This window comes from Olea europaea, unplaced genomic scaffold (assembly GCF_002742605.1).
Source record: "Olea europaea var. sylvestris unplaced genomic scaffold, O_europaea_v1 scaffold680, whole genome shotgun sequence".
NCBI lineage: Eukaryota > Viridiplantae > Streptophyta > Magnoliopsida > Lamiales > Oleaceae > Olea > Olea europaea.
In genome coordinates, this window is record NW_019265184.1 from 248,502 (window position 1) to 308,053 (window position 59,552).

The window sequence follows — 59,552 nt, forward strand, 5'->3', positions numbered from 1 at the left end:
ATTTCATAAACTTATCAGTTATCAACCTCAACAAAAATATTTCGTTAAATTTCAGCACTTTAATTCGGTAAGTATCTTTTCCTGGTATTTAATTTTGTTTTTATTGAAGTCGTATATTTTTTTAAATGATAAAGAAAATAATATTAGAATTGAAGTGAAGGCCGGCACCGATCGCTGGAACGAACTATGATCCGTTGCGGACCAGTCATGGTCCGCTGCGGAACAGAACTGGTCCGCAACGGACCATGTTCTGGTCCGCTGATGACCATGTGGTCCGGAACAGACCATATTGTGGTCCGTTCGGGACCCGAATTTTTCTTCTTCTTTTTTTTTTTTTAATTTTCTAAATCAATTTTAATTTTTATATTAAAAAATGTAACTAAATATGAAATAAATAATATATATGTTAAGCTAATGAACCAAATTTAGAGATAGATTAAATAGAAATTTTTTTTTGACTTAATATGTTTAGTAATTAAATATACGAAATAAATAATAAATATATGTTTAGTGAATTAATTATGGAAACAATTAATATAATTAATTAAAGAAATACTTAAATGAAAATATTAATATATTTTAATTCAAATAAATAATCAAAATAGAGTAATTAAACATGATATCAATAATATACATAATTAACGAAATATTTAAAGAATAAATGAAATTGAATAATAATTTTCTTACTTAACCAATTAAGATAATTAATGAAAGAAATAGTAAAATGAAAAATTGAATAAAATATTATTATTTTTATTCAAATAAATAATCGAAATAGAATAATTAAATATGAAATGAATAATATACATAATTAACGAAATATTAAAAAAATAAATTAAATTCAATAATAATTTTTTTACTTAACCAATTAAGATAATTAATTAAAGAAATGATTAAATTACAAATCGAATTAAATATTATTATTTTTATTCAAATTAATAATCGAAATAGAATAATTAAATATGAAATGAATAATATATGTAATGGACGAAATATTTAAAGAATAAATTAAATTTCATAATTTTTTTTTAATTATCGAATTAAGATAATTAATTAAAGAAATAGTGAAATGAAAAATCGAATTAAATATTATTATTTTTATTCAAATAAATAATCGAAATAGAATAATTAAATATGAAATGAATAATATACGTAATTAATGAAATATTTAAAGAATAAATTAAATTGAATGATAATTTTCTTACTTAACGAATTAAGTTAATTAATTAAAGAAATAATGAAATGAAAAATCGAATTAAATATTAATTCAAATTATTCAAATAAATAATCGAATTAAATTTTCTTACTGATTCTTTTTTTGTTGCTAATTGTGTTGTATAGTGTAAAAAATTATGGAACACTTCCAAAACAACGAGTTTGAGTATATTTTTTATGATTACTATGATGTCACTGATAATTGTTTAATTCGTAATGCAGGTATGGTAAAAGCATGTGTCCCAATCTGTTACTTCGGCGAATTTCAAAGGAAACAAAATGGTCAATGGGAATAGAAATGGACGAGTGAAGGAGAAGGGGTTGCTGCTATTTCGATAACAAAAAATACATCGTTTACGAAAATGTACAATGAAATAGAAAACATGCTTAACGTCGATTCCTCTCAGTACGATATGGAATTGGGATTTTTATTTCAAAAGAATTCAACAATTTGGATTCCACCTTTGAAGGTTACTTCTGAAGTGCAAATAAAGCATGTAATTCAATTAAACCAAGGTCGAAAGACAACTCCTATTTGCGTAACTTTGTTGAAGAAAAATATCCCCGAAGGTGAACACAAAGTTTTCGATGGAGAGGATCGTAATGAGAATGATTTTTGGGATACTGTTGAGATTGCTCGTGATGATGATGTGGTTATTCCTAAGACAGTTGCTACTCATCATGATGTCACCGTTGCACAAAGGATTTACGAGGAAGTTCAAGATAATGAGGATGAAAGGCCATTTACAAATCAGGATTTGATTGCTTTATCTAGACAGAGACATGAGTCTGGTGGGAGTTCACATGCTGGGCCGAGTACACGGTCTTCTAATTGTTCACGTATAGTTCCTGATGATGAAGATTTACATGTTGATCAATTGTTTGACATGAAAAGAGATTTGCAAGAAGCTGTGCATCGAATTGCAATTAAACATAATTTTGAGTTTAAGGTAAAAAAATCAAACAAGTCTACATACACAATTATTTGTGTGGACAACAATTGCAGTTGGCGTTTGAGAGCGACAAAAATGGACACAAATGAGTTCTTTGTAGTTCGCAAGTATGCGCGGGAACTTACTTGTGAATTGGGTATTCGTCAAAATGATCACAGGCAAGCTCGATCATGGTTTATTGGTCGATAGATAATGCACAAGTTTCAGGACCCACGGATAATTTACAGATCTACAGATATCATTAATGACATCCGTCGGGAGTATGGGGTAGTTATGAGTTACCAGAAGGCCTGGAAGGCAAAAGAATGTGCATTGGAAGATTTAATGGGTTCGACAGAGGAGAGTTATGCCAAATTGGCCAGGTATTGCCACAACATGGTGAGAACTAATTCTGACTCGGCCTTTTTTATTGAAACCGATGGGCAGAATCGCTTCAAGTATTTTTTTATGGCTCTTGGATAATGCATTAGAGGTTTTCGAAATGCGATGCGACCTTTAATTCTAGTTGATGGTACAGCCCTAAAAGCTAGATATGAAGGGAAGTTGATTATTGCTACATGTCAAGATGTCAACATCCAAATTTACCCTCTTGTATTTGGCATTGTCGATGAAGAGACTGATCTAGCAATGCGTTGGTTCTTCATGAAGCTGAGAGAAGTAATTGGGGATATCGAGAACCTTACATTTGTGATTGACCGGGGGCAGTCAATAATAAATGGTATAGCCGAAGTTTTTCCGGAAGCACGTCATGGTTATTGCATGTACCACATTCAGGACAACTTGAAGACTAGGTACCGGGCAGTGGCATCGTTGCATTGTTTAGAAGAACTGCAGAAGCTTACAGCTTTGAAGAGTTTACGAAGTTCATGGGCGAAATAGAATATAAATCTGAAAGTGCATGGGAATATCTATCAAATATGGGGGTCGAACATTGGGCACGGTCACATTTTTCAGGACGTCGATACAACATGATGACGTCGAATAATGCGGAGTCGCTCAATGCATTATTCAAGAAGGATCGAGAGTTACCAATTCTCGCAATGATTGAACATATTCGTAGCAAGTTGCAACAGTGGTTTTATGACCAACGTAAGGAATCCCAGAATTGCACAAGTGTGCTAGCTCCGGCACGGGAAGATCGACTATTCAAAACTCTGGAAGTGGCAAAAACTCTATTTGTGGAACCACTAGATCAATTTCGCTACTCCGTGAGATGTGGGCGTAATGTTGGATACATTGTAGACTTGAATGACAATACCTGCACGTGTAGACAATTTCAGTTGGAGAGTTTTTCATGTGCGCATCTGTCGCAGTGGCTATGTATAGAGGATTTCCACCACACAGCTTATACAGTCATTATTACATGGCTGATTTTTGGAGAGCAGCGTATGCCGAAACTATATTTCCTCTACCAAATGAAGTCGAGTGGGAAGTTCCTGATTATATTGTAGCACTTAATAATTTGTTGCCACCTGAAGTTCGAACACATACTCCTGGTCGTAGACGGACGTCTAGAATACCATCTACAGGAGAGTTTCCACAACCGCGTAAGTGCGGATGGTGCGGCGCTACAGGGCATACACGTCGATTTTGTACAAGTCAGATCCCACTAAACAATGACTCGACGGATGTGTAATATCTATATAAATCATTTGTATTCTCTATTTGTAATATGCTTTTTCTATTCTCAATTTAAATCGGATGTAATTTTAATCACATTATTTAATTACTCTTTCTAACAGCATATTTGAATAAAAAAAATAGGTTAAGTATAATAAATGTATAATTGGTTAAGTTTTTTTAATTAATTATATTAATTGGTTAAGTAAAAAATTAATTATTTCATATTTAATTACTTATTTCGATTATTTATTTGAATAAAAATAATAGCACTTAGTTCGAGTTTTCATTTAAGTATTTCTTTCATTAATTATCTTCATTTGGCACGTATATTTGATTATTTATATTCCTTTTAAATTATATTTCGTTAATTATCTTAGTGTGTATATTGTTTATTTAATATTTCATTGCTATATTTCGATTACTTATGTAAATGAAAATAATAATTATTCTATTTATTTTCTTTGAATACAAATGAGGCAACGATATATATTAACTGACAATATGGAGATATTACAGACACAACAACATTGTAAAGTAAAATAATAATATTTTGTTAATCAAATATTTTAAAAAATTATTACATTACAACACGAATCATACTGAAGTAAACAACATTTACATTTCAATAAAATAATATACAATGCATTAAGGATCACAGTTATATTCATACAAGTCGCAAGCTAATTTATACCTCCACATATCAATCCAAGACTGATTTATTGTCTCAACATTGCGGCCAATGCTCAAAAACTCTATGTACTTTATTGCAAGTAAGCCACAGTCGCCCCTGCAACCGAAGAAGAATATATTAGTTCGATAACATATAACTGAAAATTAAAAGGTAAAATTAAAAAGTTTTAAATCCTTACGATCTTTCTTGTTTTGCCGTCGTCATGTTTCGCACAATGGCTAATATGTCATTTACTCGAATCATCGCCTGATTAGCCATCATGGGCACGATCACAACCATTGGCTCCAGAATGTGCTCTAGTTGACTTTGTGTCAGACAGCTGTGATCAGAGTCGTACACATACATAGTGAAATTTGCAAATACGATTTCCACTGAAAAACAGTGTGAATTCACGATCACTGAAATGTACATATGTGTACAATCCGTCCACGGCTTTCCGCACCTCGGCTGTAGCCAAATCACCCACTCTACCATGTACTCGGGCAGAACATATTCATTCCCCTTGCTTAGGAGCTCGTGATGCTCAATATCTACGATACGAACAAACTCAGAGCTCAGGATAACTCGACTAGGACTGTCATAAAGATCTCGGGTATCTCTGAGCCCGATCGCGTAACAATTCCATAGCCAAGTCGATATGCTGGAACAAAAAAAAACACCAATAAAAAAGATAGAGACGTTTAAGTAAATGAACCAAAAACTTCTATAAATATAATAAATGAAAACTCAAAAAACTTATATCATCAGTGAGCCAAACTGAGGTCGTCAGTACATCTTCGAACCACCTTTTAGCATTGGGCACGGTCATACAGCAGATGGTGTCCCCTTCGCTACCTCCTCGATCGCCCCCTCCGGCACTCCTGTCTCTCCCTCCGGCACCCCTGTCCATCCCTCCACCCCCTCTGTCATCCCGACCTCCTCCGGCACCTCCACCCCCGCCTCCTCCGCCCCAGCCATCCCGACCTCCTCCGGCACCTCCGACCCAACCTCCACCCCCTCCCTCCCGGGCTCCGGCATCGAATCAAAAAACTCATTGATTCCTGCGGCCGTTGCCCACCAATCTCGAGGAACACCAGTCTCCCCAACACTCCCTCTGACAGAACCTCGGAAGCCTGCTACATCACCCCGAAGTGCTGCAACCTCAGTATGAAGCTCTCCTAAATCTCGTCGCAGCACTCCAATCTCATCTCGCAGTACTCCTACCTCTGTCGTAATATCCCGTCGCAACACCCCTATCTCCTCTCGCAGTGCTACTACCTCTGTCGTAAATGCACTTCGCATTGTTCCCAGCTCCTCTCTAATAATATCAGTCATGCGTGCAAAGAAATCATCTGAATGACGGGTCTGACTGGGTGCAGGCGATCCACGTGGAAGGTGGGTGGGTGCGGGAGACGGAGATCTCCTCGGAGAATGTGATAATGACGGTAGAGGTGATCTCATCGGTGGAGGTAACGGAGATCTCATCGGCGGAGGTGAAGGAGATCTCCTACGTGGAAGTGCTCGTCGTTCTACTGGATGACGCTCCTATATAGAGAAGACAATTAATATTAATAATCCACACATGAATATTATAAATCAGATTAAATAATGATATTAAATAAACGTACCCTATTTCTATCCGGAACGAACTCAAACACTGGATCGTTTTCAATAGATCGAACATGCAATTCACGTACATACATTTGATCCTCCTCTTCCATCGAAACAACCAACTCAGCATGAACTTCGAGCTGATATATCATATTTCAACATGTTAACGAGCATGTATCGAGCCGAGTTAATGTACGTACAATATAAATTGTAAATATATAATACTCATCTGAGGATCGTCGAGGATAGTTATCAAATCTTTAGCCAATGGCTTCTCATGTGCTCGCCAATGAAGCATTCGTGGGTAGCTAGTCTCCCTTCTGATAGCCTATTTGCTACCCAAAGCAAGGATAACTTCATATACCCACAACTGCAAAAATAACAAATATATATATATATATATACACACACACACACACACACACACATTTAATAAAAAAGTTTAACACGCATTATGTTAAGCTGGATATTTACCTGCAAAGCCATGCAAAAGTTATATACATCATATTTGCGGTCGCCCCTCTCCGATTTTGGCATAGTATGTACCCTCCTGAATACGTGGAGAGTATCGGAGTAATATCTTCGACCCCATGGAAAGCTATTGAAAGCATCGTTATCACCAACAGCATCCAATGAAAAAAGGTCAATCGACGTCCTACGATGTCGACACCTCAATATACTCTCCAGTATATACACCAATCCTAGCTTAAGCTTGTCTAACATGTGATCGCATCTCCTAAATGCGTCCTCTAGCTGTGGTGTTGTAACCGGCATTTTACCTCCAAAATATAAATCTAATAACATTTTATTTGATATAATACAGGCTCTCGCTTCTTCTTCTCCTATATATCTCAAGCCTGTAATGAGGGCAAATTCAAGGATCGAAAATCTCGATACCTGCCCGTCCCCCATATCAAAAAAAAGCTGATTTCCATCGACTGGTTTAAGCAGTCGGAGTAATAACGAATTAATAATCTGTCCCGAGAACTGCACGTCCTTCAACGGATAGAATGATCATAAAAACGACCGATGGAGTATGCCGATGTGCTCCTCATCCAATCCCTCAATCACGGTCGCATAACTGAAAAAGTTACAATACGTCGTAACTTTTCCCAAATGAGCTCTCAGATCATTGTCAATATGATATTTCATCCTACAAAAATAATACATGTTAAAACCATATACAAGAGATTATAAATAAAATATCGTATCTTCAAAATTAACCAATCAGATTTCAATTAATAAAGCAATAAATAGATTCATCCAATCACATATTAAAACAGTTAAACAAAAAAATTCTCACATATTTGATTATTTAATATTTCATTAAAAATTATATTTCGTTAATTATCTGAATGTATATATTACTCATTTCATATTTAATTATTCTATTTTGATTATTTATTTGGATAAAAATAATAATATTTAATTCGATATTATTTTCGATTTTTCATTTCACTATTTCTTTAATTAATTATCTCAATTCGATAAGTCAGAAAATTATTATTCAATTTAATTTATTATTTAAATATTTTGTTAATTATGCATATGAATCATTTCATATTTAATGATTCTATTTCGATTATTTATTTCAATAAAAATAAAAAAATTTAATTTGATTTTTCATTTCACTATTTCTTTAATTAATTATCTTAATTCGATAAGTAAAAAAATATTATTCTATTTCATTTATTCTTTAAATATTTTGTTAATTACGTATATTACTCATTTCATATTTAATGATTCTATTTCGATTATTTATTTCAATAAAAATAATAATATTTAATTCGATTTGTCACTTAACCATTTCTTTAATTAATTATCTTAATTCGATAAGTAAGAAAATTATTATTCAATTTAATTTATTATTTAAATATGTTGTTAATTATGCATATTATTCATTTCATATTTAATGATTCTATTTCAATTATTTATTTTAATAAAAATAATAATATTTAATTCGATTTGTCATTTAACAATTTCTTTAATTAATTATTTTAATTGCTTAAGTAAGAAAATTATTTTTCAATTTAAATATTTATTTAAATATTTTGTTAATTATGCATATTATTCATTTCATATTTAATGATTCTATTTCAATTATTTATTTCAATAAAAATAATAATATTTAATTCAATTTGTCATTTAACAATTTCTTTAATTAATTATCTTAATTGGTTAAATAAGAAAATTATTATTCAATTTATTTTATTTTTTAAATATTTAGTTAATTATGTATATTATTCATTTCATATTTAATTATTCTATTTCGATTATTCATTTAAATAAAAATAATAATATTTTATTCAATTTTTCATTTTACTATTTCTTTAATTAGTTATCTTAATTGCTTAATTAAGAAAATTATTATTCAATTTCATTTATTCTTTAAATATTTCGTTAATTATGTATATTATTGATTTCATGTTTAATTATTCTATTTCGATTATTTATTTGAATTAAAATATATTAATATTTTCGTTTAAGTATTTTGTTAATTAATTATATTAATTGTTTCCATAATTAATTATTTTAATTTTCTTAAAATGTATCTTATTTCTTTCATATATTTAATTACTAAACTTATTTAATTACTAAACATATATTTATTTTTTATTTCGAATATTTAATTACTAAACATATATTTAAGTCAAAACAAAAAATTAAAATTCTATTTAATCTATTTTTAAATATTTTCGTTCTAATTCTTAACATATTATTTATTTCATATTTAATTACATTTTTTAACATAAAAATTAAAAAAAAATTAATGAAAAAAAAGTTATATATGAATGGTCGGGTCCAGACAGGCCAAAAGGTCCGGACCCGAACTGGTGGTCTGTTACGGACTGGTCCGTAATGGAGGCGGACCAAGGGCGACGCAGCTCGTCGGAAAACTCCATTTCCGGCGAGCTCCGTCTCTTTTTTTCAGTTTTTCCAACATTTCAACCTCAAATTCGACTTTTTCTTCTATTTTAACCATAAAAAATTGAATTTAACTAATTCAAATCCTAAACATTCAAATTTACACATGTTCATAAAAATTATTTATAAAGAACATCTCTAACCTTCCAGAAAATGGCGTTTCTCCGGCTGATCGTGGTGTGTTCAGAGAGGTCGAAGTCGGGATAGGTCCGGATCATCGGTAGGCGTCGAATCCGGACGACGTTTTTACTTTTTTTTTTTCCTCCTCTTTTTTCTCTCTAAATCTCTCCTCTTGGTTTGCAAATGGGAGGATATTTTCGACCTTATCAATTTTGTTTAAATTTTTTTTTTTATTACGAAAATTTTGGTCAAAAGGCCTTTGTGAAAAAATGGGTGGGTGGAGCAGCCATTAGCCACCATTTCCTCGCTTTCCTAGGAGCTGTGCCCCCATTTTCCATAAATCCCTCTCTCTCTCCCCCACGCCCTCTCTCTCCGTTTACCTTTTCTGCTTTTCAGAACTAAACCTTCATTTCCATTGCCACTTTCGTTATCTTTCGCTATGTCATCTGATGAAGATGAATCGTTTATAGATCATGAACTGAGAAAACGTCCGTTCACCGGGCCGATAGGGCTCCTTAAAATTGTGGCCGAGCATATAACAAGATTGTCCCCCCAACATCGACAATTGGTATATAATATTTTAAAGATTATTAGTTGTAATTTCGGAAATATTGGTATTTCATGGCGTTTTGAACAAACGGAATGGGTGAATCTTGTGCCACTTGGGCGACAGCTTAAGGTTTTCTTGCAAGTCCCAAACCAGCAAATCCTCTCGAGTATTACACCTACTCTCAATCCTAATGAAGCTGTTGCAGTCGTAATCAACATTTTCCTCCTGATGATAGAAGCCATCCTACGTTTTGAGGAAGGTTTAATTGATTGTGTAAAGATTTCAATCGAAATTCTCCGGACAGAGCTTGGATTTCTTATTACTTTCCTTGGTGATAAAGCAATGCATTTGCAGCGCACCAAGAATATAGTAATTGATATAGAAGCTGTGGTTAATGAAGTAGGAAATTTCTTTTATTCCTTCTTTTTCGCCATTATTGTATTCATCCAAATGCCTGAAGTGGAAAAGACCAATAATGCAACCACTGATATCGAAGCCGTGGTCAAAGAGGTAAAACGTTACTTGCATTTCCCGAGCCACTCATTGTATGATTTACTACATTCTAAGAACACACCATTGCAAACCACTGAAGATATCAAATCTCTGTTACGAAGTTTCTTAGGTTTCTTCAGTGTCATCGAGACTAAAACATTAAATCTTGCACTTTCATATTTGCTATGGAAGTTTGATCTCTTGAAAACAAAGATCAAGAATCACTGCATCACAGTAGCAAAGATGCCGTGTTATAAGGCTCCAAAGACTGCTGTTGTTTCACTCTTCATTGTTGATTCCGTTCTCGATGATCTCATGGACCTAATAAATAACAAGTCTGACAGGATTGTTGGTGTGAACGATCAGATTGTAATGCTTCATGAGGAGCTAATGTTATTGGGATCTTCTGTCAAGGACATAGCAGTGCACCAGGAAACAGAATATGAAGAACTTGTGATTCGAGCCGGAGACATCGCATATGAAGTTGAATATGTTATCAATTCATTTCCTCATGTTTGGTATCTCGCCCTCCGGCTTCCTCAACTCATTGAGAAGATTCAGCTTTTTGCGATGGCTATCAAAGAAACGAAGAATAATGTTGGTGCAGCTGGAATGCTAGAAGTTGCAAATTATCCAGATGAACAAGTAGCTTTGCAATCTAAAGAATCTCATGTTTTTGAAGACGCTATTGTGGGGTTTAAAAAAGTGGCAACTGAAATTGCAGAACAACTTGTTAGAGGAACAGACCACCTGCAAATCATTTCCATCTTTGGGATGCCTGGACTTGGTAAGACAACTTTAGCAAATAAATTGTACAATGATCCCTCTGTTGTCTATCATTTTTACAAGCGTTCCTGGTGTGTTGTGTCCCAAACATATAATAAGAAAAATGTGTTGATTGAATTTTTGAGCTCAATGGGTAACAGTAAGAAAGAGAAAATTTTGAATATGGAGGAAGAAAGTTTGGCCGAAAAACTTTACAAAAATTTAAAAGGAAGGCGATACTTTATTGTGATAGATGATATATGGGATATCAGTGTATGGAATGATTTGAAAAGGTATTTTCCGGACGACAGAATTGGAAGCAGAATCTTATTCACCACTCGGAATAAAGAAGTTGGTTTGAAAGCTTCACCTCGTAGTGTCATAAATGCACTTCCTTTTCTGACAGAAGTTGAATGTTGGGAATTACTACAATGGAAAGTCTTCCATGATAAAAATTGTCCCCAAGAATTGATACCCATTGGGAAGCAAATTGCAACAAATTGTGACGGCCTACCACTTGCAGTGGTTGTGATAGCTGGAGTTCTTGCAAACATGGAGAAGAAAGAACACTTGTGGCAAAACGTTGCAAGAAATCTTAGTTCATATATATCCCAAAACCCCGACAACTGCATCAAGATATTGGAACTTAGCTACAAGCATTTACCAATGCATCTGAAACCATGTTTTCTTTACTTTGGAGCATTCGAGGAAGACAAGGAAATCTCAGTACGAAAGTTGATATGGTTATGGGTTGCAGAAGGATATATAAGGAAGGAAGAGCAAAAGTGCTTGGAGGATGTGGCACTAAAATATCTTATGGAATTAATTGATAGGAGCTTGGTACTTGTTGTTAAACGAAGATTTGACGGAGGAGTAAAAACTTGTAAGATTCATGATATATTGTATGAAATGTGCTTGAGAATAGGTGAAGGAAAAGAACATTTGAAGATGGTCAAAATGTAAGTTCACTATTTCTCCTTTTTTCTTTCCTTTTCCTTCATTTTTGTTTTAGCTTGCTAATAATGGTGATTATATCTGATGATCGTACCAATGATGTGACTATGTTGTTAACAGTAATCATGATGATCCACGGTTCTTCAGTCAAGTATTGATGTATCAGCAACACCGTTGTCTGAGTATTGACTACAAACCATTTGCAAATCGTTCGCTACTTTTTGGCCAACTTGTGCGCCCTCCTTTAAACTCACGCAACCTCAAAGTTCTTAGGTTCTTGGAGTTCTTGGATGTTTGCATTGTTCCGAAATATCGTATCCCAATAGGGATTGAACATCTGCCGCCAATGGAAAGCTTTCGCAAACTAGAATTTCTTGTATTGGAAAATACATATCAAATTGAAATACCTGAGAACTTTCTTAATATGGTGAGTTTGAGACACATGCATTTCAAGGGCGGTGCATGCTTCAATGCATCTTGTCGTCAGCAAGCAACTGAGGATGAAAACTTCCTAACAAATAATAACCTACATAGTATTTCTGTGCTTTCAATTTCTGATGAAACAGATGAGAAAATTTTGAGATGTTTAACCAATCTTCGCAGATTGAAAGCCAGGATTAGATGTTCATTCAATCATTCTTTCAACTTCCATAATCGGCTCGAATCACTGAAGTTATTACCTTATCAGAATGACGTGCGAGATCCATGTTCCACTTTGATCAGTATGCCCTTAAATCTCAAACAATTGACTCTAGTTTATATACACGCGTCTCCAGAACAAATGGAGATAATTGGGAAAATGCAGTGCCTTGAGATTCTCAAATTAGTACATGTTTCCTTCGAGGGCAGACAATGGGACACAAGTGGAGTTGAATTCCTACGACTTAAATTCTTGAAACTATGTTGGGTACAAATTGCGGACTGGAATGCCTCAAGTGATAATTTTCCAAGACTTCAAAAACTAGTTTTGCGAAATTGCTACAATTTGAAGATGATCCCTCCTAGTTTTGGTGATATTCTAACGTTACAGAAGATTGAGGTACATTGGTGCGCGAAAGCTGTTAGAGAATCTGCCAAGCAAATTCAGGAAGAACAAGAAGAAAATGGAAATGAAGAGCTTAAAGTCATAATCACTGAGTGGTAAACAGAGCATCTACTGGTATGCTACGATTCTCTAAGAACTCTCTTTTCGCTTATTTAATTTGATTTTAAAACTTCTTCTTATTTCTTGCAGGAGACATCAGCTTTAGCAGCCTTGTGAGATATTCAGATGGTAATAAGAGAGATCTCCTCTTTTACTCTTTCCCATTCTCATATAGATCCAGGTATTGTGTGTAATACTAAAATGAAAACATAAAAGAACTTCTAATGTATTTTCGCCTTGTTTTGAAATTAAGGTTATCTCTATTTTATGAGCCTGTTGATGCTATTCTACGAATTACTATCCCATAAGGTGCTTTTTTGGGTATTGATTCTATACTATTTGAGCTCTTTAAAAGTACTTGACAATTTTGGAACGCTTATGACTAATACGATAACCTTAATAAAGACTCGAGAACTTAGCAAGTTGAGGAATGAACTTGCTTTATATGGACTTAAATTACCTTATATGTGCATGAGTTGCATGTTGATCTTAGTTCTTTCATCGATCAATCTGTAAAGTATATGAATTTTTGTACAAATATTGCTGCTTGTCAGAATTCGAATTGTGTTGAATTCTTATTTCATCTGTAAAATTAAGTTCAAAGATGATTTATAAATTCATTTTGAAAGGATTATAATATATTCTAGTAATGGTTTCTTTACTTATTTATTTGAAAGGGATGGATTATTTTTCGTCTATGAATTCACGACATCAATATCAAGGCATATTATGTAAACATCATCTACAGGATTTTTACTTCCATCATATTCAGATTTTGTAGCTAACAAATTTCAACCATGACAAGACAAAGAAGGCAATTTTTAACAGATTTATTATATTATGATTAAGGAAATCATGTTGGTAGTTACATTCTCGGGACAATTTCTTCCCAGTTGAATAGATTTACATACAAAAAAATAAGAAGTATGGTAGAAAGTTTTTGTGTTGCTAATTTTCGGGAGTACTTTTCCACAGACCCTCAGTCTATGTTAGACTCATTTTTATCTTGCAGTTATATCTTAGTAAATGCTCACCCCTAAATTCGATAGAGGAAATACCTTTAGATAGCCTAAATAAAAGAGAGTTTTGTAAGATTAGACAAAAAATTATAAACATTTGAATAATAGCCTTTGAACAATAACTTTTCCAAAAATACCCCTTATTGTGAAATTGCAACCAAAACCACTATAATATATAAACCTTCAATTAGGTCCTCAAAGAAATATAGATCAAAAATCTTTAATAAATTTAACCCCAAATATTATACAAATTTTATTTATCTAAAAAACGCAACAGAAAATGAATTAAATTATTTAGAAGAAGATCTGAAAGGATTCTTCATAGAATATTTAGATCCAAAATTAAAAAATAAAAATATTTCTATAGATTATAGTACAATCAAAATAGAAAATGATATATATAAACTAATTCTTAACATGAAAAGAAGAATTAGAGAACTAAATATAATTATTGAAGAAAAAGTTGTAATAAAAATTAGTGGATTTTATAAATTTTATTGTGATATTTTAACTACTTATGAAGATTTTAATTGGTTCAAAAATCTAAACCCCTCCACTGCACACTCCGAAGAAATGGTATCAGAGCCATATTACGAACCAAAAATTATGATAAATATAGTAGATGAAGAAAATATAATTGAAGAATTTTTGAAAAAGGTTGAAAAACATAAAAAACCTAGTTATCCCTATTTACCTAAAAACACCACAAATGAAAGTTTTGAGGATATACACAAAAGATTAGAAAATCTAGAATATAATCTACAAGTAGGAAGCGCTCTTTTAGATAAAAATTTTAAAAGAAAAGATTGGATTATAATTAATCCACCTCAAGATTTTAAGATAACACAAAAGGAAAATAATAAAGGGAAAAAACATGAAGAAAAACAATATATGATTACAGATGTAGAAGAAATAGAACAAAAATTCCTAGAATCTACAGATGAAGAGTATAAAGAATATAAAAAATAGTTAGAAGAATTAACTGAAAAATGAAAAATACAAAGATGAATATTAATCCATCTTCAAATCAGAATATAAAAATAGAATTCAGTAGTGATGAAGAACAAGATTATCCTTATGGTACCCTAATACCTGATAAGGATGGTATTTACCGATATAGAAAAATACAGAAAAGATACACTGAAAATGTAAGAAAACAGTCCATAAAAGAAATAAACCCAATGAAATCTTATAATGAACCAATCCACACAACAGGAGTATGGTTAGATCTAGACTGTGTAGATAAAAATAAAGCTATTGAAACATGGATGAAAAGCACAGATTTAGCAATATAATTTAATAAATGGGAAACATATACAACTTTTGAATTTATCGAACATACATTCAGAGGAATTGTTTCTGAATGGTGGAGAAAATTACCAGAAACTATTAAATGAAGGATAAAGTATGGAGCAGGCAGAACTGAAGTATTAGATAATAGGAATACTTTAAATGAATAAAATATACATGAGATATTAAAAAGGTTTGAAAAAAATCTTAAGAACAGAATTCTTAGGAGATAAATATACTTCTAATGATGAAGAAAGAAAACAAGATGAATATAATCAAGGAATGATAGCAATGGAAAATTTAAAGATATGTGATATGTGTGACTTAGAAAGATATACTTGTAAATTTGAAAAAAATATATAATATATTAAATCAAGGAGATTATCAAGAAAATAAACCTAAATTAAGATCTTATTTTACGAAATTACCATTCCCATGGGGAATTAAGTTATTAAAAGAATATGAAAAATTATTACCTTTAGGAGAAGAGGAATGAATAAAAATAGATAGTCTTGGAAGTATGATTGAATTTACAAAAAGAATTATAGGTATGTGATGCAGAGAAGCTTTAGAAAGTAAAAAAACATATAAAATAAGAAAAAATTCATTATGTTATTACAAAGATATTGGCCAAATTGAACAATTTGGATGTCATAAGAAGAAATATAAACGGTATAAGAAATATAAAAGAAAATTCAAAAACTATAAAAAATTCAAGAAAAGAAATTTTAAACAACACAAAAAATATTTCAAGAAAAGAAATTGGAATAAGAAATTTAAACCAAGAAATATTAAAAAATGTAGATGTTTTATTTGTAATGAAGAAGGACACATTGCCCCTCAATGTCCTAAAAAAAAGATAGACAAAATGTAAAAACTCTTAGAATTTATGAAAAATTTCAAGAAAATAGTGACATAGAACCAATTGAATATTTTGAAGATCTAAGTAGTGAATGCAGTAGCATTTATGAATTAAATACATCCTCATCAGAAAAAAATTATGAGAAGATAGTTTATATGAATCAAGAGATACAACAATCAGAAATAGAAATAGAAACAATTGAAGAAGTTGAAGACTATATAGAAGGTATAAATCAAGAAATTTATTTATTTCCATTTGATTACTGTAAATTATCTACTTATTCTTATATATTTATGCTTTAATTATTCTGATGAACAATTCACAAGCATCCACATCTATTTCTAATAATGATAATAATCTCATATTATTTTTAAATGAAAACGATGTTCCGTTTTTATTTAAATTAGCTGAAAAGTCTGAAGATATATTTCCTATTGGCAAAGAAAAAATTGAAGAAATATATAGAGATATAAATTATAATTGTAAAAATAATATAGGATTTGATTCTGTAGGAACTAGTAAAAAAATAAGAAAGATAGAGAATATTATAACTAAACATAGAGATATACAAAAAGAAATTTCAGAAGGATTAGTTCAAGGATATATAACCAAGAAAGGTCAGCTTAGAATCTTTGAAGAACTACTAAAATACAAAGAATATTTAAAGGTGTTTGAAAGATTGAAAAATATAGATATAAGTCCTGATTAATAAATCCTTAAAGATATAAGATATATCTTGCAAATAATTATAGTAAGGGTAAAATAGCATTTCCTATAAAAAAAGGCCATTGTGAAAAATTGGATCAATTATCCAGCCATTTTAAAATTTGCCCCAAATTCGATAGGTCATTCGAGTCAAGCTTCATACCTCTTTACATTGTACTGTGAACTCATAGATAAATTGTTTCGAGTACATAAGAAGCTGGAGTTTCAATATTCGTTGATGCTGTTAAATCCGGCATTTTGAGTGGGAAGTTTAAATATTCATTGTTTCTATAAGTCGATGTAAAACCTTCTTTTCATATGCCGGTGCTTGCTTCATTCTTATGTTTTGGTGTACAAATAAGTACTTTTTCTGTTTAGATTTTTTAGGACAAAAGATGGTACTTTCTTTTCTGCTGTTTATGAGATAGGCTGTAATTTATTTTGATTAGTTTGACATTTGCTTCTCACTAGATTAAGGAGCGTTAGTGTTTATGAAGTAGGTGGCTATTCAATTGATTTGTATCTCCATCCTCTTTCCACTTTTTCTGCTCTTGATTGTTAATTTGGAAGTTCTTATTGCATTTCCTTCCATTTTTGTTTTTCCTTGAACAGTATAGGCACAAAACTAATTGTAGTTTATACAAACATGTTTGTTGACTTTCCATTTGATCGTATTGGCCACGAGATAACTTCGCTTCAATCGAGTAAAGGTACTAGAGAAATAAAGTAAATATCTCGCGCTAGAAAACTTGATCCTCTGTTGAGACAACGTGCTAGGAGTCTCTATAGAAATATAGCTGCAAAAGCATAAATGGAGTCAATTATTACATAGTTTTGTAACATTTCAATTTTCAACAGCAGAAACAGTATGAGCATTAGACAGATTAATAAATCAAGTTCGTCTAAGTCGCAGCAGTTATGCAACAATGACAATCTTTTCCACTCATTAGTCCTAGCGCCGACAATCGACTTTTGGCTTGGAGTGAAAGACAGGAAAACCAATGGATTTGAAATTTTTTTCCAAACCACTTAAATATTGTCCATTATTATAGAACTTAATTACATCTTACGCCTCACGTAATTCTACCACGTTCCACAATTTGAAAGTGCCAAAAAACATGCATTTTTGTAACGATTCAACTCTTGTGCCCAAACCGTTATATCATATGCATTATCCACTATGAGAAAGCATCTACCCTCCTAATCCCCTCACAAATTTCTATTGCATCCCTCAAAATTTGAACCCAAAACCTCTGCCTCATGAAAGAATTAAGTTATATCCTAGCACCACAACTGATCCTTGAGAAATTAGGGCAAATGCTCTCTCAAAGCAAATATAACGACTGAACACAAAAACCTAGTCATTACACCAGCAACATGAGAAATGTAGAATGTTAATTCAGTTAGTTTCTTTGGGAATCAGAAAATTAATTGAGGTGCTTAGAAATGGATTAGTCTAAACATGAGTTAATTTCAACAAAATCAGATGTACCGAGCTAGTGAAACCAAGTTCGAGCCTAGCCACACAGACCAGGATGAAGTCTGTTTGATATGTAATTACTTTGTTCATCAAGGTCATACTATGGATAATTAATTGACTTACGGTCTAAACTAAAAATGTACGAAACTTTGTCATAATAATACCTTCGTTTTCTAATGTTTACCCAAGATGAGAAAACAATGAATATCCACGCATTCAAGTTGATATTATAATGGTGTACAAAAAGAGGTGTGGATCATACTACCTCCAGAAATACAAAGAAATCAGCAGAATAAGAGAGCATTACAAAGATATAAACTTTCACATTTTTGTAACGAATATAAGAAGTCTGATCGTTCGTGCGTGCATGAATTGATCAGATATAAATAATCCACTCGAACTCAGTAATTAAAAATATTCCACAAAAACATTTACGAACACCTGAACTATAAATTTAACGTTACTAGTACATGGATTTTATCACAACATTAAAGATTAACCACAAAAGTAAATCCATACCAGATAGCATCATCTGATGTTTCCCGACTGATCAACAATAGTAGATTGTTCAAGCAGTACCTTTAAATTTGGCATCATACTCGTATGGTTGCTGCAAAAATAAAGATAAACTCACTCACAAATGATCAAATAATCTACAATGGTTAAGAAATTTTAACTGCAAAATGAGCAAAAAAAATGCAGGACTCTGCATCAAACATTAAATGGTTAGAGGTGAGTCCCCAAAATTGATCTTCGCAAACGCAACTTGCAATAAAGGATCGAGTTCTTTTTTTTCATTTTTTTTTTTTTTTGGTGCCACATCCAAATTCATACAACGAAAAATCAGTTTTCCCTCTTTCTCCATGAAATTCAGCGATTGTTAGGTACAGAATCTTTAAAATTCATTTTTCTTCGAACTAACATTCACACATTCTTCCAATTAAATAATTTTATATGTCGACCCTTAACTTTTTACAACTTTTTAACCACACATCCTCCAAACATCAATTTTCACAAATCTACGTCAACTGCTCAGTGTTCACAATGAGGTTTTATCACTAAAGCCACTATCCAAACCATAAGTTCATCACCTAAAACAAGCTTCACTTTACAATGCTGCATTAGGCCTAATACAATTTTAATCTCAAGTAAGCTTCACTAAAACAAAATTTAGAAATAACTATACATAAACACTTCTCATGCTAGGTAGAAATATAACTCCCAGAACTTTTAAATAAACAACATTTCCCCAAATTCACTTGCAATAATTTCCAGGAGGAATGAAGCATTGTTTGAAGCAGAGAAACAAAATGAGGAAAAAAATTAAAAAAAGGAAAGATGATAGAGTGCAGTAAGAAGGCGTGAGCTTATTTCCTAGTCTCAATTCATTATATAATTATTGGACATAAAAAAAGTTCTTATTTGTGTGGTTAATAGAGGTTACCCCTTGTCAAGAATCTTGCAAGATCCAACAAGGGAACTAGGAGACTGGGGCACTTCTAAGAATTAAAAGAAAATCAATTTGATTTCCCAAAAGTTAAGTGGCAAATAAGAGCAGCCATTTTTCTAGCTCTAGGCTCTCCTTAAGGGGGATGTGGGCTGATGTGTTACAAGTATATTACCAAGAATATGGCTGAGATCAATCTACGAGCAAACCATCTTTTATGCATTGCTAGTTGAGCACGTGATGCTGCTTCCACACTTTCAAACCTCAAGTATACATAACCAGCACTATTCCTGTAAGTCAGAAGAATATTATTAGGCAACATCCAGTTGTTTCACCAAGTGTGATTATGAGATTAAGATTTAATTTGGTCCTCCATTTTTTATTCCCCCCCCCTTGATCATGTGTTTGGCTTTGTCATTATTAAGCTATCAATATAATAAGTTTCTTTGCTCTTTTATTTCCTTGTTTGTTCAGTTGTCTTGTACTTATATCAATTAATATAGAAAGCAATAAAAGCTTGCTCTTATATATATATATATATATATATTTATTTTTTTTTTTTTTTTTTTTGAAATAAAAATTTTTTTTTTCCCCCCTTTTTTTTTCCCCCCCCCCCCCCCCCCGGTCGTAGCCAATAAGCACAATTGATTGTACTATAGATACAAGCATAAACTTGACAAGATATAAATGACAGGGATGGGACTTCTCTTTTTTCCCTTATGACGGGAGAGCTCCCTTTCCTCATGTGGTTGTGTATTCAAGATTACCATGCTCTCAAGGTATCACAGTATCCATATATAACATGCAAATATAAATAAATAAATAACAATTATAAACAAACTTACTTGTCGACAAATATATGTTTTACCCGCCCATATTTGGAACATTCTTCATGCACATCATCTCTAATGTCCAGATCAAACTCCTCATCAGTCTGCCATGTCATAAGTAAGCAAAAACAGAAAATTATAAACAAAATATTCCACCAATTGTAATCATTAACAACATATAATTAACACTAACCTCAGTGGTTGGATCAAACATATTCTTCAATAGTAAACACTCGCTGGGGTTCCCAATAGGTTCTGGGGCCATAGAAGCAACCTGGGCTGGAAGAACTGAAGTTGGAAGCACTGTTGTCGGATTCAGGGGCAAGTTTATTGCTTGTTGTGATGTAGCCGATCCATTGAGCCCAGGCCCTCCTCCAAGGGGACCCACGACGCTGAAAAAAATGGACAATCAAGACGGAGTAGAAAGTTAAGAAAAAACTAAGGAGCGAATACAATTTAATCCCATGTACAAACCTTGAAGCAATACCACTGCGATCCAATCTCTGCATAAGCAAAGCTCTAGACTGAGCATTTAAAGCCTGTAAAAATCATACAAACCGTTAACGAATCAAACAATGTAATTGTATGCCCCCAAGCTTCAGCTTTCACAAGGCAATCTTATATGGTTTTTGCAGACAATTTATTCCACATCATTTATGCAAAAAAAAATTAATAATAATAATAATAATAAATATTATTATTATTATTATTACAAGGAGGACAAAAGGTTGAGGATGAGGAAGTGATGGAGATTTTTCTGAAGAAGTCTTAGCAAGTAAAAGAAATTTCCATCCAAGATTTAATTAATATTTTCCATGCAAGTCTGTATTTTGGACACAAATCCTAGTGCATTACATACAATAGTAGAGCCTCGTTTACAACCCTATCACCACTAGAAAATAAGAACAGCAAGCCTTAAAATAAAATGCACAATTTTCCATGTTATTCGTCATACGCACTAAATTTCCCCAATAATAAAGAGTTGCGAATGACAAATACCAAACCAGAAGACACCCATGAAAATATGCACGTGTTTGAACACTCTGCCGGACAACTCAAGAAACGACCAATAGCACTTAACTTATGTGACCTATTCCACCAGATAGGATGAAAGAAGCTTTTAACAACCACTCTCACATAGAAGACATCTGTCTAGGATGGGAATGGGTTCTCATGATTTTGTGATCTCTTGTTATAGCGAAAAATTCATCAACTTTCAAGAATGGTCATATAGTTACATATGATTTTGCAAAATCAAATTAATGCCAAGATCAATGAAATCCAAAAAAACTCTATCCCAAGGTTACCACATTTTAACATCGACTGACTGCACTCTAGTTCTCATCCTGCAAATCATAGAGTCGTTCCATTCTCCCTTGGTGGATAGCCTTATATTGCTGCAGTTACTTACAAAGTCACACTTTGCTGACTTCTATATCAAACATAAAAAAAATGGAGGAAAAAAGAAATGCAGCTGCTCATCAAGCAACTTTCAGCTACAAAATGAATATTTGTTAACCACTTAAGCAAAGCATAACTATCCTGTCAGCTTGCAGTATTACAACAGCACTTACAGAACAATTTAGAAACCTTAAATGAATCACATCTTCACAAGAATATTGTCAATTACTGAATGCCAAAATTCAATTTTACAAAAATTTAACTCACCAAACCACCTCCATCGTCATCATCAAAATCAGCAGTTTTTGCCCCTGCATCTTGAACTCCAACATGATCAGTAACAGATGAAACCTGTATTGAATTCAGTGCAGAAAGAGGTGAGTCAGGAAACAAACTGTCAAATGAAATTGCCCATGAAGCGAGGAGAGGAAAAGAGGAGGGTACTCTTGGCGGATATGTTAAGAATACGCGCATATCCACGGTATCAACATAGAATGTTAAAGTGATATAAGCCTAATACCTTGATTGTCCGACCAGCAATTTCTAATTTCCCATTCAAACTTTGTGCTGCCTTCGCGTGTTCAAGTTGTGCAAACTGCAATGATATTGAATCAACAAAATTTAGGTTAAAGCATAAGATGAAAACATCAAAATCCTAGATATTGCAAAAAACTTTTCAACACAATCAACTTCCGCAAAATACTGACCTGAACAAACCCAAAGCCTTTGCAATGTCCTGTCTCTGGATCCGTGGGTAGTTGCACAAGCTCAACAGGCCCAAATGCTTCAAAAATCTAGGGAGAAGTATAAACATCAAGAGATGTATACAACTCAAAAAATAATTGAACACTGAAGTTTAATAATGGAAACTTGTAAATAATACTCACAAACAAGCAAACGATAGGTTCCCAGTTAAGTGATTTTCACAAACAGCAGAATAGCAGTGAAATTACTTAAGGATCAGTGAGAAGAGGCGTAAGCCTCAAAATTAACCCAAAAAAAATCATTATAATGCAAAATAGGCTAATAATACATTGTAAACATCTTCAGAATCAATAATAGAACAATTTAAAGCGTGCAAACAAACAAATGAAAAAGCTAGTATGGAGAAACTGTTATTCTAGTTGGTCAGGACAAGGGACTATTCCCAAATTGGGTCTATGAGAAACACAATTTTTTTTAAAAATTCTAGCGACCAGTTGTTGTCAAAATGGGTCAATAAGAAATTTTATGTTTTGTGGGCAACAAGCCTTGAGGCAGTGCTGCACATGCCTCACATAACTGAGGCGCACGCCTCAAAAAATTGCCTCGCAATCAGCTTCTTGAGGAATTTTTTCACGCCACACTGAGGCGGGCCTTAAGGCAGCTGAATTGGGTTTTAAACCATGTCAGTCTTTAGTCACCCCATCAAATAAAAATCTCCACTCATAATGAGTATTTTAAGTGTGCCTCATTTTGGGGGGAAAAAATCTAAGTAACAATAAATAAATATCAGCAGGTTTTGATGTACTCTAATAGTATAATAGTTTTCTTCAAAAATATTCCCAATAAAAAATTTGAGTTTAAGAGAGAGAAAAACTCCTAGCTCTGCTTATCAGAAGCTATCAAGATTATGTCAAATGAAATTTGAGAAGGCAGAAGACTACTGCAATCCAACCAACACTGTGACACTCAACTGGGACAGACAAACTTAACAAGGAACAGATAGAAAGGAGCGAGAAATAGTTCCTGCAAGGCTCAGCCTTTTCACATTTTGGTAATTAAATTTAGAGGCCAGACATGCTGAATGTATATCAAGGTCGACAAAGGTGTCATTTCCAAACCTTCAGATAGGTCTTCTTGTTAAATTTGGAGTAATAAACAGCAAAGTGAAAAGCATGAAATTAAATGGCAATGCCAAACCGTATACCTGTTTAAGCTGAAATTCTGTCATGTTGAAGTGTAAATTGCCCACATACAACTTCCTTTCAGTTGCACCATAAGGTCCAACAACACCTGAACCACCAGCAGAAGTATTCGATTGGACAAGATTTTTTTCAGCTTCTGAAGGTTTAACCATTACTGGTTGTCCAAGAAGTAGGTGACCAGACAGGGTGATAGCCATAGGCACAGACATAGCATCGTAAAATTCAATATACCTGTAATCAAAATAAGCAGTTAATGCATCAAGCGCAAAAAAACATAAGATGAGGACACACAATGCGAGCTTTAAGGCATTATGGTAGCACATTAATTTTACAAACTGCTCTGGATAAAAAGAGTAATAAATTCCAAGTCAAAAAGTACAAACAGGTCAACACCTGAATATCACCAATTAGTCTTTCCTTTAGCCCCCGTCTGACCCTCATTTTCTGAAAATTAAAAATGGGGGGAGAAGTATTTTTTAGAAAAATGAGTGGTTGAAAAAGAAGGAAAAGTTTTCTATTTACGTATAATATTATTTTATGGAAGATTGTGTGGTTGAAAATAGAAGAGAGAAAAATGTAATGTAATGTAATTGAATTTAATGGGGATCAAACGGGGGCTTATTGAACTTTGTGCAAGCTTTATAAACTATGTTGGTTGTATTTCTTGCTATTTAATTTAATTAGTAGCCTATATTTTAAATTCATGGTCCATGGTAAAAAATCAAAATTAGTTACTTGCATAACAAATTTTGCAACTCCAAAAACTTAGTGAAGTCACCACCAAACCACGCCAAACAGGTCAAAATGAAACAAAGCTAGAAATACTTTCAACCAATTTCACTATTTTATTAAGGACCCACAAATCTAACCATCATTTAGAAAGAAAGGTATGGAAATAAAGTAGAATGGTGGGAGGCCCAATTATCTTAGAAATACGTATCTGATGACCTTACTGTCGAAGAATCAAGGAAAGCTGAAGGTTGTATAGGTACTTCTAATGAAGATCAAACTCTCCACATTCAATCTTTGGCTAAGATCTCACATCACACCCACAATTACACTTCTACAAAGTATAGAAATTAAAGAAAATCCAACTAAGATCCAATGGAAAGCTACAGGTTACATTACAATGTTCTAAAGGAAGAAATTTGAGTACAGTGTTACACAATGCTGTAGTGCATCCATCAATAAATAGATATTATAATCACTACAGCAGCAGAGTAACAGAGGAATGCTGCTCATGGTCAAGAGAATGAGACGCTGAATGTTGAAGAAAGCATTATCAAACTTGGAACATAATTCTTGTATCACAATGCAACAAAGAAAAATCGGTACATTTGACATTTTTTAAAGTTGGAAATAGAAAATTGATACATCTTATATAAGCACAAGATCACATACCCAACCCCTTTTGATCTCCTTGAGTTCCGATCCATAATTAGTCGTACATCCCTTACCTGAATATAGAAAATGGGAAGTACAGTGTCAAAAAAAAATAAAGTTGCAGGATAAAAATAATTCAGAAACATCCCATGCTTCCAAGTACTATTCAACATGTGCCAAAGGTGCCACAGGATAGCCCATTCAAACAATTTCTACACAGCCCATAAATGTAGAATGCGATACACGAGAAAGCACTTACACTAATTGTAACTGAACCGGAGGTCCATTTACAACAACAAAAAGGAGATGTGTTTTCATAACAAAAATGTTTTAATAATAATCAGAAAATTATGTCTAGCAGAATATGCATACTACTTATGATGCTCGGACTCATGTACTGGTATCGGGTACACGTATGTATCCAAGTATTGGATCTTTTATTTTCTAATAAAATGTAGGATGCGAGAACATGATTAAAAAGAGTCCAAATTTCGGACACGGGTACATGGTTACGTCCTTGAAACCTCAATTTTTTCCAAAATTCACGTATAAAAAGTTTAAATAATAATTAAATAGCAAATTATATATTGTAATTTATAATACGTGGCAATTCTTTCCCATAAATTTATAAGAAAAATATTTTCATTTGTTGTAGATGTGATTGCATTTTATGTATTATAATTTATAATAAAATCAATTAATATGGCGGCCCGTTTATAAATGGTCCAATAAGTTGATTTTACATACCTGTTTATAAACACTTTTAAAAAATCTATCTACCGGTAATCATCAATTTCATGGGACTAACAATTTTTTTTAAAGTGCTAATTACATCAAAATATTTTTAAAGTGCTAACCACATAACACATTTTAATAAAATATTCATAAATTACATCGAAATATTTTAATCTCACGAGTATTGCAATGTTAAATTAAAATTGATATCTTTCTTTTAAAAAAAAAAAGATCACTTCTAAATTACCCAATTACAAAAGCCCATTTACACTACCAAACATTCCTCAAATCATTTCCCCGCCCAAGATATTGCTAAAAAAATCCCAATATTCATTTCCTTGTACATATTAAGGCCCACCCAAAACTAAAGGCAGGTGGATTTAAAAAATAAAAAAATACGACCAAAAGCCCAATTTTTTTTTAAAGGGCCATAGTCCGAGAAAACCTTTTCTTCTTCCCTAACCCTTCCATATTCACGACTTTCAGTCTGCAACGACAATGGCACCATCCAAGTTCCGTCCCCGTGTCCTTCCCATATTTCATAACAATACTCGTATCATGTTGTGTCGACACGGGTATGCCGTCCAGAAAGACGAGTCCAAGCATCACAACATACTACAGCTATAGGAAGGAGATGTATACATAGCACGTAAATACTCAAAAAAGCATTTACACTAATCATAACTGAAGTGGAGGTACATTTACAACAACAGGAAGGAGATGCATTTTGATAAGAAAACTATAATTAAGAAGTAATAACTTACAATATCGATCAATAATACAATAAAAATTAATAATAATCAGTAAATTCTGTACAGCAGAATATGCAATCTACATTAGTACAGTGATTATATGCCTCGAAATGATCATGTACTTGTGAACAATAAAGAAAAGGTAGCATTTTAAACACTTCAATGATTTCAAAATCCTCACATACCTTTCCTGCTTGTGAAAAGAACTCGTACACATCTCTCTCAGTGGCCTTAAGTGGCATCTGCATAACAAGAAAAAATAGGAAATCAATAGTCATTTAGCTGATTTAAAAACGACTGGTTATTCCAGACATAAACCAAGTGTACCAGACCTGGTATGCAAACACAGTTCTTTGATCCCTTTCTGGGTCAGCTTCAGGCTCTACTTCTTTCTTTTCCTTAAATCTCCTGCATAACCCACTCAGAAAAATATGAGTATAAATCCAATAGTAGGAACACATCAACATTAAGATATATGAAGCCTTTGTCTGTGTTCTGGAAGCTATATTAAGAACAAAATCCCAAACCCTTGGTTATATTCTCCCCAAGGTTATGTATTTCCAGACCCATACACTCAAAATTCACAACCATCCTATGAGTGAATTCCACTTTACATGGCTAAAGATACTCAAATCGTTTATACGCTGAAAAGAAAAGTTGGTAAAAATCTCCAAAGTCTTGCTCAATTTTGCAGCCAGGGAACAATTTTGAGTAACCAATCTTATGTCCATCATATTTAAAAGGTAAAAGGACAAAAAAGGAGGTGTACAACTTTTCTCCTTAAATTTATGAAGCATTATCCATTATCAAATGTATTATGAGTTCCAAAACTTTACACTTAATCTATTCACATTTTGTAATATTTGGGTCAGTTCCAAATAGTGACATTTGCTGTTTATAATCCCTGTTCAGAGCAAAGGAAGGCCACATATATGGAGCTAAAGCATTTTCGTCTGCGAAGTGAAGAAAATGTTGAAAACTGATACAGCTTCACCACAGGCATTGCAGACCTAAAAATTCAACACACCAGCGGTCAACATCTCAGCTCATTGGTAAGAAAGTAACCTTAAATCCAGCTATACAAAACATTAGAAGATGGAAGAGTACACCAAATCTTAAAGCCCAAATAAAGAAACTCAACAGACCTTATCAAACTCAATATGTGGAAAAGCCATTTTCTTCAATGAAGAAGCCTTCAAGGGATTTCCGCATTATTAGCCCATTAAGATGTGCAAACAATCCATCTACGATTTCAATCCAAGTTAGAATATTATATCCTCTACGCATAAACTCACACTTTTTTCTGAAGCCAGACCATTTTATACATTTCCATCATGTTTCAATCCCACAGCAAGGGTTACCGGGGGGAAATAATATTTTACTAAAATGAAAAGAGATCATTTTACTGAATTTTGACTTTGAAAACCATTGACAGTTACTGAAAGGAAAATATATTCAGCAGAACATACTTAATCTAACAAACTAAATTCAGTTACCAGTGGGACTAAATGGTTGTGAATTGAAACAACCAAACAAATATTCTTAATTATTTAAATGGATGCAAATTTCTTAAAGGCAGCCGTGTGGATGACTTCAAGAAATGAAAGGAAAGAGATGTAGAATTGGGTTCAAGTCAAAACAGCATCTGCAAATACAAAATTGAAGCTTTCACCTTATTACGGACCAAGTTCTAGTTCTAGGAAACAAAAACTAAAAACAAGATAAACAGGGCATTGCATCAAGAAGCCACTCTATTTCACCAATTCCCTCAACTATAACAACAAAATGAAAGTTTGTTCCACCAGATTAAATAAACCTTGCCGCCACCACCACCCAAAAATAAAAAAATAAAAATAAATAAATAAATCCGAATAAAAATTACCAAAACAACCAAACTTTGAAAGTCCTCACTGTTAAAAGCAAATCAAATATTAAGAATAACTAGAAAACCTAAAACAGCAATTAAATTTTGAGAAAGATGGTTAAACACCGATAAAAGAAAGGTAGTTTGCATCACCTGCTCTCACGCAATTCAAGCTCTCGCTCCCTTTCCCGCATCAACTCCATCTCCTTTTCACGATCCAGCCTCGATCGACTCCTGCTCCTCCTCAACCTCTCCCGTTCCCTCTCTCGCTCCCGCTCCTTCTCCCTTTCTCTCCTTTCTCGCTCCTTCTCCTTTTCCTTCTCCCTTTCTCTATCTCTCCTCTCCCTATCTTTGTCCCTGTCCCTCTCCCTCTCCCTCTCCCTCTCCCTATCTTTCTCTCTCTTCTCCCTATCCCGGTCTCGGTCCCTCGAGCTCCGCCTCTCTCTATCTCTTTCCCTCTCCGAATCCCTCTCTTGGCTCCTATGTCTGGAACTCCTCTCCCTATCCCTATCTCTATCCCTGTCCCGCTCTTTTTCTCGATCACGGTCTCTATAGCGCCCGTTCTCTTCACTGTCCCTGTCGCTTCGCCGTTTCTTGCTGCTGCTCTTTCTATCTCTTTCCTCTTCGTCCAAATCATCTTCCTCGCTCCTGTCCCTTCTTCTGTACCCCTTTTCACTCTTCTCTTCGTCCTTTTCCTTCTCAGAAGTTTCCTTGCTGCTAGTTTTCACTAAGCCGTTGGTTTCTTCCACGGTCTTCTCTAAGTACTCGTACTCGTCGAAATCCATGCTGTGGTCGTCTATCAAGAATTTTCCGGCACCGGCGGTGAGATTGGATTTTTTTTGTGAAACCCTAACTCAGCGTGCTAAAAGGTGCGTTCATAAATTGGCAGGTGGCTTAAAATGTGCTATAACTAATTTTAGGTGTGGTCAATGAAGTTCGGGGGAAAATTCAAATTGGTGCTTCAAATATTATTTTCAACTAATTTAGTTCCTAGAATTAAATGAGGAAGTGGAACTTTTTCAAAAAATATTCACAAATGGAGGATAATCAAGTTCATGAGATTTAGGTGGAATTTTACACCAATGTTAACACAATCTTGAAATCTCTATCCTCGATTGGTTTTGGTCCATGAAGTTTTCATAATGCTTTTCATCCCACTATAACGCTATGATGCAACAAATGCCTAGATATCGAATTGATTGTCTTTTTCAATTCAAAATGGAGATTGACTGTGGAGCGATTGGGAAAAATCAAATTGGAGGGGTTTGAGAAACATATGGGTAGAATAACTAAGTAGAGCATTAAATTATGCATTGAAATCATATTATAATAATGTAATTGGGTATTGTAAGATAATCGCAAGTATAAAATATCGTAACAAGTAATGACATGATGAAGTAGAGTATTTTTTCTATCAAATTGAGTTATTAAGTATCGAAATTCTTCACCTAACTCTATGAAAACATCTGAAATGGTGAGTTTAAGCTAATAATTAATAAACTATTGAAATTTAGAACAATCATTCAACAATCTCAGCTTAGGATAGATCACCAAAATGAAGAGTTACTAATCTTCTATTTGAATTTTTTCGAAGGCATTGTAATATGTCCAAGGATATTGGTTGAGTAAATTATAAGGAAGATTCGAAATACTTATGCATATAAGTAATTTCACAAGTAATAGGGTAATATTTATAACTTCTTGTGTTTTAACAATTCTTTGTTTTTAATACATTAGACAAATAAAAGTATTACGTAAGCATTTGACTAAAAATAAGTTATTTGGATCAGAGTAATGCCATTTATCCCGGGCCACGTAGCATGGGATTTCCCGGGGACACATGTTTGTGGCTCGGGATTTCTAGCAAAACCCTTTGGTAAATGTATACATATGTTGACGAGGTTGAGATTGTACAATCTAAATTGAGAACTCATTTTCTTATTTTGAAATCATGTAGTCACATCATTGTATATATTGTCCATTTCATTTTGATAGGTATAAAAAATGTATGTAGAAAGTTTTTGTTTTTTTTTTTTTGTTTTTTTTTTGTTTTTTTTTTTTACATATTAGCCCTACTTGAAAAAAAAATTTAGTGTGCTCCTAAATCCGCCCTGATCTTCATTGCAAAAAATACTCTATATATTATAGCGGTAGTATCTTTGTTATATGCGTGTAAAGTTGTGGGACACTTTTTTTTGTGCAAAATCAGTATATTCTAAATCCTTCAAAAATTTTGTTAGTACACATATCAATAATTTATTCATAAAGTGTCGAGATCTCCTAGCAAAATTTTTAGGACAACACTCACACGATCGATACAATTTGTTTTTATAGAAAAAGTAAATTATTCAGACACGCATATGAGTAAGTTGTTATTTATCTCTAAAAATCATTCATTCAACCTGTTATGTTTTTAAATCAGAATCAATCATTTGTCCCTCATTTTTTGATATTATTCTTTAAATATTTTACTAATCTCATGGTATTGACAATAACTTAATCACTTATTTGTAATTTTTTCAACAAGGGAAATATAATAATCATCTTTACCTTAAAAGAGAGGATGTCTACATTACTATTCATCTTGAGGCAGAGCTTTCACAATAAAATGGTTCCCTATTGTAGTTAAACTCGTTCATCATTATTTCCACTAAAAGAAGCTTCAATTATTTATACTATGCATCCACATAAATGAAATTAATGCAATTGCTTTATTCTTTTCCATTGTTGACTTAAACAAGTAAGTTATTGTAGCTTCATGTTCATTCCCTATTATCTCCCCTTTACCTTAAAAGAGAGGATGCCAACATTATTATTCATTTTGAGGCAGAGCTTTTACACTAAACTGGTTCCCTACTGTAGTTAAACTCGTTCATCATTATTTCTACTGAAAAAAAGCTTTAATTATTTATACTGTTCATCCGCAAAAATGAAACTAATGCAACTGCTTTATTGTTTTCCATTGTTGACTTAAACAAGTAAGTTACTGTAGGTTCATTCCCTATTATCTATTATCCCTACTACAATAAATTATAACCAATATAAATTATATGTGATAATAATTTTATTAGGAATTTTTACGTCCAAAAAGAAAAATAATTGACGTCATACACATAAATTTTTTTAAAGAAAATAATGTAAATTGTATTAAGAAAATTATCACGACAAAATAATAAAGATTAATAAAATAATGAATTTTTTTAAGAAAAAAGAAGAGTTATACGCATTTTTTAACACACATGTTTGATATACGTTTAACTATTTTCGATATTCATTTATATCATTCAATGTGCCTATGATATAGTTCTAGAAATGATTTTCGAGAGAATATAGAAGATTTATGGTAGATATTTATTAAAAACTAAATAAATCACCCAGTGAAAAAAAAAAAGAGAAAGAAAAAAAAATTGGCAAAAAAAAAAAAAGAAAGAAAGAAAGAATTCCTACTTGGAGCAAAATTTGTTATTTTTTTTTTATTTTTGTCATTTTTTTCACTAAGTGATTAATTTTATTTTTTTTATAAAAATCTACCACAAATCTTATATTCTTTCAAAGCTCATTTCAATACTATATTATAAACACATCGAATGATTTAAATAAATATCGAAAATAATTAAACGTACATCAAATTGTGTTAAAAAATGAGTATAACTCGTCTTTTTTAAAAAAATTAATTATTTTATTAATGTTTATTTTTTTTTGCAACAATAATTTTTTACGTCATTTAGAAAATTTCTTAATAAACTTTTAAATTTTTTTAATGTTAAAAGAGATATCATTTTAAAAATTACGAATTTCGATAACAAACTAATTTTATAAATTTATCGACGATTGTACGGTAGTTGAATGCATAAATCTCCTAAATTCTCCCAAATCTCATTTCGAGACCTATGTTATAGATATATCGAATGACCCAAATAATTATCGAAAATAGTTAAACGTACATCAAACGTGTGTGTTAAAAATGTGTATAACTCATCTTTTTTATTTAAAAAATTAATTATTTTATTAATATATATTATTTTTTTGTGACAATTTTCTCAATATAATTTACATCATTTTTTAAAAAAAATAATATTATGTATAACCCAATGAAAAAAAAAATCTGCTAGGTGCCAGGAGCAAAATTGCTCCTTGCATCACGGAGCATTTGCTCCATGATGCATGGAGTTGCTTTTGTTTTTTTGTGTTTTTTTTTTTTTTGGAATGAAGAAAAGAAGTATATATATATTTTTATAGATATTGCGTAAAGGAATGGAAAAAAGTAGGAAAAATAGTATAACATTTTATAACCCATGTAAATTATAAGTGATAATAATTTTATTAGGAATTTTTATGTCCAAAAAGAAAAATAATTGAAGTCATACGCATAATTTTTTTAAAGGAAATGATGTAAATTATATTGAGAAAATCAACACGACAAAATAATAAACATTGTAAAATAATTGAATTTTTTTAAGAAAAAAGGAGTTATGCGTATTTTTTAACACACATGTTTGATGTGAGTTTAACTATTTTCAATATTCATTTAGATCATTCGATGTGTCTACGATATAGTTCTCAAAATGAGTTTCGAGAGAATATCGAAGATTTATGCATTCGAATATCGTACAATCATCGATGAATTTATAAAGTTAGCTTGGTATCGAAATTCTTAATTTTTTAAATGATGTCTTTTTTTACATTAAAATTTTATTAAAGTTTATTAGGAAATTTTATAAATGACGTCAAAAATTATTATCACGAAAAAATAATAAACATTAATAAAATATTTGATTTTTCTTTAAAAAAAAAGACTAGTCATGCGCATTTTTTAAAACACACGTTTGATATACATTTAACTATTTTTGATATTCATTTAGATCATTCGATGCGTTTATAATATAGTTTTTAAATGAATTTCGAGAGAATATAGAAGATTTATAGTAGATTTTTATAAATAAATAAAAAGCTAAAAAAATCACCCAATGAAAAAAAGGAAAAAATTTGACACAAAAAAAAGGAAAAAATTTGTCAAAAAAAAAAATATATCAATCACCCCATAAAAAAATAAAAATTGACACTTGCATCATTATTAAAAAAAAAAAAAAAAAAAAAAAAACCAACTCCGTGCATCAATTGCACAGAGACAATTGTCTCCTGGATGCTCCAGAAGCAAATTGTCTCCTGACATCCAGGAGCATAAGGGACAATTGTAATATTTTTTATTTATTTTAATTCTATTATATGATGCTCCATGTTAATTTTGCTTTTCATTGTGTGATTAATATTTTTCTGTGTCAATTTTTTTTATTTGGTGATTTATTTAATTTTTTATAAAAATCTACCATAAACCATTTATATTATCTCGAAGTTCATTTCGAAAACTATATTATAGATATATTGAATGATCTAAATGAATATCGAAAATAATCAAACACATATCAAATGTGCGTGTTAACAATGCATATAACTCATCTTTTTTCTTAAAAAAATCAATTATTTTATTAATATTTATTATTTTTTCACATAATAATTTTTGACATCATTTAGAAAATTTCCTAATAAACTTTTAAATTTTTTTATTGTCAAAAGAGACATCATTTAAAAAATTAAGAATTTCGATAACAAACTAACTTTAAAAATTCATCGATGATTGTATAGTAGTCGAATGCATAAATTTTCTATATTCTCCAAAACTCATTTCGAGAAATATATAGAAAACACATCAAATGATCTAAATGAATATTGAAAATAGTTAAATGTGCATCAAACACGTGTGTTAAAAAATGCATATAACTTGTTTTTTTCTTAAAAAGAAATTAATTATTTTATTAATGTTTATTATTTTTTTGTGACAATTTCCTCAATATAATTTACATTATTTTCTTAGAATCATGTATATTGTTTATTTCTTAAAAGCAGTTGCGGTAAATCAAAGCAAAACTTAACACAATATTGAAAAAATTTAATACTCAGTCGAATAGATGTCAATTAATTTATTTGACGGTATTGAATATTTTCGATGTATATAAATTTTGGAGGATTAAATTCAAATATATCAAAATTGGGCGATTAAATAAAAATCTCAACCCCATTTAAATGACAAAATATTATACTGTAACTCAACTTGTGTTTGGCTCCATTAATTTTTTTTTCATTTTTCTCTATTTTATTTTCAATAGCAGAATCTTTCATAAAATAATATTACACGTAAATAAAAAAGAATCATTAAATCGATTGGATGTTGAACAATAAAAAAGATTCGATTAATTACACGATTCAATTATATTGAATATAGTATCATCAAATACGTCTTTTATATGTAAAATAACCACTCAAACTAAAATAATGTTTGATATATAAATTATGAACTTGACTGTTGTCGAACTATTATATATGCATTGTTCACCATTTCATCGTCCACCTCTTTAATCATTAAGTCATAACATTTTTTTATTTAGTTTTACGAATGACAATCACATTGTCTGAATATTAAATTTTAAAGAGAGTCCTTTATTTCATTGGTTTAAATTTCTTGTTATTAATTTATTCATCACTTGCTTATTTTAATTTAAAACCTACTTGTCCAATTATAATCATGGCTCATAATTGATACTGTTGACCTCGCGAATTGGACCTCCCACGTGGCCAACCGATAACTACTCTACGTGATCTTTCCTGCACACAGTCAACGCACAGTCAGACGCACACGGCCGGAACCAGTGGGGGTGGTGGCGGCTGCATACATTCCAACAGTCAAGTTAGTATCCGGTGATCGAAACAGTACCTGGGTTGTGCAAGAGAGTAGGGAGGAGAATATATATTTTCTTGTTATGGAGAGCTAAGTTGTAAAAGTTTCATTACCTTTATCTCTTGTCAAACCTTATGTATTTATAGGTGAGGAGAACCGTTGGATGTGGGACACGTGTATACATCCGACTTTGTGAGGCGTCTACTCATAGGCGTCAATCAGCCGCATCTATAGAGTGGGCGGGTAATAACTTTTCCTGAGTTGAGTTGACATAAAGTTGATACGTCACATCAACTAGACCCATGGAGACGTCAAATCAATTAAGCCTTGGGGGCAGAGAGGATCTTGACACGGATCTCTATCTGAAAGTTGCGGTGGATCAGCTGAAGGAGAACCTCGGAGTGCATTGTCCTTTGGCGTCAAGGACACTTCGATCAGTTTAGTAGAATTGTTTTGCGCCTCGCAGTGCGTTAGCAGTGCACGGACATTGGTGGTGGAGTCACTTCGGAACCACTTCGTATTGGTGGTGGACACCTCGTATGATCGCAACGCGTTAGCAGCGAGCGGACATTGGTGGTGGACACCTCGTATGATGCAGTGGTAGACTTTTCGAAGTGGTTCAACTAGGGGCGTAACAGTGGTCCTCTCAAGTTCAGACATGAATAATTATATCATGGGCGGACTTATTTTCCCAATCAAGTATGCCTTGTGAAGCTTAGGATCGGGATACATCTTTGACCGAGGCGCTGACCTACAGAGACGACGCGTGGAAGATGCTGTAGCTTGTGAACCTGAAGGTCAGGACACATATTCGACTGAGGCGCTAAAGTTTCAGTGCTGCCTAAGGAAGGAGCTCATCCACCACCGATGCGCTGACCCACAGGACGACGCGTTAGGAGACGGATAAAGCTTTGTAAGCTTAGAAGGGAATGCATCCACCAAGGCGATGACAAACAGGAAACTCCGCGTCAGGAGCATTTAAGCTTTGTAAACTGAGTAGGGAGTTCATTTGCCACCGGTCTGTTGACCCTCAGGGGACGACGCGTTGAGAGATGACTAAAGCTATGTAAAGCTTAGGAAGGAACACAGCCAACGAGACGATGACCGATAGGGGATTTCGTATTAGGTGCCTTTAAACTTTTTACACCTGAGTGAGAAGCTCATCTGCGATCGATGCGGGAGATGGCTAAAGCTTTGTAAAGCTTAGGAGGGAACGCAGCTACCGAGGTGATTATCCACAAGGGACTTCGCGTCAGGTGCGTCTAAACTTTGTAAAGCTAAGGATTTTGATTTGAGGCGAACATTTTCGACGTCAAATGATTTGACAGTTGTCGCGTATTTTCAAGGCGACAGTTGGGTGCGATGCCCATTCCCAGAAAAGGCTACTGCGGATACTTATTGTAAACGACTGATGGTGATCGAGGTGATGCATTTTATGCAAACGTGAGGGTCACAGTTAGATCTTAGGCATAGATTAAATCTGGCGTTTCATATCAACGGCTCAGATTTATGATGCGATGGACGGCCTAGATTGATTACATTGGAATTCAATGGTGGAGATCAATTGGGACACTCTAAAAAAGGCGGACTTGAGCATTTTGGGAGTTTTTCACTTTTATGAAATCAGAAAATCCATTTCCTCTCAGGATTCTTGCATTTTTCGGCGTTGTACAAGCGTTTTCTAATGACATTTCCAGTTTTCGGTGATATCACATTGTGTGTTGATCTTTTTCGACCGTAGGTCCCCCAGTTTTTTGAGTTTCAGTAAGTATTTTCCCAAGTTTTTTCACATTTCTCTATTCTGCAATGGCTTTAGATGGTAGTGGGGCTTCGGGAAGGGATTTAGAGATGGTGAGATTGGATGAGACTATTTTGACGACGCCTAGGCGATATTGGGGAGAAAATATTTGGAAAAAGCCTGACAGCCCGGTAGATACATCAGAACACTAGGGGGCTTCAGATTACCCGTCGAAATTGAAGGAGGCCGATCTGGGTAGACTTAGGGCTGAATATAGGATATCTGATAGTGTAGAATTGATATTACCGGAGCTTGATGAGAGGGCCTATTATCCTAGGCAGGGGTGTGTGGCCGTGAGTCAGGCACTTTTTTGGGCTGGACTTAGGCTCCCCTCCATCCCTTCTTTAGGCTAGTGCTGAGGTCGTATGGGTTAGCCCCGACCCAGTTGAACTTGAACTCCTGGAGCCAAATGGTGGGATCCTAGATGTTATGGAAGGAGGCATCACTCTGGGTGGAGATACCCTTCTCGATTTTTCAGACCCTATACATCCCTAAAGTAGCAGCTGGTGGGACAAGACTAGGGGTAGCATTATCTGACTTCATGGGGTTCCCATACTCCATTCGTGCTTGATCTGCCGAACTCCATTAAAAAATGGAAGAGCTCGTGGTGCTGGGCTGCCGAGAGATGGGACACAATAGAGGGGGACCCCCTTGCGCCTCTTACGCTCCCCACGTAGTATTCCATGCTTAATGAGTATTGTTGCTTTGCATTTTTGTTTATTCTTCTTCGGGTCGGATCGTAATTGCTCTTAATTTACTTTTTTAAGTTACCCTTCCTCAGTGTGAGACATATGCCGAAGACTTTGACATAATCTGCATCGTCTACCAGCTGACCCTAAATAAGGGGTCATACCACAAGCTGATCAGAAAGAATATTCATTTCGTAACACACGATTTGATGGCTTCCCAAGGTAGATTTATGAAGTGGCCATGTCGCATGGGTTTTCCAACCTCTTCATCCTTGTAATAATTTTCTTGTTTCCTTACAGATAACTTCAACAAGAAGACACTCCGAGGCCCGATTTCAAGACAATTTAGAAGATGATGGTCAAGGCGAGAGCCTTGAAGACCTCCTTATCTGCCTACAAGAAGCAGATGGAAGATCTGGTTGATGCTAGTAAGAGACTTTAGCCTCTGGTAGATGGGGAGGTTGAAGAAGACCCTGAGGCGAATCTGTTGAGGAAGGACAAGAAGGCCGCGGGCTCTTCAAAGGGGCCCACTGTGGCGAGGTCAGCCCCAGCCCTGAGGCAGACAACAATTTCAACAGAGGTGGCCCTAGTGAAGAAGGTTGTTGAACCCTTCATCGCTGTCCCTACCAACTCTGCTGCCCCGGCTGAAACTCCACTTTCAGCCGTTCCAATATCTCAAGTGCCGGGCAGTCGAGGAGAAAAAGGGCCCGCCCCACAAAGGAGGAAGACTTTTTGGGCGTGAACACTGAGGAGCCTGTGAAAGAAGTACTGGAGGCTCTACCTCCCGAGACGGCAGTGGTTGTAATGGTCAATAACAAGTACTAGACCGAGGAGTGGAAGGACCACATTGCCTCGTGCACTGTCGAAGATCTCGTGGCGGCCAACAGTGCATGCATAGTCAAGGTCCTCAGCACAAGTGTTTAGCTGGAGGGTCTAATTAAAGATCTGAGGTCTAAAAATATTGACCTGGCTAAGCGCCTCGAGGAGGCGATGAAATACGGAGATGAAGTTCGGGTCGCCCGGGAGAAGGTCTCTGAGGTGAAGTCGGCGAATCAGGAGGCGGAGAGCCAGCTGACGAGGGTCAATGCTGATGTTGAGAGGCTGAAGAAGGAGCTACACGGAACTGAGTGCCAGGTGGTTGCTTTGACGAGGCGAATTGATCACGCCAACGAGCACCACCGCCTGGCTACTTCAGCTCTGGAGGCCTCTAACAAGGAAAATGCTGAGTTGAAGCAGCAGGCGAAGGCTCAGGCTGAAGAGATTGCTCCATTGAAAGAGAAGCTGAAGTCGGCAGGGGAGGTGGCTGTGCAGAACTTCATTGATCATTTCGAGGAGCACACCTTGTACGATAACTTCCCCAACTACTGGGCCTCTTATAGTGCCCAAAGACTGTTGTGTCGACCGAAGGAAGTCCACATGATTTTGGACAATCCTCTTTGGAGGCAGAGTTCAGTAGGCCTACTGGAGGCCAGCTTGACAGGGCTGTCAAGGAAGCTCCAGAGGCCCCAAAGGAAGTTGAACCGGAGGCTGGGGCGGAAGACGTCGCCCCAGTAGAATAGGGCTAATTTTGTAATGGCTTCGGCCTTCCTTTTGTAACTCAATATGAAATGAATGGAATGAAAAATTTTCTTTTTAAATATTATTGCTTCTTCCTTTTCCCTTGTGTTGAACTGTCTATACTTGAGTAAATTAATGATAAGCACTTAAGTAAATATTAAGCACCACTTACCAATAATCAGTCGATAAAAGAAGATCGTACTAATAACATATTGAAGAACTGAAGTAACAATTCATTAATCGATGTGACACAAAGAACTAAAGTATCATTACTTAGAAGTTACACCATCCTTCACTATGGAAATTTCAACACTTAGTAAGATACGGAAGTTACAAATGAGATCGGATCATGACAAACACTTATTAGACAACATTGAGATCGGAACAGAACATACGTTCATCATTGATAGTACTTCCGCAAGTGTTCAATGTTCCATTTATGAGGCAGTACTCTCCCTGTGATGTCTTCAATTTCAAAAGTACCAGGTTGGGACTCCTTGCGAATACGATAAGGACCTTCCCAATTCAGTCAAAACACTCCGGACCCAGTTGGCTTTGATGATTGGAAGACCCTTCTAAGGACAAGGTCCCCCAGTCAAAGAGTTCGATTTTTGACCTTGGAGTTGTAATTGTGGGTCATCTTTCTTTGATACTTAGCCAATTTCACTTTGGAGGTATCCCTCCTTTCTTCAAGGAGGTGGATTTCGTACATTCGAGCTTCGTCGTTTCTAATCTCATTGAAGTGTATCCAACAATATGATAGGAGTCCTACTTCAATCAGGCTCATGGCTTCTGCTCCATAGGTCATTGAGAAGGGTGTCTCCCCTGTCGCGGTTCGACTAGTTGTGTGGATGGCCTAGAGGACGTGGGGAAGCTCATCGACCCAAGCCCCCTTCGAGGTGTCAAGCTTCCTTTCCAGGGTATGCTTGATGGTTTTGTTTACTGCCTCAACTTGCTCATTTGCTTAGGAGTGATGAGGCGTTGAGAAATCTTTTTTTATCCCCAGTTCATCGCATAAGTTTCGCATCTTCTTGTTGTCGAACTGTCTCCCGTTGTCAGACACTAAGGAGTGGGGAATGTCGAACCTGCAAATGATGTTTTTCCAGACGAATTTCGTAGTATTCGCCTCGGTGATCTTGGCAAGTGGTTCAGTCTCGACCCACTTGGTGAAGTAGTCAATGACGACAATGGCAAAAGTCGTGCTTCCTCTTTCTTTTAGGAGTGAACCAATGAAATCGATGCCCCACTTGTCGAATTGCCACGGACTAGTGACTATGGGTAGGTTCCGAGAAGGCTGTCTTTGAATATTTGAGAAGCGCTAACACTTGTCACATTTCTGAACGAACTGGCAAGCATCCATTTTCAGGGTCAGCCAGAAGTAACATTGTCGAAGTACTTTGTGTACCAGAGTCATTCCTTCGGAGTGATTTCCGCAAATTCCCTCATGGATCTCCCTGAGTATATACATGGCTTCTTCCCCCTACACATCGGAGAAGTGGTGAGGCAAAGCCTCTTTTGTAGAAGACGTGCTCTTGTAGGACGAAGTGGTGCAACCCTTCTTCTTAACTTCTTCGCTTCGCTTCTTGAAGCTGGTAGTGATTGATCCTTAAGATAGACCATAATAGGTTGCATCCATAATGGGATACTTTCTATCCATAACAACTCTTCACTTCCGGAGATAGAGGGCTTCGACAAGCATTCAATGGGGACAATCTTTAGTAGCTTTGAATCTTTGCTGTTGGCCAACTTTGATAGGGCGTCTGCATAAGTATTCTCAAGGCGTGGGACTTGGGTCAGTTCGAATCTTTCGAAATGAGGAACTAGGTCCAGAACCAATTTTAAATATACAGCCATGCTACTATCTTTGGCCGCAAAGTTCCCGCTGACCTGACACACCACAAGTTGAGAGTTGCTGCTTGCCAAGAGCCTTCTGACCTACATTTCTTTCGCAAGTCTAAGGCCTGCTAGAAGGGCTCATATTTGACAGCGTTGTTCAAGGTTTTGAAGCCGAACCTTACTGCACAATTTAGCTTGTGGCCGTCTGGGCTTTCCAAGATGATCCCTGCTCCGGAGCTAGTTTCTCCTGAGGATCCATTCACGAACATGTTTCATGTTGGGGGCTTAGCTAGTTCCATTGTCACCTCCATTTTTGGGGCTTTGGCAAATTCAGCCACAGAATCTGCAAGGATTTGGCCCTTGATGGCATGTCGGGATCAGAACAATAGGTCGAACTCACTGAGCTCGATTTCCCATTTTAGCAAGCGGCCTGAAGCGTCCGTTTTCTGCAGCACCTACTTTAATGGGAAGTTGGTGAGAACTTCAATTGAATGGGCCTGGAAGTACGGCCTCAGTTTCCTTGATGCTGGGATAAGGGTGAGTGTCAGTTTCTCCATGTCTAGTAGCGTGTTTCTGCTAGGAGTAGTGCTTTGCTTACATAGTATATCGGCAATTGGTGCTCGTTTTCTTCTCTGACTAGGACTGCACTGACCGCCTCCTCCGAGATCGCCAAGTACAGACAGCAGTAGTGATTTTTGTGGTTCAGGTTTGGATAACAGAGGCTCCTCTCCTAAGTGCTTCTTTAGCACTTGGAAGACTTTTTCGTACTCACCGGTCCATTGGAACTTCTTTCCTTACTTCAACACTATGAAGAAGGGTAGACTCTTATCAATGGCCCTAGAGATGAAGTGACTGAGCGCGGTAATCCGACCATTGAGGCTCTGGACCTTCTTTAGCTTCTGAGGTGACCTCATTTCCAGTAAGGCCCTAATCTTTACCGGATATACTTCGATTCTCCTTTGGTTCACAATGTATCCCAAAAACTGACCCGAAGCCACGCCGAAGGTGCATTTGAGGGGGTTCAACTTCATTTTATATTTTTTAAGAATCTGAAAGGTTTGGTCGAGGTGACTTATGTGTTCATTCGCCTGGAGGCTTTTAACTAGCATGTCGTCTACGTAGACTTTCATGGTTTTGCCAATGAGTTCAACAAACATCATGTTGACCAGCCTCTGATATATAGCTCCGACATTTTTCAATTCGAAGGGCATGACTTTGTAGCAATATAGTCCTCTGTTTGTGATGAACGATGTGGCCTCCTCATCAGGTCGGAACATAGGTATCTGGTTGTACCCTGAGTACGCATCCATGAAGCTCAAGAGTTCATGTCCAACAGTGAAATCCACAAGTTGGTCTATCCTCGACAGTGGGAAGCTATCTTCAGGGCATGCTTTGTTCAAATTCGTGGAGTCTACGCACACCCTCCATTTCCCGCTAGGCTTCTTGACAAGGACCGGGTTGGATATCCACTTCGGATAGATGGCTTCTCTGATGATGCTGCTGTGGCTAAACTTGTTGACTTCATCTTTGAGCGTCTCGTACGGCTTCGAGTTGAGGGCTCGTCTTTTCTGTTGATGTGGGGCACAGGAGGAATTGATGTTAAAATGATGACAAATGATCCTTGGGTCTATTCCCACCATGTCTTCGTGCTTCCAAGCTAAGACATCCAAGTTCCTTTTCAAGAAGCTTATCATTTCTTCTTTCGCTTTGGGGGACAGTGTCTTCCTAATTCGCAAGACCTGACTGCGGTCCTCTGGGTTGATGGAGAAAGTTTCAAGTTCTTCCATTGGGGTCGTATTCGGTTCTGAGACAGTTATTTGGGGGTCTAACTCATCAAGAGGGTGCCCTTCTTCAGGGCCTCTGCCATGTCGACGTCTTCCTCCTGTTTGGAGGTATGCCATTGTTCAGGGGCGTCAAGCATTTTCATGCCCAAGTCGGCTTCATTCACAACCTCTATTATGATCACGTTAACAATGCGTGGCTCTAATTTTTGCAAAGAGTTTAGGTAACATGCTCTGGAGCCCATTTGGTCTCCTTAAACCGTAGCAATTCTATGCTCAGTTGGAAACTTTATACACAAGTAATGGATGGAGGTGACAGCCCAAAGATCTTTGAAGGTGAATCTGCCCAATACTCCGTGGTAGGTTGATCTGTGGCCTACCACCAAGAATTCCATGAAATGTTGGGCCCCTAGGGGAGTTGAACCCATCTCGACGGGCAGAGTGATTCGTCCTTGTGGGATGATGTTGTCTCTAGTAAATCCAAATAGTGGGTCAGTCGTGGGGATTAACCCATGTTCAATTTACATTTTATCGAACGTAGAGCCTTACAGTATATTCACCGAGCTGCCATTATCGACGAGCATACGCTTGAGTCCGTTTCTTGTCACTACGGCTCTTACTACCAACGTGTCACAATTGGGGTGGTGAACTCCTTGTGCATCTTCTTGGGAGAAGGTAATCGGGGCCATCCTATTGGCTTCTTGGGACTGGTTGACTATATAAGTGAGCATTGGTGGATCATTTGCTTCCCTTGTATAGCTCCTTTGGGCATTCCTAGTGTTGCCATCGATGTGAGGTCCCCCGATGATCGTGTTGATTTCCCTGATGATTTGGGCTCCTGAAAATGGGGCCTGATCTCTCTGTCTGGACTCTCTCCTGTCCCTCGATTTTCTTCTTCGGGGTGACTGGTCTCTATGTCTCCTCTCTCCCCTGTTTGAGGAGGTGGATCTGCAAGGATGTTCGTCTCTCCTGGAGGGATGTGGGTTATTTCGATCCGAGTGTCGAGGAGCGTCTCTTCATTAGTTGGTTATCGTATCTATAGAGTTGGTGGAAGGTGCAGAACCTTACCCCTTCTAAGGGCCTGTTTGACTGCTTCTTCTTCTTCTTTCGATTACTGTTAGTACCCCCAGATGGTCCCGCCTCGACAGGGGCATTCTCGTATGCCAATACCGACACTGCATTTTGCATGGTAGAAGTTAGTGCCTATCCGGATGTAGAAGCTATTGTATGCCCTGCTTGGGTCCATTGTTGGGTGACAAGGTACGCTGCGAGTCCTCAACCTACCTGCCTCTGAGGCGGAGGGAGTCCCACGAGGTACGATTTCGATGATCAATCATCTCTTCACTAACATTTCAACTCTTATCATTTCTACCAGTTCGTCATAAGTGGTTAGATTCTTGCTGCATACATCTCTCTAAAACAAAGTGTTCATGTTGAGGCCGCCTTTCAAGGCTGAAAGGGCTTCTCTGTCAGTGGCATGTTCGCAGTAGGTGATTTCATCTGTAAACTTGGCGAGGTAGCTTTTCAGCATTTCTCCAGGGGCTTGTCTCATATCTTGTAGGCATTGCACTGGGGCCTCTCATTCTCTACGTGAGAGGTACTGGTTCAAAATGCCTTTTTCAAATCTGGCCAAATCCTAATGCTCAGGGAAGGCAATCTGCTGTACCACACTTCGGCGGCTCTGGCCAGGATTAGATGGAAGGCTCTACATTTTAAAGCAGGCGAAGCTCCCTTGAGGCTCATCTGTGTCATATACTTGGAGGGGTGCTTTTCCAGGTCCCCATTTCCTTCATACTTGGGGATTTTAAGGGACATGAAGTTCGCAAACATTGGGAAGCTTTGGATCTTCCTTGAGAAAAGGAGGTTATCATCATCATCATCAATTTCATAAGATTGACACGGCCCTTCGGAGCCCTCATCATCTTGCATGTTCTGGGGAGGTGGAGGTGCTCCTCCTCGACTACCCCAATCAACTAAGTTCCTTCTCTCCTTCCTATTTCTAGGTGGAAGGGGTGCTTGTTCTTACTCCTGCTCTTGCCGAACTGATTTTCGCACTGAGCAAACCCTATTATTAGGGTCCTGCCCTATTCGGTCAAAGACACTGACTGACCTTTGTGCTTTATATTCTGGTGGGAAGTTGTCCCCCAATTGCGGTTCTACTGGTTGGCTCCCTTGTACATAGGATGTGACTTTCGTACCCACTTCTCTTTCAAAGGGGCATTCTTTGGGCTGACTCATATGGCCTCGGGAACGAGACACATGGATTTCGTAAGCTAGGTAAGATCCTTGGGACATTTGGGAGCCCTGATGACCTCGGGCTTGCATGAAGAATTCATGCATCGCCATATTCTGAGCTGCGATATCTCTCATGCCCGTAGCTATTTGAGTTATTCATTCAGTGAGCATGGCCATTCTTTCACCTTGGCGACGTCGGTGATGGGGTTTTTGGTGAGTGACATTGTTTCAGAGCACCTCTTCTTCAGAGGCGTCTATCCTGGGGTTTGCGTCCTCATTACTGGAACTCATCTTATCTACTCCTTTTTCAAGGATGATAAGAATTTGGATTGTAATTTGACTTTGCTCTTTTTCAAGAACGTGCCCTTTTCAGGGTAAGTCAATGGCTTTTTCGGTGGAGAATGCAGAACTTTGGACGCGAAGATTCCTACAAACGGCGCCAATCTGTTCACCTCGTGAATTGGACCTCCCACGTGGCCAACTGATAGCTACTCCACGTGATCCTCCCTGTGCACAATTAACGCACGATCGCACACAGTCGGAACCAGCGTGGGTGGCAGTCGCATACACTCCGACGGTTAAGTTAGTATCCGGTGATTGGAACAGTGCCCGGATTGTGCAAGAGAGTAGGGAGGAGAATATATATTTTCTTGTTATGGAGAGCTAAGTTGTAAGAGTTTCATTACCTTTGCCTCTTGTCAAATCTTGGGTATTTATAGGTGAGGAGAACCGTTGAATGTGGGACACGTGTATGCATCTGACTGTATGAGACGTCTGCTCATAGGCGTCAATCAGCCGCATCGATAGAGTGAGTGGGTAATAACTTCTCCTGAGTTGAGTTGATATAAAGTTGATACGTCACATCAACTAAACCCATGGAGACGTCAAATCAATTAAATCTTGGCGGCAGAGAGGATTTTGACACAAATCTCTTTCTGAAAGTGGCGATGGATCCGCTGAAAAAGAACATCGCAGTGCATTGCACTTCGGCGTCGATGACACTTTGGTCGGTTCAGTAGAATAGTTTTGCGTTAGCAGCGCGCTGACATTGGTGGTGGAGTCACTTCGGAACCACTTCGTATTAATGGTGGACACCTCGTATGATGGCAGCGCATGGACATTGGTGGTGGACACCTCGTATGATGCAATGGTAGACTTTTCGAATTGGTTCAGCTAGGGGCGTAACAGGTACAAATCCCAAGATGATTTTCAAGTAGTTAAGATAGTATGTTTAAAGCATGAAGCAAGCTTCAAAGAGATGATTGGGGGCTATGCCGAAGACCATTGCTGAAGCTCTTTATTATTTTTTCATTGATGTATCGTTCTTAAACCACAAGATATTGTTTTAGTTATGCTAGCAACGAATTTTCATTGAGTAAATTAGATATGTGTTGTGTTTTTTTTTTTTAACTTAATGAATTAACTTCACATATATTATCTCATTATCGAGAAGATCTCACAATCCCCAATTTTGTACGAGCAGGAGTCCTCCAGTTATAGCTTTTTTTGTCGATCATTGATTTGGCTCTTTTGACAAACTTGAATGGATAAAAACTGCCTTTATGGTAAGAGAAGCATCACAAAAATGTTACCCATGTTTTACATCCGAATGAATTATCCATAAAAAGGTTCTCACTGAGAGTCTGGTAATTTAACATTCTCCGAAAATCCATTACCACAAGGATGTTTTTTGGTGCACGCCTTACTAGTGAGAGTTTTGACTCGTAGTAGTACCTCCACCAGTGGGGCGCCTTAACGAGAAATCTGCTTACAGAAAATAGGTCTACAAAAGAGGCTTTCTATGTTGTCCAAATTCAAAACATTAATAGAGATGTGGTCTGGTATATAGTCTTAAACATACCATAATAGTGCTTGTAATCAAATAATGATAAGTGTAATTGTTACGCCTAGTTTGACCTCTAAAAAAATCTTTTGCTAATAGTTCGAGCCATTTTTGGTCGAGTACTATTGAATATTTTTTCTCATTTTTATTTTTTTAAGACGAAGTCTTTGAACTAAAACTACATTGATGAGATTGACACAAAACTATGAAGAAGTTAAAGTTTGGAGCAAAGATCAAGAATCGAGCATTAAAGAACGAGAACAAGAAGAAGAAATAAGACCTTTTGTGGTGATAGTGATTTAGCTTGTGTCCCATTATACATGATGATTTAATTTGTTAAAATTAATTATAAGTTGTACATAATCAACCATACTATGCTATTAAGAAGCATGAGGCACCTAATAAACTTATTATAGACTTGAATAAGCTATATTAGCAAAGCTTACCTTCAAATATGTTTCAACTAGTAATTAAATAGATACCGACATTAATTACTAGTTTAATTGGCATTTTTTAGTACATTATACATGACGATTTAACTTAATGAAATCAATTATAAGTTGCATGTGCAAAAATCAACCGTAGTCTACTAAACCATGTATAATGAAGCGTGACGCACCTAATAAACCTATAATTGGCTTACATAATCTATATTAATAAAGTTCATCTTTGAATAAGTTATAATAGAGAAGTTAAAATGTTGAATTCAAGTGTTCATTATACATGATGATTTAACTTATTGAAGTCAATTATAAGTTGTATATTGGATTGCGAGGCATCTAATAAATCTATAATTGACTCACATATATCAACAATGTTAATTTTTGAATGCCTTTCAAATATAAGTAAAACATTGAAAAAATAGATATCAACATAAGTTAAGTTTAATTAGCATCTTGTGTTCCATTATACACGATTATTTGATTAAAATCAACTGTAAGTCATACATGCAAAAATCGACCATAGTCTATTAAAGAATGACATGGTCTATATACCGAACTATTGTCGTCAACTGGAAAATAATAGTTGACTATTTACAAGTCTGGTCATTAACCAAAAAACTACTTAGTTGTACTTACAAAGTACAACTAAAAACATTGCACTTACAAAGTAAATCAAATAAAATACATTGATGAACAACATAAATTAAAATGAAGTAAACATTCTTACATTATTCAAATTATCCATTTCAAAGGCACTAAAAGCGATGCACTTACGAAGTAAACTAAAAACAATGCACTCATAAAAAACATAAATTTAAACGAAGTGCAATACATAAGAAAACACATCCTTCTTCTTAAATAACCGTTTGGTAATCATTTTTTTCAAAATGCATTTTTCTTTTTCTTCTTTTCAATCATACATTTTTCATTAAAATAATATTACACGTAAAAAAACTTTTCCTTATTTTTCAACCACACATTTCTCATCAATTTACTATTCCAAAATGCATTTTTACATATAAATGACTCTCAAACACCTTCTAAATATATTTTTTTTCAAATTACATGTGCAATCTATAAAGCACAAACATTGTATTAATCGTCTAGGGTGCGTTGGTTTGTTGGTTTCAATTTTTTTTTCATTTTGCAATTTTTTATAACATCGAAACAGTATTTGGCCTGAAATTTCTAGAAATGTACTCTTGAAAACAAGGATAAACTTATAACATAAAATTCAAAATACATTTTTCACATTTTGAGTATTTTTAGTGAAAATTCTGAAAACACTCAAAACAGAAAAACAAGTGTTTAAATAAAGTTTTATTTAAATAAAATATATATTTCTAACAAATAGATTTTAGAAAAGCAAAATCAAGAAATTAAATTTTGAAATTACAAATTGAAAAATACACACACACACACACACACATACATCTCTTAAAACAGACTCTCAAACAAAAAAATTAAGAATAAACTCAGAACTCAAAATTGAAAATTGAAATACAAATCAAATGGGCCACTAATATTTTTCGTCTGACAACGGTATCGAATTTGTACGTATTAGTTGATTGTGCCTAATTGTGCCATATTTGCAGAGTTTATTTCATATTATACTCTCCAATTGATGGCATCCTTGTTTAATCACGTCTAACTCGTCATTTGATTAACAATGAAACATATTGAAAGAATTGATATTTTTTGTAACTTTCCAATCATGTTCATTCGACATGTGGAAAATATTTTTATCGTACGCTTTTTTTGATAATCAGCAGTGACATACGACGAGCACAACACATAAATTTGATATCATTCTCCTTTGTTATTGTAACTGCATACTCACATGATATATGTTCTAATTAAAATCATCTATATTTACAAGTTTTTGCTTCTAGGTTAACAGTATAAATGGTTCCTTTGCTTGCATTATGCCAAAATTTATCAATGGGATACGTAATAAACTTCTTGGCTTTATCATGTCTTTCACGAAGTTTCTCTTCCATTTTTATGTTAGAGCGGTAGTGCAAGTTTGTGCATTCACACGACCTTTTACAAAATCATTTTTTTTAACTTATTTATATCATGTTCAATCAATGCAAGTACTGGAAAAATTCGATCTTTCTTAAACAACGAGTTTAGCGATTTGCTTTACTTAACATCATGATACTATAATGGTTCCCTTGGAAATAGTGATGGCAAAAAAATTTGCGCCCGCCCCAAACAGGTTGGCGTGGCGGGGCAAGGCAACATGAGGCTCCCCATGCCCCCGCCCCGAATCTGCCCGTGAAGGGGAAAAAAAAAAAAAGATTAAAAATAATTTTATTTCTAGAAAATTCATCCGTTAAATACCCATTTTGAATTTGTATGATTGCATTGTAATTTATAGTATTATAACATGAAGTCTTGTGTCACTATATCAACCAATTTCATTTGTGCTTTCTACAGAATATAACACCAGGTTTCAGTCATAAATTAGCAATAACTTCTGGTTTGGTTATACACATTGCTATAAGATGGAACCATTTTCCTTAGTTTTCTTCTATAAAACATCAATGGTTGGCTAAGTGAATTTTTCAACATCAATTAACATTCATTCATTAAGTGCAACAATTCACTTTACAACATTAAACAAATATACATATTTCTGTTAAATACTGCTAACCAATCGAACTTGTTCAATAATATCAAACTTTTTGTTAAAAATTTTAGCGTTAAAAAAATTTTAAAAAAAAAATTAAACGGGGCAAAATTTTGCCCCGTCCCCGCCCCGTTGCCATCCCTACTTGGAAATGTAATATAACACCCAAAAATCTAAATACCTTGATTTGGAAGTAATATCATTTCACTCTCTTAAATCATAAATGCGGAAGTGATTAATTTTTTAAAAATATATAATGAACATCAATGACCTTATTTATGAACATAACTCATAGAAAATTTTTGTATTTAAATGTAGAAAATAATAAAATTAAATGTTAACTTTAATTTCCAAAAAAGGTTGAAAATTAAATATTAGTATTTAGTACTAAGTCCATCGCATCACGAGTAGTAGTCTTGAATTACCTTGCCTTCGTCATCCAAAAATGAGAAAAGATAACGTAGAATGAGCTAGTGTTTAGCAAGCAAACTTCAGACATTTGATTCGTGCTTATGATATGCATATGAATTTCTTTAAAATAAAAGGCATTTTTAATACGTATTCGCTTTCTTTCATTTCTTTAAAAACTTAACATTAACGTTGTGAACTCACTTGGTATATCGTCTAATCAGTCAAAATGCAGTTGTAATTATTGTTTAGAACCCGATAGAGTCCTACCAGTAGTACCGCAAGCGATTAACATTAACATTATCATTGAACATTGGTCATGTCCGCCAGTCTCCCACACCCCATTTCCCACTCATATCTTTCATGGTATAGATATATGCCTTGAAATAAAAACATTCAAAATACATATCTTTTTAAAACATTCATTGACTCGTGACATTTGAAAGCTTTTTATTTATTGAAATTTCATGTATGCTTAAGGATGTATTGACGTGCATGAATATGTTATGAGAAGCATTAATAATGCAAAACGCAAAAATCGAATATCAAGATCATATAATAACAAATTTAGGTAACACGTTTAATAATGTAACGTGCGCATGAAGATAGAGAGATGTTTACTTACCTCGAATCCTTAGCAATTCACTTTCTTAATAGCGCGTGGAGATAACCTTAATCGTACACGAAGTCAACGTATCAATTATCCTAAATCATTACATTTATTACGGACTTCAACAAGGTCGTTTTAATATTTATTATTATTATTATTTGACCATCTTGACAGATTTTCATACATATTCAATCATAACATTGCTTCTTGAAACTCCAATTTTGTTTTCTTCTTTTTTTTCTCTTTTTTTTTATATACTAATAAATACAATAACATTAGGACAACTAGTAATTTTACAATATGATATACCAAATGGCTATTTCCTTGAAATCTGTCTGCCAAATTGCGTTTCAAAGTGGTATATTACTAAGCTTTGTTGGCATGATTAAAACTAAGGATAATTGCAACAAAAACTCCAAATCTTAGAAATACTAGCAGGTTTTTCCCAAATCTTTCTTTTATTGTAGCTGTCATCCCTAACATTTCCAACCATTGCATGTGGGGCCTTTTTATGGTTTTGCACCCATTTTTCTATCACATGACTACCAAAATTAAATTTGACCATATTTTAATCAATTAGAAGGGGGCACAATAGTAAATATCTATTGCAATAATTAAATAAAAGGATAATTGGAAAAACAATATTAAAAGAAAAGAAAATATCTCTTCTATACCCACCTGCACCACCACAGCCAACCACAAAATCACTCCACTCGTCTCTCACCACTAGGGCCAATGGAAATTGGCTTCTCAACCTAAAGCTCTACTCGTCGAGAACATCATCACTTTCCACACCGGACTAATATAAGGGCCGAATCTTTAGCTTTCAAAGATTCACTCAAGAAGGACCAAAAAAACTGATACAGATGGGATTGCTGCCACCAGCTCTTATGGTACGATTTCAATTTCAATTTTTAGCCCAAATTTCATTATTCTCATCAAAGCCCTCACATTTAATCATTTTCCCTCTCTCTCCTACTGCCACACATCTCTAGCTAAATCTGTTTTTGAGTGGAAATTTGGTGAGAAAGTTTGTGCATTATCTAACTTCAAATGCTAAGTTCAGGCTCGATGGGATTATTTGAATCCATGCGAGTCTTGAATTGGAAATTCAATTGGTGTGTTTTTCATAGCTGTTAAGACCATAATTGCATTTTTTTAGTTGAATTCATGGCTAGAAGCATGTGGGATGCATCAAATTGAAATGAGACAGTCGAGTCTGTTTGGTGGCTACCGGCATAGGTGTAGCCAAAAAAGGGGTTGCAGCCAAGAATGGGGCAATTTTCTAAATGACCAGGTTATTGATCCTATTTTTCACAATAGCCTCTTTTATTAGAAATAATATTTTACCCTTACTTTTATTATTTGCAACATCTATCATGTATCTTTTGGAACTTATTAATCAGGACCTATATCTATATTTTTCAATCTTTCAAACACCTTTAAATATTCTTTGTATTTTGATAATTCTTCAAAGACCTTGGGCCAATCTTTCTTAGTTATGTATCTTCGAACTAATCATTCTAAGACTTGTTCTTGTATATCTCTATGTTTAGTTATAATACCTTCTACCTTTCTTATTTCTCTGCTAGTTCTTGCAGAATCAAATCTTATATTGTGCTTATAAGAATAATCTATTTCTTGGTATATTTTTTTAATTTTTTCTTTACCAACAGGAAATATATCTTCAGACTTTTTAGCTAATTTAAATAAAAACGAAATATCTTTCTCATCTAAGTATAATCTGAGATTATCATTAGAAGTGGATGTAGATGCTTATGAATTGTTCATCAGAATTTATCAAAGTATAAGTATATAAAAGCAAGTAAATAACTTACAGTAATCAAATGGAAATAAACAGGCTTTCCCTCCAGTATGATCTTATAGATACTTTGCATGTACTTAATCAATCTTCTGAATCAAGTAAAGGTTTAAAATGTTTTTTGAAATCATTTGGGTCCACAACTGTTTCCGCAAAAGGCTTTTCAATTAAGGTTGTATTTCTCACTCTAGAGAACTAGTCATGCTTCTACAGACGCTATCTCACAGTATCCAGAGTATCTGTTTTCACCTTTATCCAAACTCTTTTCAGAATTAAGTTCTTACTTGGAACAAAATTTTAAAAGATAACTCACACACAAGGTGCTACAATTTTGTTAGAAAACTGCCTTTTTTCCCCTAAACCATTCATCAAAGACGGGTACTTTGGCATGGTCAACATCCTTTCAAAATCAATGGTTTGAAAATCTTTTAAAATCTCTATCTGTACTATCGAGGAATCATGAGAAACTTAACGAAATCCTTTTATGAAAACTTTGTTAAACACAACAAATTTTACTTTGATATTCATAAACTGAAATAGTACATGCTTACAATCTATATTTACATACCTTTGGTACTCACCTTATGAAGTTTAGAACTCCATAAGTGATTACCTTATTACAAGCTTTGCTATCTTCAAGCTATCTAATATTTTTCTGAATACAAGTAGTGCATACAGATTACAAAAAATATCTCTCTAAGATGTGTTTCTTCAGAGTGTTTAAGAGATAAGTTGTTCCGAGATATCTTCCTTCCCTCTTCTTGCCTCCGTTTATAGAGGTTTTTGAGAATCTTATCTTGACTGATGTCTCCCACTTTCTTTTTGGTGGATAGTTGAGTAGTCTAATCTGCACCAATTTCTCCATTATCTTCTTGCTAGGTGGACCTCTCCTTTTGAAATTATTTGCCTTATCTTTGAATTTGTCTTCCACTTTTGACAACTGTTGGGTGAGTGGTCACAATTATGGAGACTTTCTTGCACTATCTTCTGTTTTTTAGTAGCCACATTTTTTCTTTAATAAATTTCTTTATTAAAGTAGTGATAAATGGCCACTTTTGTTACCATCACTTTTCCATTTTTGAATCAAAGAATTCTACATGGAATTCTTCACTATTAAGAGATGCTTGACTTATATCTTCAACTACGCAGTATTCACAATGGTGATCACTGTAGTTCCAGAGTAATTTGCACAGTTCTTTAGTCATATCTTCTGATCCATGTACTTGGTTGGGGATAATTGCAAATAATAAATGGTCGAGATAACAAATATCTTCTTCTTTTGTAGCCATCCTTGCATTGGAGTAGATAATATGGTTTTCAGATGGATATACCCATATTTTTTCTTTTTTAGTAATTATCTTAATTACATGTTCAAATATTTCTTTGTACCATTTTGCTCTTCTGTAGGGTATCATATTTAAAATATCTTGATATCCATTTGTAACAACATTTTGACTGGTTCATAAAAAATGTTGGTTTGTAAGTCTCATTTTGATAACATGGAACGATGGATGCATATATTCAAGAACGGGATCCCATTCCTTAGTTGTTGAATAGAACCTGATATATATATTTGTTGTCTTGACGACTTCAGTATATCTTTTAACAGCTTTCCTGATATTGACAGGAAGCTGGGCTATTTCATTGATATCTTTGCTGGGATATATACAAAGTATATTTCCTATCTCAAAACAGTTTCGTACCCAGTTGGCTGGTGATTCTGGATAAAAATTTATCTTGTTGTATTTTGTGTAGTGGAGAGTTTTCATCCACTTTCCTATCTCCAGATACCAATCTGATAGAACATTAAAAATAACAATAAAGAATATGAGTTTTTCATGGTTATCTTTTCTGAGAATTTTTGCTTCATGTCATATCTTGACAATATCTTTTGGATCTATTCTTTCAATAGAAGGTTTAGATTAAGTTTGGCTCTGTGAAGAGTTACCTTCACTTTTGATATCTTGAATATCTTCCCTAGTGGGAATTTTTGTATCTTCATTACCAGTAATAGGCAAAAGTATTCCCTGTGAAGGGGTTCCTATTACCTTCTTTTCTTTCCCTTTATCCTCGGGGAGAGCGCTAGTATTCACAAGTCCCTGTGAAGGGATACTAGACTTGGTACAAGTAACTTCTGCCTCAAGGGTTATATTTTTGCCTTGAAGGCTATCTTGGATATTTTGAATTTGTGTTTCCAAATAAGAAACTTTTATCTCAAGTATTTGGACTTTCGTTCTTAGTTGTTCTAATTCCATCCCTACTAAGATAATCAGGAAGAAAGTTAGTTTTACCTTTTATACATTCAATATCAAATTTGAAATATGAAAACCAAATTTGTATCCTAATAATATATCTATTGGCAATAGATAAATCGATATTATTTTTCAAAAAAGCTTTAACTTGAGTATTATCAGTTCTAATCAAAAACTTCTTTGGTAATAAATAATCTTCATATTTTTTAACTCCCCTTTTTACAGCAGTGAGTTCTTTCCTATTCGGTTCATATCTTGCTTCAACTTCTTTGAAGGTTCCTAATGTATAACCTGCAAGTATCTCAGGACAAGAACAATTCTTTTCACATTTATATTCTTTATGATTCTTTTTAACCTTTAATACTGCTCCCGAGTAATTATCTGAAGCATTAGTTTCAAGGATAAAGAAATCTTCTTCTTGTGGTATTACAAGTTTGGACAATACCTTTAATTCTTCTTTTACTTTCCTTATATTTTCACAATCTTGTTCTTCCCAAGACCACATTATATTTTTCTTAACTTTGAAAGAAAATAGTTTTTTAATTTGACACAATTTTCAATGAATCCTTCAGTATAATTCAATATACCGAGGAAGCTTTGTAATTGTTTTTTATCTTTGATTTTTTTAGGAAATTGTTGAAGTTTTTCTCTAAGATGGGATTGCAATTGCAATTGCAATTCTCCTTCTTTTATAAATAATCCTCAAAATTCTATCTCTGTTCTAGCTATTTTAGCTTTCTTTTGAGAAAGTGTAATACCATGTTTTTTCATAATATAACAGAATTTCTCAAGATGTTCAATATGTTCATCAATGTTATTTGAATGAATAAGTAAATCATCTACATATGCAATACAGAAATGAGTAATTGGTTTGATTACCTCATCCGTTCTTCTTTGGAATATCTGTGGTGCATTTTTCAACTCAAATGGCATTACATTCCATTCATATTGCCCTAAAGGATTGGGGGTACTAAATGCAGTTAATGGTTAACTTTATTCTGTAAGCATGATTTGCCAAAACCCTGACTTACAATCAAATTTTGAAAATATATTTTTGTTCTGTACTTGTTTAACAAGGGTATCCTTATTTGGCAGGTAGTATCCATCAAATTTAATAACTTCATTTAATTTTTTGTAATTTATCACCATTCTGGCTTTTCCTCTTTTTATTTCACTATGTTTTCTAACCATAAAGGTTGGGCTGCTATGTGAACTTTTATTAGGCCTAATTAATTTGGCTTCTAGCAATTCTTTTATCTGGTCTTTAAATTTCTTTTGGTCATCTACACTATATTTCATGGGTTTGATTCTAACAATAGTGTCTGAATTGATTAATTCTATCTTTGCCTTTACTTTATCTGTATTCCATTTTTCTAATGGATTTTCAGAATATGTTTTAGAAATTTCTTTTTTCAATTGTTCTAACCCATTTTCTGTTGTCATTTTTAAGACTGTAACTGGTTTAAATTTTTCTGTACTCCACCACCTACCACGCTGGGTTGAGGATTTCTGATGGTTTATGTCTCTATATGCTATTGTAACAGCCTTATTTATTTTTGGTGTAAATATTTTGTGTGCACAAGGAGTTGTGAACATATATTTATCAATACATTGTGTAAATTGTGCATATTTTAATAGGGAATTTTGTCCTAATAAAACATCACATCCAATTGTAGTTGACATATATATAGTATCTACAAATACTTCTCTAAAAGAAATTAGAAAAGGTACTTGCGTAGCATATTTACTATATAATACCTTATTTCCACCTGCTGTTGTAGCGGTGACAATCTTCTTTGAATTGTATTTCCAGTATTCAGATGGTAGTACATTTGGTAAGCATAAGCTTATTGTACTTCATGTATCTAAGTAAGCATGAAATTTAATTCTACAATAACCTTTTATATTGAGTGTAATTTCAATATATGGACTCATGGGATTAGTACTTATTAATCTTTCCATGATAATAATGATTTCATATTTTCATCTATTCTTGATATGATGATTGGATTATCATCAACTGTTATTTTTAAATATCCTTGGCAGATTTTATAATGACTATATTTTTCAAGAAAGTTCGTTCCTAATAGAATAGGTGAACGATCAACTCTATATAATTCATCTTTATATAGAAATATTTCTTTAGTATATTCTTTTTGATCATCTCCTATAAGAATAAGAGGGAGCTTTACATATTTTCTTATTTCAAGATTATTTCCTAGATAATTCTTAAATATATATGGTTCTGGTATTTCAAAGTCTACTAAATGACTAACAAATTTAGCATTTACATGACTTTTATCTGCTCCAGTATCTATGAGGACAAGAAGATTCTTCTTATATCTTTCTTGATTTACATATCTTGTTTTGATATAATATTGTGAACTTGATGGTTCAGTAATACTTAAATTCTTAAGTTTGTTTATCTTAGAGTCTTGACTAGAGGGGAATCTTGCAATAAGATTATCTCCTTTTAAGCTGACACTATTTCTTCTTATTAGTTTTCCTTCAGAATTAATTTCTCTAACTTGTTTGTAAAAATCAAGCATTATTTGTTCTGGTATAGTGACTTCATGTTCTTGGTATTTCCTAGGAGGTATATATTGTGCTAATTCCTCAAAATCTTTATGTATGATAATGTTATCAGTTATCTTCCTTAGATTGTTATGATGGTTAGTACTAAGAGCAAAAATTGATTTTATGCTTATACTAATAGCCTTACTTCTTCATAACATTTTCAAGTTTCCAATTCTATAATATAGATTGAAACTCTGGTCAATATTTTCATCATTTAATGATATTGCATAATTTGGTTTTACTGTAAATATTATCTTCTGATAAACTAAGTTTCCTACTACAGTTCCTAATAGAGCATCAATAGGATTTTGTAAGATTCTGTTGTCCATGCAATAAATTTCAATTTGTATGTTCATACCTTCTCTAAAGAATCATTTTACCATTATCTGGACTTCTCATATTTCAATACATTTCAATTTATTTCTTACATTCTCTGAAATTTTGGATAATTTTTGTTTTACCCATTCTTTTGTAACTACAGGAATCCTTACTTTTCCTACAGTATCTTCTATATTTATAGACATTTCCTTATAATTCATAGTTACAATTGTTTTATTCACTCTTGGTAATATTCCTAATAATCCTTGATGGAATACATCTTTTTCTTGTAGGTCTAATATTTTCTTGGTGATTCCTGTATATTTTTTAATATCAAAGGTAATTTCTTGATTCATACATTCTATAGAGTATTCAACTTCTTCAATTGTTTCTATTTCTGATTGTTGTATCTCCTGATTCATATATACTATCTCCTCATAATCTTCCTCTGATGAGGATGCATTTAATTCATAAATGCTACTGCATTCACTACTTAGATTTTCAAAATCTTCAATTGGTTCTATATCACTATCATCTTGAAATTTTTCATAAATTCTAAGAGTTTTTATATTCTGTCTATATTTCTTTTTCGGACATTGAGGGGCAATGTCTCATTTTTCATTACAAATAAAACATCTACATTTTTTAATATTTCTTGGTTTAGGCTTTTTATTCCAATTTCTTTTCTTGAAATATTTTTTATGTGGTTTAAAATTTCTTTTATTGAATTTTTTATCGTTTTTGAATCTTCTTTTATATTTCTTATATGGTTTATATTTCTTCTTATGGCATCCAAATTGTTCAACTTGACATATATCTTTGTAACAGCATAAAAAATTCTTTCTTATTTTATATGCTTTCTTACTTTCAAGAGCTTCTCTACACCACATGCCTATCATTCTTTTTGTAAATTCAATTCTATTTCCAAAACTATTTATTTTTATTCCTTTCTCTTCTCCTAGAGGTAATAATTTTTCATATTCTTTTAATAACTTAATTCTCCATGGGAATGATAACTTAATAAAATAAGATCTTAATATAGGTTTATTTTCTTGATAACCTCCTTGGTCTAATATATAGTATAATTCTTCAAATTTACATGTGTATCTTTTTAATTCACACATATCACACATCTTTAAATTTTCCATTGCTATCATTCCTTCATTATATTCATCTTGTTTTCTTTCTTCTTCATTAGAAGTATATTTATCTCCTAAGAATTCTGTTCTTAAAACTTTTTCAAACCTTTTTAATATCTCCTGTATATTTTGATCATTTAAAGTATTCCTATTATCTAATACTTCAGTTCTGTTATCTC

At 34.3% G+C, this 59,552-nt stretch overlaps 3 protein-coding genes and 1 pseudogene across 4 annotated transcripts; 3 read left to right on the plus strand and 1 right to left on the minus strand.

Moving 5' to 3' along the window:
- The first annotated feature begins 3,208 nt into the window (after positions 1-3,208).
- LOC111390391 lies at positions 3,209-4,324 on the plus strand. Its single transcript, XM_023015428.1, has 3 exons — positions 3,209-3,554; positions 3,647-3,715; positions 4,308-4,324. Exons 1-3 carry the CDS (start codon positions 3,209-3,211, stop codon positions 4,322-4,324), a joined length of 432 nt encoding a protein of 143 aa, XP_022871196.1.
- Positions 4,325-9,409: 5,085 nt separating this feature from the next.
- LOC111390392 (putative late blight resistance protein homolog R1A-3) lies at positions 9,410-13,307 on the plus strand. 2 transcript variants are annotated; one of them, XM_023015429.1, is made up of 3 exons: positions 9,410-11,883; positions 11,999-13,037; positions 13,113-13,307. In XM_023015429.1, the coding sequence occupies exons 1-2, from the start codon at positions 9,557-9,559 to the stop codon at positions 13,020-13,022; spliced, it is 3,351 nt and encodes a 1,116-aa protein (XP_022871197.1). In that variant the 5' UTR covers positions 9,410-9,556; the 3' UTR covers positions 13,023-13,037; positions 13,113-13,307. The 2 variants fall into 2 exon arrangements, with proteins under 2 accessions (XP_022871197.1, XP_022871198.1); XM_023015430.1 differs by lacking the exon at positions 13,113-13,307 and having other exon boundaries at positions 11,999-12,305; positions 12,482-12,959.
- Positions 13,308-17,449: 4,142 nt separating this feature from the next.
- Positions 17,450-29,582, minus strand: LOC111390407 (RNA-binding protein 39-like). Its single transcript, XM_023015443.1, has 14 exons — positions 28,851-29,582; positions 27,166-27,241; positions 27,019-27,075; positions 25,365-25,420; positions 23,966-24,194; positions 22,764-22,850; positions 22,577-22,651; positions 22,324-22,407; positions 21,130-21,194; positions 20,849-21,047; positions 20,671-20,759; positions 20,001-20,115; positions 18,898-18,988; positions 17,450-17,695 (listed from the first exon to the last, which is right to left on the minus strand). Exons 1-13 carry the CDS (start codon positions 29,480-29,482, stop codon positions 18,947-18,949), a joined length of 1,806 nt encoding a protein of 601 aa, XP_022871211.1. The 5' UTR covers positions 29,483-29,582; the 3' UTR covers positions 17,450-17,695; positions 18,898-18,946.
- A 22,355-nt stretch (positions 29,583-51,937) lies between these two features.
- The window catches only part of LOC111390404, a 16,642-nt pseudogene continuing 9,027 nt past the window's right edge, over positions 51,938-59,552 (plus strand).

Coding starts and splice junctions, on each gene's coding strand:
- LOC111390391 (XM_023015428.1), top strand. CDS start 3,209: ATGATTGAACATATTCGTAGCAAGTTGCAACAGTGGTTTTATGACCAA. Junction 3,555..3,646: donor GCTGATTTTTGGAGAGCAGC/GTATGCCGAAAC, acceptor TGCCACCTGAAG/TTCGAACACATACTCCTGGT.
- LOC111390392 (XM_023015429.1), top strand. CDS start 9,557: ATGTCATCTGATGAAGATGAATCGTTTATAGATCATGAACTGAGAAAA. Junction 11,884..11,998: donor CATTTGAAGATGGTCAAAAT/GTAAGTTCACTA, acceptor TGTTGTTAACAG/TAATCATGATGATCCACGGT.
- LOC111390407 (XM_023015443.1), bottom strand. CDS start 29,482: ATGGATTTCGACGAGTACGAGTACTTAGAGAAGACCGTGGAAGAAACC. Junction 27,076..27,165: donor GAACTGTGTTTGCATACCAG/GTCTGGTACACT, acceptor CTTGTTATGCAG/ATGCCACTTAAGGCCACTGA. Junction 25,421..27,018: donor TCTTTTCACAAGCAGGAAAG/GTATGTGAGGAT, acceptor TTCTATATTCAG/GTAAGGGATGTACGACTAAT.